Here is a 60,948-nt window from a genome sequence, read left to right as displayed (position 1 = left end):
TGTTCAAACTGTTGACGTTCCGGGGTCAAACCTTCCCTGCAGAAAAGATAATCCTATTCGTATTTATTAAGCAAATAAAATCATCTCAGACTTTCCCAGATTGCGCCGGTCAGTGTGAATTGAATCGGCCTCGTACTTACCCAGCCTAGGCGCCAGGCAATCGAAGCCGAACCTCAACTGGGTAATCAATGCGCAGGAGCTAGCGCAGATGATTTGCTGCGTTCCTTTATGACTTTGGAATTTTTCTCTCTCTCATCTCAATAATTTATTGCCCTTTCCCGGCTTCCCCGAGTCGTAAAGTTCGGAAATTCAGGTCGAAATTTCCGCATATGGTAAGCAGTTGTTTTCCCATAAGAAATCCCCAAGCAAATTACCATTTCAAATAAGCGTATTTATTGTTGTAAATTCATTCAATCCTTTCGTTTGCTTACACAGTCCAACACACCGCCAATAATTGCTTTATATCAAACAATGTGCTGAAGAATTCCCTGGCGAATCAGCGCCTCGCACTGCAGCTTTGGCAGATAGTGCTGACTGTTCTTTTTCAGCAGGACGATTTCCCCGCTTTCCAGCTCGAACTTACCGTAATCGGTCAGACAGCGAACCTCGATGAACAGCGACTTCGGGGGTTTGATATCGTTCGTTAGATTCAGGCCTTGGCCGTCGCCGATCGTCATCATGTAGTTGGCTAAAATCTTCGAATAGCTGTTGAACCACTGGAGCTCCGGTTCGTTCAGGTTGGCCTTGATGTCGGCAGGCAGCGTGGCGCCCAGATGCCAGCGGACCTTCTTCAGCTTTTGGACGCGATTGTACAAGTAGACCATCAGGCAGCGCTTCTGCCGCTGGATCAGCTTGTGCCGGTACATGACCAGCGGAAGGTACTTCCGGTCATCGGTTTGGTTGTAGGATACGCTGCAAAGAAGGATTTATAGTTTAAGAAAAAAATTAGAAAAATACTTTTACATCAATGCTCGATGTTGCGTGTTACTAATTGGGAACCCTGAATTTAAGTGATTCAACATAGCAGCGAATTTCAACTTGTGCCAAATAGGAAAGCGCTAATTAGGAGACGAGAAGAAGCAAACATGAATACTGATTGCTTATCTGGTTAAAAGTAGTACAGTAAAAGTTCCCCTGTTACTCAGCCTCAAAAATTCCCTGGATGTGGTGGAAACTCCTTAAGAATTTCCAATGTGAATCTGTGATTTCCGTTTTTTTCAGGTAATAGACGCGATGATTTTAATTTTTTGTGTAAATATGTGAATAATTTAAATGACTTTCTGCAGCCGTGATGGAAAAATCATTACAAAAAAAGTGTATGAATTACATATCACATAACAGTGAGGTTTAATCGCTGTTTTTAGAAATATTTTTCAGGTTCATTTCTCTTATCTTAAAGAATCACGAAAAATGAAGAGATTTCCTCAGATAAGCACAAATCTTTAAGGGCTATTCCCACTGCTTCCGTTCAGGGACCGGGCCGGGACCGGGCTCGTCCGGGACTTTTCATGCATTCACACTGCGCCGTGCTTGAACCGTGCCCGCGCTGCGCTCTGGCTGAGAAATGTTGGTGTGTATATGTGAAAGAACAGCGTCGCCAAACACAAGCGCTAAGGGCCCGAGCAGCAAAAAGCCTCGGGACTTGGCCTGCGCGGAGCCCCCTGCACCGCGACAAACGTCAGGGGTAACATATAGGGAGATGCTGGAGGCCACGAGCCTTAACAGTTAAAAACTGTTCGAGATGCCATTCTGGACTGCATTGCGGACCAGGAGTCACCGGCCATCAGGCCCAAGTTTAGGAGCTGCCGCCTAAAAAACGGTACCATACAACTTGACTGTGCCGACAACGACACAGTTAGATGGCTGGAGACCACGGCGTCTTCTCTCATACCGTTGGAGGGAGCACACCTAAGTGTCTTTCGCACGAAGGACCTGCCGAAGGCCCTAAAATTTGTAGGGTACTTCCAGAACAGTGTGGACACCACAAATGAGAGAATTCTCCGTCTTCTCCAAAATCAGAACGACGGTTTCTCCACACGTGCATGGCGAGTATGTCATCGCAACGTTACTGGAAAGACTGTCGAATTGATGGTGGAGCTGGACCAACAGTCTGCTAACCTCATAGCGGCACAGAGCTTCCTGCTGAACTACAAGTACGGCAAAGCACGCATGCGGCAGGTTGGCAGAAAGTCCTCAAACACAGGCGCGAAAGGTTCTGGTGCGAAGGCTGGAACGGTACGTTCGGAGACTCCCTCAGGGAGGCTTCGAAGTCGTTGGATATGCTGATGATATAGTCCTTATTGTTCGGGGAAATGTGATGCAACTCTATCTAGTCGTATGCAAACGGCACTTAACACCACCTCTCAGTGGTGCTCAGAAGAAGGGCTGAACATTAACCCCGCTAAAACGGTCATTATACCATTTACCAAGCGAAGAATGCACACAATCATTCCTCCGCTACTGAATGGGGTAAGACTTTGTTTCAGCAATGAGACCAAATATCTTGGAATCATTCTGGATAAGAAGCTGAACTGGACTGCTCACCTAGACTACGCTATCAAGAAGGCAACTTCAGCTATCTGGGCTTGCAGTACACTGTTTGGCAAGACCTGGGGGCTAAAACCACAATTAGCGCTCTGGTCTTACATCACCATTGCTCGGCCACGTATAACCTACGCAGCCCTCGCATGATGGCCTAAAGTAAATGAAAAGACAGCTCAGGCGAAACTTACCAAAGTCCAACGATTGGCCTGTCTCTCAGTTACCAGTGCCCTGCGCACAACACCGACAGCAGCCTTGGAGGCCTTGCTTTGCTTACTTCCTCTACATCTCCATGTGAAGAAGTAAGCAGAGCTTGGCGCACTAAGGCTGCAAAGAAATACAACGATGCTCGAAGGTGACCTAACGGGTCACCTAAGCATCCTAAAGGAGTTTAAGCTGACACCTTTAGTAACAACAGTCTCGGACTGGATGGAAGCGAAGCCAAACATGGACGTTCCATATATAGTGATCGACACAGATCGCTCCATTAGGGACAATGGAGGGCCGAGTCTTCCATCGGGCACAATCCGCTTCTACACGGATGGCTCAAAAATCGGACCCCAGACTGGTTCAGGGATCTACGGACCAGGTATAAAGGCCACTATCTCAATGGGTAAGTGGCCAACCGTCTTTCAGGCGGAGGTATACGCAATATATATCTGTGCTATAACATGTCTACATCGCAAATATAGACATGCGAAAATCGGAATCTTTTCGGACAGTCAAGCGGCACTAAAGGCATTAAAGTCTGCTACATGTGTCTCCAGACTAGTCTGGGAGTGCATCGCAACACTCAGGGAACTCTCCCGCCTCAACAAAGTTATGCTACTTTGGGTACCCGCTCACTGCGGAATCGAGGGAAATGAACATGCCGACAGCCTCGCAAGACAAGGATCTGCTCAGCAATTCATTGGACCGGAACCGTTTTTGGGTACTTCCACATCCGCCATTAAAGGCGAACTAAGTACATGGGAAAAGCTAAAGATAGCATCTCAATGGCAACATGCGCAGGGTTGCAGGCAAGCTAAACAGTTTATCTACCCTAACCCTACGGTTACCAAACAACTACTTAGTTTAACTCGTAGTGAACTACGCATCATCACGGGACTTCTCACTGGACACTGTCCTGCTCTTTATCATTTAAAGAAAATCGGCAAAGTCCTAACCGACAATTGTCGCTTTTGCAACGCTGAACCTGAGAGCTCAGCGCATTTGCTTTGCTTTTGCGGGGCTCTTGATTCATCGAGGTTTAACTTCTTTGGAAATTACCTCTCAACTCCATACCAGGTATGGAGCACCAATCCCAAAACGGTCACAGGTTTCATCAACCATGTAGTTCCGGATTGGGGCACAGGCTTACAACCAACTAGCTCAACTCCATCAATGAGTTCGAGCATCTTGTAATCTGTGTAAAGTAATCGGGACCAGCCACAAAAGACAAACATTCCTGTCGCAGTGGCGCTTTCTACCCAATGCCCTTCAGGCATACAAAAAAAAAAAAGTGAAAGAACGTCTTTCTCTTTTTTTCATACCGCAGCTCACTCCGCGCGAAATATGTCACTACAACATACACGCATCCACCCGAGTGCCTTCCGTGCACTCTCCGGCCAACACAAAGTATCGTCGGCAACGATAGTTTTTCTCTCGCACTGCGGCAGCACGACGACAACTCAACGCTGCCCCGGTCTGGGCACGGCGCGTCGGTGTGAATGTGTTCATAAGAACGCATGCAATCAATCTCAAACGAGCCCGGACGACACGCGGAACAGCCACGGCCCGGTCCCGGAACGGAAGCGGTGGGAATAGCCCTTTAGTCTACTAAAACTATTCAATTGTATTTGCCGTGTCAAATAAATGTTGTGTGAACAAAATAGAAATAATTGCCTTTCATACGGCACTTTAGACTTGATGGTCTTAAATCTGGCTTCAAGGGTCTTCAATGAAAGATTTGCGCTTGTCACACTAGGAAATATAAGGAATGTATGTAGTCCAATGCTGTCCGATCTGCCTGTGGAATAATGTCATACTTTCATAAGCTTATTTTTGGATTTTTTTCTGTTCCTCACAATTCTGATAAACTTGAATGTTTTTGAGTGTGGCAAAAAAATGATGAAAACTATGGAACCACTCATGGAAAATAAAATGGAATCAGTGCTTCATAGCGTTTAACAAGAAGCTGTAAGGCTCTACGAAATCTCTCGCAAATTTCTTTTAGTCAATATCAAGCTTAAAATGCTTACTCTGCAGCGAATAAATTTGCGGTTATGTGGAAGAGTCGCAGCGGCACATCTATTACCATATTGGGAACAGAAATTTCAATTCGAACGCATTATTTTACGACTGCCCGGGTTTCGATTGACGATACAAATATGAACATTTCAAGTCGTTGAAAAGGCATATCGGTAAGCACCATCCTTGTTCATCTTATCCACAATCATTTCTGGAAGAAAGCAGTTCAAATGAACTGCAAGAGCCAAGTCCCAAAACGACAAGAAAAATGACAACAATCATGTCAGTGTCTCATCTGCTGAAAATAAAAAAAAATCATTGTCAAAGAAACAATAAACTTGGAACGAATAGAATAAAACATTGGGCTTGGTATCTGTCTGCTGACTTTCGATGTTTCGTTGCCGCAATCTAAAATAGCAGTCTCAATTGTTGAACTCGGTAATGTAGGTAGTAAGCTCAAGAGCGCACCGCGGACTTTCCACTTATTTATTGTACTTCTATAGATGCCAAAAACACGGATATAATAAAATCCTCAAACCTCTGATTCATGACTTCCAAAAAGTTAGAAGAAGGAGTGACAGTGACAGTTTGTTACGGCACAGAAACCTTCACACTCCGAGCAGTTGTAATTATTTTTTGCGGTGACGCCCTCGCGTTGCATGAGATATTCGGGCTACTTGGACCAATGGCGACATTCTTCTGCAGACAAGAAGGAAAGTAGGGAAAGTAGGTAAAGACGGACACTGCGGGAAATATGGACACTTTTAATATTTCACAAACTAGAATGTATTATGATAGTTGAGTGATGCGAATACCTTCTTTATAGTGTGTTAATGCTTTTGAGTTGCATTATCGGTTTTCAGCAAGCAAACTGTCAAATTTGTAAGTAAAACGAAGAATATTTTCGTGAACGCGCAATTTGATGTAATTTTTATTCCACGGAAAATAGTGAAAATCTCGTGAAACTTACGTGTTTTCATTTGTTCACAATAGTAAAGTGGTTAATTAGTCTTTCCTCGGTTTTCTAGTGAAAATCCAGCAAAATTTCGATGTTCCGATGAAGAGCTACGATCGTTTGAAAAATTTACAACCAGGTCGGGCAAGACGGACACACTATGGTAGGGAAAGATGGACACACGGATTTTCCAAGAATTTTTACATGTAGCATCTGTTGTGAACTACAGATGTTCACAAAGTACACCCGCGAGAGAAACCAGCAGATATTAATCACTTAGCAGTTAGAACAGGCCATATAGGCGGAGAATTTTCGCCTTCATCGAAACCCATCCTCTCAAACTGTTCACGTGATGTATAGATGGATTCTAATAACGTAGAGTCATGGGCGCAACTAAGGAAAATTTCTAGGGGGGGGGGGGCTCGTTTTCATGCATGTAATTTAAAAAACAGAAAAATGAGTTTTAATAAGCTTATTTAATAATGCTTAAAATAGTGTCGTAACAGCAGCAAAAATCACTTCAAGATAGAATCTCCGAAGATGTACTGAATATCTTGAACACAGTGTCAACGCCAACCTCTTTCAGCAACACTGATTTGATATTGAGGAGAGCCAGGTTTGGTGAATGGCTGCGCAGTGCTTTTTAACAGCACACCCGTCCAGTACGGGAATAAAATAGACCCCAGTGTGGTTCAAGGCATAATGCCCTATTCCTACCTCCACGTGTTACCGACTGCGATACGAGCAACCAGGGGAAAACCGGTGAACCGGTGGAAACTTGGTCGTATGCTGACAGGAAAGGGGTAGTTGTTCTCCTTAGAGAGCAGCTTGTCTGAACCCAACAGGCTAGGGGCGGCTCAAACAGCGACTGATCCGGACCGAACGGCTGAACTATGAAATGCGGTGTCTCGCCAGTTACACCTATGGCGGCAGCCCCGTCGCGAGACTAAGCATCGCAGCCCTAGTAAGGCAGCATGCTAAAATAAACATACTACGAAGAATCAAGAATACAAAACGAACCGGAAACAATAGGCAATGACCCAGCCGACGAAATAAGGACGACGATTAGGAGCTCGGTACATGTAACAGTAGATCGTTCAACGCACCGGATGTCGACTGGATTCTGCTGGATCAGCTAGAATCCCGCCACTTCGACATTGTTGCGCTCCAGGAGCTTTGCTTGAAAGGAGAGAAGGTACGGTGGATTTGTGACCGCAAGGCACAGTACCACCAAAGCGGTGGCACAACCAATGAGCTTGGTAGCGGTTTTATAGTGCTGGGCGGGATGCAGAGTCGTGTTATGAAGTGGCAGGCAATCAGTGACAGGTTGTGTTTGTTGAGAATAAAAGGCTGGTTCTACAACTACACTATTCCCAATGTGCACTGCCCTCACGAAGGAAGACCTGATGTAGAGAAAGAAACGTTCTACGCATAGCTGGAGAAACTTTACGATAGCTTCTCGCGTAGAGACATCAAGATCGTCATTGGGGACATGAACGGAAGGAAAGATTTATATAAGCCGGTGATCGGCCCGCACAGCCTGCACACCGTGACGAACAACAACGGCCAGCCATGCACCAACTTCGCAGCTTTCCGCGGGCTGGCAGTTAAAAGTCCCTTTTTTCCTTGACCAACGTATAGCAAAACAATTGACCACGTTCTCATCGACGGCCCGTTCTTTTCAGACATTATATACGCGTACGCACCAATCACAGAGCTGATCGGACATGACCACTTCAATACAAAACAAATACAAAACCCTCATATAACTGGTAGTCCTCTACGGAAGTCCTCTTGGTGTTTTCGAACGAAAGGTGCTGTGGACTATCTACGGTGGAGTACAAACGGACGACGGATAACGGCGCGACAGCGCATGAACCATTAGCTACAAGCGCTGTTTGGAGAGAACCCTATTGCGCACCTGGCGAAAGACAATAGGTTGCGGTGGACCGGTCGAGTCGTAAGGTTGCCGGACTTCTCTTCAGCAAACCCTACCGGCACCAGAAAGAAGGGGCGCAGCGTGCATGATGGCTCGACAGATCGAAAGAGACTTGCAAGTGATGAAACGTCTGGGGAACTGGTGAAACACAGCCCAAAACAGAGTAAAATGGCGACAACTTCTTGAAACAGCACGAGTTACTACAGCTCTTGTCTGACTGGTAAGATGAGTAAGAGTACACCCATGAGTTACATTCTAAAAGGGCGTATGCCTTTTGGCATAGGTTTTATTCGAAGCATTGCCCAGAAACCGTTAGTTGTATAGAAAAACTGTCTGAGAATGAGTTGTAGGGAATTAAAAATGCACCATAAAAAAATATACACTATACAAAAAAATTTTTATTTGACCAAAAAAAATTAAAAATAAACATTAAATTTCGATTTAAAAAATAAGAGTTGACCTTTTTTTATTTTTTTTTTATAGAAACTTGACGTTAATACGCAACTTTTAAAAAAAAGTCCAGGATGAAGAAATGGAAAATATTTTTTTTTATCGTAGATTAATTTTTTTATGAAAATTCTAATTGAAACATTTTTCAAAATATTTGTATTCTGATGATTGAAGATGCAGAGAGTCATTTTGAATCAAAAAGCTCTTGGTAGTAAACATTCTAAAGGCATTGGTTTTCGAGTTATTTTTAATTTAAGCTCGAAAGATTATAATTATTTAGAAAAATACACGTTTTTCTTAATTTGTCCATGGTTCTCCAGCACAAACCATACGTTCATTGGAATGCTTGATCAAAAATATACAATTCATTCTTTGAGAACAAAACGATTGGGCGAACGGTTCTCAAGAAAAGAGTTAAATGTTCTAAGTGATATAAATATATATAAGAATCAAATATTTATTTTCGAGTTTTATTATCTTAGGAACATATTTTTTTATGACATAGATACTTTACAGAACTAGTTTCACCTTATATTTTATATACATCATAAGTAAATGATTCGTCATCTTTTGAAAACAGCTTCGTTTGTATCTTATTTTCTGAAACCGGAACAAAAGAGTAATACTTTTGTGTGGCAGCTATTATTATAGATTATTTGAAAATATTGCTCCATTCTGTTACTCCTTGTTCATATTCTTCATATGATACTCAACTAAATAACATTTTTGATGAATTTTTATTACAATCATACAATTCTTTTATGCTTGTATTTGCATTTCCTGCCATTCGTTTTAATATGCCACCAATTGCATCGCATGGGCCTTTACCATGAGAAGTCGCGAAAAATGCCACTCTGCATCGACGTTATATTTTGTTTCGAACTTGCAAAGTTTTTTCTTCTTTTTATATTGTGAGGCAGCTCCATCAGACATTAATATCGCTTTTTTCAACTCTATTGTTGTTTTCAAAAAACTAATTAATTTGGCAATGAACACCTGAACCGCAACAGTATCATGATGGAGTACATCCGATATTATGATGAAGCTGATATTCTTAAGTGTTCCAGATTCTGAATAGTAAACAACGAAGGGATGAATGGTGACTTGACTATCATTCCAATAACTACACGAATCACAAATTGATAAAGACGTATTAAAATGAGCTTGAATGTTCAATATTTTTAATTTTGCAATAACGTTTTCGTTAAATTTGCGTAAGCTTGATGAGCACCGATGATCAGGAAAGGGTTTACAGCATTTGGGCTTGCTGTATTCCATTTTCACTTTATTCATCTTCACAAAATGCAAACTGTTACTAACACATCTGAAGTAGTGCAATCGTATTTATATACGGAAACAGATATTATAAGTAACCCAGTAGTTATTGGTTGCGTACTTTACAAACAGTTATTTTTAGAAGACAAGTAGGTAGTGTTGCACGACAAACACATCTTTTTAAAAAACATTCGGCAAGGGAGAACGTGTAGGTAGGCTAAGGTTTAGCGCTTGAGTTATTTATCCAATCGTTTTGTTGTCAAAGAATGAATTGTATATTTTTGATCAAGCATTCCAATGAACGTATGGTTTTTGCTGGAGAATCATAGACAAATTAAAACAAACGTGTATTTTCCGAAATATTAATTATTTATTGAGCTTAAATTTAAAATAACTCGAAAACCGATGCCTTTAGAATGTTTACTACCAAGAGCTTTTTGATTTAAAATGACTCTCTGCATCTTTTAAAATCATCAGAATACAAATATTTTGAAAAATGTTTAAATTAGAATTTTCATAAAAAAAATTATCTACCATAAAAAAAATATTTTTCATTTCTCCATCCTGGACTTTTTTTTTTAAAGTTGCGTATTAACGTCAAGTTTTATGGTGCATTTTTAATTCCCTACAACTCATTCTCAGACAGTTTTTCTATACAATCAACGGTTTCTGGGCTACAATGCTTCGAATAAAACCTATGGCAAAAGGCATATGCCCTTTTAGAATGTAACTCATGGGTGTGAAAAATGCTCAGTTTGCTAAGCCAAATACGTGTGCAAAGTTTCATTCAAATCAAAAATGGTCGATATTCGACCATAGGTCATTTCGCGCGATCTTGCTCTGCAGCAGGTTGTTTTCCAATTCACCCTCCAAACCCTCCAACGATAACATAACGTCAATGAGCTATGACATAAATAGAGAGGTGCCCAAAAATACAACGATAAATACTTCGTAATATTGAATATTGCAAATATTTCGCAATATATCAATAGTGTCTTGACCCAAGCTCAAGGTCTAGATTAAATTTTCGGCACACCAAGAACTTTTGTAAATTGCATTGCGCTTGAGATTATGACAACATTAGTTCTACTTTTTGATTCAGATAATAATGGAATTTTTAAGAAAATCAAGCATGAACACCGTTTTGTGAACCTCTTATTGTAAATAGCTCTCAAAAGTAATTGTTTTCGTTTGTTCTACCACAAAAGATCAAAGTGGTCCAAATCGTACAAAACACGAGCAATAAATATAGCGATATGACTATTTACATTTTAATAAGTTAACGAATAGCGAAAGTTCCGCTAATTTGGGTTTAGCGTTTAGCGATTATCGAGCTAAATTGTCCGGTTAGCGGTTTAGCGATTAGCGTCGCTAAATTTTCGGTTAGCGGTGCCCACCACTGGTTTCTACATATAAAGCAATGTGCACAATGAGCGGTTGTGAGTAGCTTCCAAGATCAATATATAAACTTTTACGAAATGATTACATAAACAGTACAGTCAACTACAGAGTAGCTTCAGAGAGAATTTTTCGCGGTGCGCTGCAATTTTAGAAATGAATAATAAGTCGCCAACGAGACACATACTTGTCTCCTCATGTGAGCTTAATTATGCTGAACAACATGAGGTAATTAAGAATGAATTTTAATAAAATTAAGGATCTTAGTGCGTTTAATATGCGGCTCGCTAGCCACGAAATTTTCCAGTGCTATATTCTATTTTGGGATTACCTTATCTACTTGGTATTAAATTATTAAATTGAATATTGGTAACTAGAGATGGATTATTTTGCAAAAATTATCGTTCCGAATTCCTATCAAGAGCGCGGAGATAACGCTTTCTATACATTGGTGGACTGCTTATTTGCAAGAGATTTTTTGAAATTGCTCACGTGAACAGGGCGAAGTCGTGGGGATAAATGCAAGCGAGGGTTTCGAGAATACGGATACGTTAAACAGACCTCACGTCCGTGGCTCAGAATGTTCAAAGTTTTCGTCAGAATAAATCGAACGCCGCCATCCTGAGAGTTGACTGTTACAAAAATCTGCTATCCGACCGAATCACAGAAATAAACAAAATAGGAGTGATGCAACGGTTGCACGTGAGGATGACCAGATACATGATGATTTCCAGCCAACAATTTGGTCCGTATATTACAGTTGTTGCTGAGATATAAGCACCCTTGTACAATCTGATAAAGTTGTATATGACGTTCTATATGAGCCTATAATTACCAACGTGGAGGCAATATACGTACCAAAGTGGTTCGCGCAGTTAAAGATATACAACTTTTCATTTCATTTTTTACAATTCTTTAACAATTACCTTTTTCATAAAATCTGAGGTATGAACAACTCTGTTTCCTGCTTAGTACAATTTTCTAATGCCATAATTTGAGCATACATACAATTCCGTTTCATCCGTATTATGATTCTACTACGATGCTCTACGAACTAAAACGCAGCAGTATGTAACAAGTACTGCGAATAAATTTTGCATTATATACAACCTAAATTTTTCAAATAATAAAAAACATAAAATTGAGTAGCAACAATTCATTTATATTTTTTTTTAATTAGAAGTACGCGTAGAACCATTTACTTACAGTCTTTGGTATGTATTGATTTATTGTGGTTGGGATAGGATGCGGCATTTATCTTTATTATATTTTACAAGGCTGTGTTCACAGCCTCGAACCGTCGACGTTCCGATCACTACTCCTACTCTCTATCCTCAGAGTCATTTTACGATGCTGCGTGTCAACGAATTTTATCTAGAACTGTATGAACCCGTAAATCGTATATAATGGCACTAATTATCTTCAATGTTGACCATAATCTATTTATAGACTCTGATGTAATTATGTAACTCAATATTGCCTCATATACGAAGGAATAATAACATGCGATCTGCATTGACCTTCTTTTTAACTGTTGAGCGAGTCAAGCAATTGCAATCAACAAACATTGAAAAGCCATTCAAGGCGTTGCCCATGTTTTTGTAAAACTCATTTTTTTCGAAGATTTTTCTTTTATAGTTTATAGATGTTTATACCATTTTATATTGACATTTTTATACGGTTTCTGGTTATCTGGGGACTTTACGTAGATCCGCGCGAGTTCCTTCCTTGGAATTCCCAGCAAGTAATATTCATAGAGCGCATGGTATACGGTATTTGGGGATGCATGATTATGACGCACTGTTTGTATAACCGTACTAAACATTGCTGCTTCAAATATGGGATTTCCGGCAAATATCAAAAATTGAAAAATGAAATTATAGCGCCCTTCTAAAGAAACTGCACTGTTTTGTTTTGAATGTCAAAACATGATGACGTCAGAACCATGGGTGATAATAAAGTCGGAAGAAAGATTTAGTGCTGGCGCCACAATATTGAAAGTTATTGTTTCATTTATAAAGGGTGGTCTTTTAAGAATTTGGTTTTTCTTTAAAAAAAACGCATAAAAATTACAAAACTGTATGAAATCTTTATTTGAGCCGATAAATTGGTTTATGCTATTTACTTTTTAAAGATAATTTCATTCAAATGTTGGCCACGGCTACATTTTAAATTATCCATACGAAAAGTCCAATTTTGGTCACTTTTTCGAGCATTTCGGCTGGTATCTCGCGAATAACGCGTGTAATGTTGTCTTCCAAGGCTTTGGCTTATTCGCATAGACGAGATACTTAACGTAGTCCCACATAAAATATTTTAGCGGTGTTAAATCGCATGATCTAGGCGGCCAATTCACTGGTCCATTTCGGGAGATGAATTGCTCACCGAACTCATTCCGCAGTATGTCCATTGATTCGCGCGATGTGTGGCACGTTGCTCCGTCTTGCTGAAACCACATGTCAACAAGACCCAGCTCTTCCATTTCCGGTAGACAAAAATCAGAAATCATCGCGCGATAGCGAGCGCCATTAACCGTAACGTTGCGATTTTGATGATCTTTGAAGAAGTACGGATCAATGATGCCTCCAGCGTGTAAACCGCACCAAACCGTTTGCTTTTTAACATACCCATTTAACCAGAGATGAGCTGCGTCACTGAACACAATTTTTCGGTAAAAAAGTGGATTTTCGGCAAATTGTTCTAAGGCCCATTCACCAGAAATTCGACGCTGCGGCAAGTCGTTCGGCTTCAATTCTTGTACGAGATGTATTGTGTAAGGCTTTACACCAAGATCCCTTCGTAAAATCTTCCATGGAGTCGAATAACACAAGCCCAATTGCTGCGAACAGCGTCGAACTGACATTTCACGGTCTTCCACTACACTGGCTGATACGGCAGCAATATTTTCTTCTGCACGCACTCTATGTATACGTGTTGGTGGGTTTATGTCCAACAGAGTAAAACTGGAAATTTCGTCACAATAGCTTGAATAGCTTGCTCAGTAGGTCGATTATGACGACCATAAAATGGTCGTAATGCGCGAAAAACATTTTTCACAGAGGACAAATTTTGATAATAAAATTCGATTATTTGTAAGCGTTGTTCAGGCGTAAGTCTGTTTTTGGTGAAATTGCAAACCAAACTGAGTATATTAGACCTTGACAGCTGTCAGAATTCCCACGTGAACTGTCAAATCTGAATACACGAAAAACCAAATAGCAAAAACATCACCTTTTATGTCTTTAGGTGCTGAAACCAAAACTTACATATTTGGAGTCGGTATGCAATAAACCCAGTGTTGACGGAAAGGAAAACAAAGGAGGTGTTGATTTGGATGATTTCAGTTATAATGTATTGGAATGGACTTACTTCTGAATGGAACGTTGATTGGATAAACCCTTCTCCAACAAACCGGAAATGATATCTTACTGGAGCGTTGAACTTGACGTTGATTGGATAAACCCTTCTCCAATAAATCGAAAATGATATCTTACTGGAGCGGCGGCAATTAGATTTGGCGGAAATTGTGGCCAGCTGGCGTTTAGCACATAAAACGAAACTTCACGAGAAGAATCTACAAAAGTACTCGCGTATAATTGTGTTACTGTTCAAAAACCGAGAAACAGGTAATTTTAGTGCAATATTGTGAAAAGGCATACACAGGAAGAAATATCATGTGTTTGTAAATATTGTAAAAACATGATATGTGCAATGTCATCGGAACTGCAGTTAACTAAACATTAACATAGTGTTTATAAAGACTACTACTTTTTGAAATTACTTTATGAATTAATTACATTTGTTTTGTCTTATGACTTACATTTTGAGTTTTGTTTTTAGCTCTCTGAATAGGTAAACTTAAGCCTGTTAATACTCGTGCAATTCAAACATATTAATTCATTCAGTAGTGTGAACGGCTACATCAAAGAATGTTGGGAATGTTGGACTCGACGTTCAGGCTAAAGTTAAAGTTATATTAGATTCGACATCAACTTGCTGTTAAATGTATTGAGCGTTCGGCCAATGCAAAAAAAAGCCGCTGAATTCAAATATTGCAAATCCTTGCAGAATTCAGTTTTCCGCGCATAACAAACGAAACGACGACCAACAGAGCTTCATAATCTGAGTAAATGCGTCGGGATAAGCTTACATTTACTAAAGGCTGAACCGTTTTGACTGGTAATAACTGATTGACTAGTAATATTTGAAATTTACCTAGCAAAATGTTTATTATTTCACGGAGACTGCTAAACATAGAGTGCCCTTAACTACATTCGAGCGAATCATGAATGTATAATTTATAATTGATTGCTACGGAATATGATTACTGTTTTTTTGTTTTTCTAAATGCTTTTTCACTTCGCACGCAAACAAACTATCTGAGTGGTGTAGACAGAAATAATATGAAAGTTACCGGAATTGAATTCTTATGTCCATTCGAAACTATACCATCTTTCAATGTAATTCATGCACGATTTCGGAGAGAGTATTTCACCTTACGTTGTCACTGGTGCTATCCAAAATTTTGGAGAATAAAGGTTTAGAAGTGTTTTTGCTGGATATCGTTGATAGAAGAAAAAAGTTTATTCGATTACGGCATGTATAGAATTGGAAATATCGCAGAAGATATAACACAAAGTAATCTAACTGATAAGTGTTTAAAAATGTCGTCGTCTGAAATATTCACATTTGTTAAACTATTACCGTTAATGATAGAATTTTACCGTTAATGATGACGTTTTGATCTTTTTAAACTTCCGAGCTTCATAGCCTTTCAAGCCAAAAATGCATTTTTGGTTCACTATTCTGCTATAGTTAGAAACCGTTCATTGCAAAACACCAATGGAATGCGTGGAAAAAGCAAAATTAGGAACTTAAAAACAAAATTTTCAGGTCAACTTCAACAGAAAAAATCCATGCAAATCTATAATGGTTAAAGAAATTTACAAATGCTCAAATAACTCTTTCATTATTTATCGAGAACATGATTTTTTTAAAGAAACCAGTTATAAAATATGTGAGTCAACTGAAAAATATCAAATATTGATACTCTTAAAATTAAAGAATGCCAACAATCCGTATTCGGTAGTTACAATAATGAAAAAATTAGTCAAAAAACATGTTTTAGTATAGAGGATTATTTTGTTAACGTGAATAGTAATGCAATAATAAAAGAGAGAGAGAGTGTATGTGATCGTTTAACGCATAATTATTGAAGAATTTTGAAAGAAACTGCAGTGCTATTTGGTAACAGTGGAAGAAATCAACCGACATTTCTATGTGATGTCACTGCCTTTATAGCTTGGTTTTCCCCAAACATATCATATATTAGAACCTGTTTGTTTTGAATAAAAAACAATCAGTTTAAAATAATGTGTAAATTCAAACATGTAAAAAGAGCCCATGTGCCATATGTGAACAAGCCAGTGGGCTTTTTTCATATGTATATGTATATGTCATGTGTATGTAATATATTTTATCACTTTAAATTTGTTACTTTTTTGTCTAATGCGCGGTCTTAAGACACAAAAAGTAATAAAATGTTGCTCAAAAGTAACAAAATGTTCTCTATTTGTGTTGGGTGTACAAATCGTGATCTGAAGAAGGGCTATATAAGAAAGGCACACAGTAAAAACTGTGAATTATTTCATTAATTTATTAATGAACAATACTCAACTATGCCATAGCCCTTATAAACTCCTGTCCTTTTTCGCAGACTGCCTTAAGCTAGTTCAATGATTTGAAATTTTTAATGTTATCTTAATATCATCTCAAATCAACATGCAACAAACCAATATGAGTTTGAAAAATAGTCAACATCGATTTTAATAAAAATCTTAAATTTATTGTGGAGAGCTGATAATAACTAAATGACTAAATCTCAAACGTAGGTATCCAGCTTTTTACGCGCCATAATGGCGGACGCTATCCTGTATTTTAATTATACTACTCGATATCGGTAGATATATTTTGATATTTATCGTTTATCTGTCAATTGGCCAACGATAGAATAACGTCAATGAGCTATAATATAAATAGAGGGGTGCCCAAAAATGCAACGATAAATACTTCGTAATATTAAATATTGGAAATATTTCGCAATAAACAAGTTGGGTCTCCTCCCAAGTGTCCCCAAGCTAACTTGCTGGATTTCATCGTGATTTGCTTTGATATATTTCAAAAGATTTTGATTTCGCTTTGAAATATTTGCAAGCAGTGCAAATGCAACAGTAAATCATTGCAGATTCCATTGCCATTGGGGCGCATAAAGTGTCGAAAAAGAATGTGATTAACCCTCTCTCTACCATGGTTACTCTAGAGCGCTACAGGTTTGGATGCTAAATATTTTCAAAATACTGATCAATTCTACTAAAACAGCATAAATATATTCCTGAACAACATACTGATTGTTAAAGAATGTATTCATGCATTTTGATGAGCATTGGTAAATATTGCGAAAGGCTTGTTGCATCCAAACCTGGGGGTGCTCTAGAGTAACCATGATAAAGAGAGGGTCACAGGAGAAATTATTAACCTGCTTGGATAAATTAGTTTCGGAATCACTCTGCAGATTGTCTTTGCTGTCCACATTTTACTTCAAATTATTTGGAATGGTTTATCGTGAGAAGTGAGATACGATTATCGATACGAGTGCTTGGGAAGGTTTTTTTTTGTGTTTTAGCTAACATGCTGTTGATACCACAAAAGATCAAAAGAATGGTCGCAGTCGTCCAAATCTTACAAAAAACTAGGAGAAAGGCCAACCATGCCGTTTAATCAAAATGGCAATTTCTTTCGAAGAAAAGGGAAATTCCAAATGCAGAAAACAAACAAAATTGTTAAAGAACTTGCTAATGAAACAAAATTCTTATTTCTGGCATCTCTGCATAATTGCTGCATTTGCGTGTGCTTGTCTATATCGCATACAGTGTCTATAACTTGCATTGAATCTTGAAAAGCAACGAAATGTCGCATCGTAAGTTCCTAACTCCTAAAAGTTTTGCTGTCGCAATTTACCGTCGAAAACCTGGCTCCCGTTATCAAGACCGCGAAAGAGAATACTGTGATGAAGATCACTTTTGGCCAGTGCGATTAATAGCCTTTCCGGCCTTCAGAGCCGGTGCAGCGCGTATTTTGCTAGAAAAAGAGCGCAAGACAAAATCTAGTGGAATAGGACGTGGAACAATTCTGGAGGCGCCTCCCATTACAATAGTAGGCGCTGTTGGTTATATCAACACTGCCAGTGGACCACGTGCTTTGTGCGCCGTCTGGGCTCAGCATCTATCGGAAGAATGCCAACGACGTTTTTACAAAAAGTGTCATACGAACGAAGAGCAAATTTTGTTGGAAAAACCTCGAAAATGGTCTAATGCGAATGCGGATACAAATAATTTTGAAAATATGATCCGATACTGTCAATTTGTCCGTGTTATGGCTCATTCGCAGATTCGTTTGAATGAACAAGGTAAAAAACGGGTTCATGTCATGGCCATTTACCTTCATGGCGGAACGATGGAGCATAAGGCATATTGGGTCTCACAGCATATGGGGAAGTCAATTTCGTTTTCAAAGGTTTTTAGTCGGAAGGATATGGTTCAATGTGTAACGTATACCAAACGTAAACATTCTAGTACAGCAGTTACCCGTTGGAAGACTCAGATTGAACCTCGCGTAACGCATATTGGGAAGCGCAGAGTAGCGTGTATTGGAGCCTGGTATCCATCTCGATGTCGTATTCAAAGCAGCAAGAAAATCTTTCGTATTGGAGTTGGAATTCACCGAAACGAAATCGAGGACATTACCGCAACCAGATTCGATAGGGAAAATAATGATTCTCTAATAATAAAGCACGGTTGCCACGGTGCTAATGGTCGGCTCGTCACACTACACAATGCGAAATTCGTAACTACTGAGTACCCTACAATGGTGATGGGAAGTTGTGGTTTGACGTTATCTTATGATAAGCTCGCTCCCGATGATAATGGAGATGTTAAGCAGAATCATTTTCGCTAGAAAAGACTTACGACGAAACAATTGTTGAATCATTGTTGTTTCTGGGTTTACTACTAATAACGTTTTTAATTCCTTGTTGTTTTGCCAAGTTCCTTTTCAGATTCATTATGTTACTTCATAATATTTCACGAGAAAATACTACAAAACTAGCATATAAAATAAAACTATCACAGGTTATTTGTTGCTTTTTCTAATATATATGTTATTTACTTTTTCTGTGAAGAAAGCCCCTTATCTGAATTACGCAATGTATTAGTTAGTTTTAAGGTATCGATTAGGATCGGATATGGAGCCATTCTGGAAACGCGCGTACCTACCAGGCAACGAAAAATAGCGTTTATTGGCGCCTGGCATCCATCACGATGTCGTATTCAGAACAGCGAGGAGGTCTTACGTATTGGAGTTGGAATACAACACCGAAAAGGAACCGAGGACATAACCGCAACCAGATTTGATTCGGAAAATGAGTTCAATAATGACTCGCTAATGAATTAAGCATGGTTGCCACGGGGCTAAGCTTTGTGCCGTTACACTACATAAAACGCAGCTACTACAATCCGAATATTTTATACTGGAGATGGACAACTGTCGTTTAAGTCGTCATTTGATATACTTTCTCATAGAAGTACAGGACTTCTTAGGTAGAATCGTTTTCGCTAGAACGTTCTGCGTTTGTTTTTGATGAATACTCTGAATGTAGAAATTCTACAAGACAAGACTTGTAACAAACGAACAAAAAATAAACTTTTGTTTATAATTGACAACAAATATCACGTTTTTCTATATAAAGATACCCAATTTACTACTATTACCAAACAACGGAGTTTGAGCCTTCAGCTAAACTAGCGAACCTATACATTAGAGAAATGACAAGACACTCACCGTTAAGGCAACTGTCAACATCAAAACGGGCGAGTTGTATCATTTTGCATTGCCGTTATCCGTTTTGGTGTTGACAGTTGCCTTAACGGTGAGTGTCTTGTCATTTCTCTAATGTATAGGTTCGCTAAGCTAAACTGAGCGAGGGTTTAGTAACGAAATAATTAACTCCCTTTACCATGACTTGTTTAGTATAAAGTAATGATGAAAGAACTTACGCGAAGCTATAATTCTCCTGGTAAATTTGGTTTATATCTTCCAGAACGGATCTTACACCATCATCCTAAAAGTAAGCAGAGCATAAGTGTATGGATTATTCGTGAACCAATAAACCTACGTTAAACGGAGGGATAGTTTCAGTTGTCCTCGTCAACTCTCGCACCAACTCGAAAGCCTTATCGGCCGACATATCGGCAACGTAAGATTGTTCCTAAGCACGAAGTTATCCTTAGCCGAAATATTCCTTACTGGTGGCAACAAAAAATAAAAAAAAAATTATCTCGTTTGTTTACATATGTTGGCGCGCTTTGCTTCATCTCATGAGCAAACTTGTTGAGCTTCCACTGTTTTCGTTTATAAATCGACACGCAATCGAAAGCTTTAAACAAAATGTAGCTGGCGCTGTAGTAACAGTTATAATTTTTGTCAGCGTAGCAGCATTGAAATGTAAAAATGTTACAAATGTTAAAATGATAAAATTATTGAAAATGTGAAAAATATTACAAATGTAAAAATTGTTTAAACATTCACAAATATTAGAAACGTTACGAATATTACAAATGTTACAAATATTCGAAATTTCACAAATGGTACAAGTATTAAAAATATTTGAAATGTTATGAAAGCTAAAAAAAAGTTAAAAATGTCAAAAATATTTAAAAAATTGAAAATGTTCAAAACATTAAAAATGTTCAAAATATTAAATATGTTCAATATCTTCAAAATGTCAAAAATGTTAGAAATATTTGAAATGTTAAACATGATAAACATGTTAAAAATGCAGAAAATGTTGAAATTGTTAAATATGATAATTTTTTTAAAAATATTGGAAATATTAAAAATTTAACAATGTCAAAATTCTTAAAAATATCAAAATTTGTAAATTTGTAAAAATGTTAAAAATGTTGGAAATATTAACAAGGTCATATGTTGAAAATGATGACAATCCTATAAAATGTCATGAGTGATGATAATGTTGAAAATCTTAAAAATATTGAAAGTTTTCAAAATGGCACACGGAAAACGAAAAGTACCAATTTTCATATCGATTTACTCAACGGGGTCGTTCCGTGCAGGAAGCCAATTCTGATCAGTTGTAGATTTATTCAATAATAGGTATATATCACTAGAGCAGTAATACGTGGGGTTTCCATTTAATTTATTCAATTGAATTAATATTAGTTGAATATAGCGGATAGTTGAAAAATACTGTATAAAATCTATCTCAAAAATTACTCAAATATCTGCGACTTTCACGAAATCAATTTCATCACTCAGGTTATGAATTTTTCAACCAGTTTGATTTTTCAACCAATGTTGGGTTCAAACCACTCAATTTTGGCTTTTAAATAAAACACCACCTTTGAGTAAAAGCATGTTTAAAATCAATAAATTAAGATGAAATGACTCAGCGATAGCATTGCAAAACTACCCAACAGGTATGTTGTAAAGGGCTTACATCATTTCAGGTAGTTTGTACCTTTTAGATTTAGTTTTCCGTATAAAACATATTGAAAATGTCGAAAAATATCAAATATGTTAGAAATGTTAAATAAGTTGAAAATGTTAAAAATCTTAAATTATTAACTTTTTTTGAAATGATAACAATTTGAAAAGCATCACCAACGTCAAAATCATCAACATTTCGAGAATATTTTAGAATATCGTGGGATCTGTATATAGATGTTAGTTTCAATATTGTTTAAACTCAGTTTTAATGGTTTTAATTCTTCTTATATCTTCATTGTTTTAAATAAGGCAATCCACGAATGACTATTTTTTTGCTTGTACGTATGTTATTGTTGCTGTTTTTCAAGCTGCAAAACCAAAACAGAAATCTTTTAATGTCGACAATAATATAAAAAGTGATTTTTTATTGTTGTATTTAGGATTGGCACTCGCAATACTAGCTACCGATCGGATAACATTTGTTTTTCATGCTTCTGGATCCGGATTGCATCCAAGTTGAGACCGATCGAACATACACACCAAAATTTGAAAAGAATTTTCAGCGAAAAATAATACTGAAAAAAATCAGTAATAATACTCTTGCTGATTGTCAGCATTCAGAATTCTGTTTGCCGGGAATCAGCGAATTGCTGGTAATTGCTGAATTTCTGGCAACTCCATCCGTCAAGCTGCTAGAACAATCACCATTTTGTGCGTGAAAAGGTTACGAAACTATAGAAAAATAAAAACGAGCTTATAAGCGTAAGTATTATGGACACAGAGAACAGACATTCATGTTCATATAAAGAAATTTGAAAATCGTGTGTAAAAATTTGAATTAAAACACGTTAATACACTAACGACATCTGTCTTGTGGTGCCCCAGTTGCACTGCATAAATATTACCGTATCGATATTTTATCGATATCAGTGCTTGGTTTGTCAGTGACAAGAGCGCCACACAGCGGGGGCATTACCACTTACTGGTAAATGACGGTTGCAAGTTTTTACACATCTTTTGAAAATAAGATGAACGTCTGTTCTCTGTGTTATGGATGTGGAATTTAAAAAAGCATTGCATGCGCTTAAATAGAAAAATTTTTTGATAAGGAGTAAATGTTTAATAAGTTAATTTTCTGTCTTTTCTAGGAATTGGGAATAATGAGCAACATACTGTTATGTTGTTTCTGCTACCAATTAGTGGAAGGTTATGTCGATGGGCTACGAAGACATTTGAATTTTCATACTAATAATTCAGATTTAAAGTCAGATAACTTTAAAATAAATATTTGCAATGTAAAACATTTGTTTTAATAAAATAACAAAAAACGAAAAAACCTTCTGGTATATGTTTTCTAACTTTTGCTGAGATACATCAGCAAATTAATGTCAAATGCTGAACATGCAGCAATTCTATTCAAACAACTGATTTTCAGCAAAATGGTGTCCAAAATTTGACGTTTCGAATTGCTGATCGTTTCAGCGAGAAAGATTGCTGATTTCATAGCTGATTTTTCAGCATGTAGAATATCAGCAAAATTTTGCTGGTTTCCAGCAATGAAAATTTAGTGTATACATAGAGCTGTCATAAGTTGAAAATAGGGGTGGGCGAAACGGCTCTTTTGCAAGAGCGGCTCTGAACCGCTCACTCACGGTTCTGAACTGACTCATATGAACGGCTCATGGTTCACAATGATTCACGAACGTTGGCAGTTCGTGTTGTCTCGGTAAAATTCGGGTTCGCGCGAACCAAACAGTTTTGGTGCGCTCAAAGAACCGTGGTTCTTTTTCGTGAGCCGTTCGTTCTTTCGCTCTTTTTTAAGAACCGGTTCATATGAATGGCTCGTGAGCCGTTCGCCCATCCCTAGTTGAAAACAGACTGAAATCAGCTGATCGCAACTGTCTCATGGATTGCCTTATTACAAAGATCCTGCATATCATTGGCGTTTGTGAGGCACAAGCTCCTCTAGCCATAATAAACTTCAAAATCCAACAACAAAGATCCTGCACCATTGCCACCTATGTTTCGAGCGGAGTTTTGATTTGCCAATTTTTCGTGGTTCGATTCGAAGAAGGTGTTGTTCAAGCTTTGAGACAAATCTGACGTTTCTGACATTCCGTTCGATCTCCGGCATGTGTTTACAGTAAAATCGCTAATTTTATTCGACCGAATCGCGTAACATTTTGTTTCTATTTCACCCACAAAATGTTGCGGTTACTAGGACAAAACTTCGCCAAGGTTTTGAGCCCACCTGTGCAGCAGATCGGCTGCCTTTCGACGCAACCGCAACCGCTGCAGCCACTAGCAGTAAGTCCATTGCGTGTTCCGCGCTCGGTTTGGATCGAAAATCTCGACACCATTGAGGAACAAAAGCTAGGAATCGCGGAACTAAGCTGCGAAGTTTTCGGAGCTACCCCACGAATCGATATCGTTCATCAGAACGTCCACTGGCAGCGGATGTACCGATTCGTTAGTTTTTCACACTCAAAAACACGTAACGAAGTGCGAGGAGGAGGTCGCAAACCGTGGGCTCAGAAGGGTTTGGGTCGAGCCCGACACGGTTCAATTCGGTCACCGCTGTGGCGGGGCGGTGGCATTGCGCACGGACCACGCTCACCAACGACACACTTTTACATGCTGCCGTTCTTTACCCGTGTGTTGGGTTTGGTTTCGACACTGTCCATTAAACTTGCCCAAGATGATTTACACATCGTGAAAGATTTGGAAATTCCCACTGATGATCCGCAGTACCTGCGGGATTTGGTACAAGAACGTGTATGGGGACCTTCGGTGCTGTTCATCGATAGCAGTGACATCATGCCACGAAACATTACTGCCGGGGTGGACGCTATTGATCACATCAATCTTATGCCGGTTTACGGCCTGAATGTCTACTCGATGCTAAAACACAACACCTTAGTGCTAACGGAAAGCGCTGCAAGGGACATTGAAACCAAGTTAAGCGAACAGTTGCATCGAAATGATTCTCGCGCTTTAATGAAGAAATTTTTAGTGGACCGGTAAACGGTAAAGTAACAAAGGTAGTAAAATTTCTTAAATGGAATGTATTTTTACTTGTCAGTCTAGAGCTAAAGAGAAAACATATCAGCCTTGTAAATTGAAACTAATTCTGGGACGGAACATTCGCATTGATAATCTGTCGATTACAATCGTCACTTTTCGGCAAGCAATTTAGTTCGCACTTGCCACCTCAGATCCGAGTGGCTGTTCTCTCCAGGAAGCTGATTTCGGAAGCGCGCCCACTCTTTCTGATAAGCGTGGTACAGAGAAACCGGATCATTTTTGCGGTTTCTAGAAGCACTAGTACTTCTCGGTCGAATCCCTAGAAAAACAATTGAAATTTTTAAACTAAATGTTTTTGTCGGGTATAAAGGCCAACACTTACACATTTTACTTGCAGCGGTATTTTTCTCTTCCTGTTGCTTGCGACCTTTCCGACCCTGTTGGTGCTGCTGTTGCTGATGGTTTTCCTTATCGTCTCGAGGAAGCTGTCCCTGTGGGTTAGCAGCGGTTGACTCGAACTCTGTTCTGTGCGATGAAGAGGCAGTTGTTGCAGATTGCCTTCTGGGGTTGGTTTCATGCTGGCGCTTTTGTTTCAATCTTTTGCTGGCGATTTTGGCATCGTAGCTAATTGTCGTTGATGTATGTAATCGTTGAAAAGGGTTCATTTGGGGGACCGTTTGCTGCCAGGTGCCATGATCAGCTGGAAAATTGCTGCCTATTTGGTTGTCGTATTTGATTAGCTTGCGTAGATCTGTAACGGTCAAATGAACAAGTTATTATAGTAGCATGTACAGTCCTCACGATACTAACCTTTTTGAAATTCTTTCAACTGCTCGGGTGTAATGTTTCGGTAGCCAAGTTGATTCAAGTGGCTAAGGATTTCTCGCGCATCTAGAGGGATTGCCATTTTCACAAAAAATACTTACATAGCAGAAAAAGTTATTCGATTCGGACTGTTTATTTGCGAATTCGCGACGGTTTAAAGTTTGACATTATTGGCACCTGACAGCAGCATGAAATTAACTAAAAAGAAGGTATGCTATAAGCTTCTGAAAGTGATATCCATGATTCGTTTGAAAAGCAGGTGGCGTTTCAAATATTTGAAATAAGGAGGTTTTAACTTAAAAGATATACCTGCTTTTTCTTATACTAATTGATGACCGACCTTTCAGTAGGCACTACGTAATTTTTCTTAGATCTCTGCAAGTTTTCTTTGATTTTTGAATTGAAAAATTTCATTTCTTTAAATTATCACATGTGCAGGTAGTGCACAAAGTGACATTTCTGCTGCCGGCTTTCGGAAAATATAACCCTGGTTCACGTGTCATAACAGGGATGCCAAATGTGACGACAGGTCTTTATTTCGAGGACATTATAGCTCGTGTGAATTAGTGGAAGCCTCTTAGTCGGTTGAATAACCGCACCCGATTTGATGTGTTCACTGGAATGTCGCTAACTTTCAGTGGGGATCGTGTTTAAAGATTTCTTATTGTTTTTATGGTGTGTGAAGACATTTGAAAAATGACGTGGCATCTCTGTGTCATGATTTTTTCACGGCAGGGTTTGTCTTAAAATCACTTACAGCTGTTAAAATTCTATGTTGATTTTTTTTCAATAGTACTGCTGATTGAATTAAAAAAAGCCAATGGAATATGCATTTCTTCGACATTTCTTATCAAAAAAATATACACGGTAAGAAAAGAAAACCCATTAATGGGTACATTTTCAACCATTTCGCCAAAAAGTGAGCCAACCCATTTAATGGGTAAACTCGATTTACCCATTAACGGGTATACCAATCAAACGTCAAAAACTGGGTACAACTTCACTTTTTTTGAGAAATGGATATTCTCAAGAAAATGGATGAAATTTTACCCATTATTAAATAAAACCTGCATCCATGCCAAAACGGAAATTTTGTGATTATCACTCAACATTTGTGTGGGCGTTGTATATATCCCCCTCGATATCGCAGACAACGCATCTGTGATGCAAAATCATATCGACTCAGTGCTTGCTGTCACGGACTCACTTCAAACGCATACTACTCACCTTCTATTCGGTGATTATTATCAACCAGGCCTTGTTTGGAAAGCTAGCCACTCTGGTCGCGTCTTTGCAGATCCTTCTGATTCGAATTTTAATAGTTCCAGTGTTGTACTATTGGATATTGGATGGACTCAACATGTCTCAAATAAGCAGAGTTAAAACACTCGAAATCGCACCCTTGATCTCGTTTTCGTCAACGATGAATCCGTTGTGAACTGCAATATTGCCGAAGCATGCGACCCATTAGTTGGCATTGATGCTCATCACCCACCAGTCTCTGTCTCATTAGCTTGCACGCAGCCAGTTTGCTTTGAAGAGTTGTCTGAAACTAAGCAATACAACTTCTCTAAAACCGATTTTGATGGACTTCAGAGGGCTCTACTTGCAATCGATTGGGAAACTTTGCTAAGCCGCGCACCTGACGTCAATAGTTTAGTTGACATATTTTCGCACACGCTCAAACAGCAATTTTGTAATTTTGTACCGGCATCACGCCCCCGGCGAAAGCCTGTTTGGTCTAATCGACATCTTCGTGAGCTAAGACGACTAAGGGCAGGGGCACTTCGGAGATACGTCAAACGACGAAACGCAATGACTAAACTTTCGTTTACTACTGCAAGCAAAAATTATAAAATCTACAATCGTTTCCTTCATTCTCAGTATGTACTACGCACCCAATCTGAGCTCAAACGAAGCCCAAAACGCTTCTGGTCATTTATAAACAGTAATAGAAAAGAAAGTGGGCTTCCTACCAGTATGTTTCTTGGGAATGAAAACGCGGAAACGCTTGATGGTATTTGTTCTTTATTCAAGAAACACTTTTCAAGCGTATTCAGTTCCACTACTGCAAATACATCTCAAATGGAGAATGCACTGCACGACGTTCCTCATAACGTGGTAAACCTGAGTAGCTTATGTTTTACTGATGAAGATGTACTGAAAGCCACCACAAAATTGAAACCTTCAACTTCCACTGGACCTGACGGTATCCCAGCCATTATTCTGAAAAAATGTGCCATCGCGCTCTGTGTACCGTTGAGGATGATATTCAACAATTCGCTTTCGCAAGCGGTATTTCCTGACTGCTGGAAGAAGTCTGTTATGTTCCCGGTTTATAAAAAAGTAGGAGGGTGGTATTCAAGACACGACCGCATGACGTTGACTACCGTATTCTTAAAAAAAAAAAAAATATTCCATTGAAGCAAATAGTAGAGGGAATTGCAACGCTTCTTTTACAAAACTTCTGTAACAAAATTTCGTGGCTCCAAAAGGTACCAGTTTCCGATTATTCTCGTCCAGAATTCCAGCCATTTTAGTATTTTGCAGTAGCCATTTATTACTAACAGCCACCAGCATAACGAGTAAAACCGGCACGAGATGACCGGTACTCTTGTCTTTCCTCCTTTCAGCTGCTATCACCTAGCATCCGCATGTCGCTGGTGCAGTTTTGGAATCAAAATGATGGGGCGCCGGCCGCTGTCGTAAAATTAACACCAACAAACAGATGCATATTAGCAAGGTTTTATCCGCTAGCAGCAGCATTTTGTAATAAAACAGAAAATTCAATTAGCCGCTTCTGTAACAAAATTTCGAGGCACCAAAAGGGGCCGAATATATCCATGTTTTTGGTCAGTCCGTCCAGAATTCTTTCAAGATAGCGTCCGTATGTAGCCGGTACGGTTTAGTAATGAAACTGATGGGGTGAAATGTTCGAACGGTACGTTTTATACCAAGGCTTCGTCAGATAGATAAAAAGAAGGTGGAGCTACATAGGTGATGGAATGGTAAGGAAAAATTTTTCTTGAAAGCTGCACCGGCCGCTGTCGTAATATTAACACCAACACAAACATGCATTTTTGCATGATTTTTTCCGCTATCAACAGCATTTGGTAAAACAGAAAATTCAATTAGCCGCTTCTGTAACAAAATTTCGAGGCACCAAAAGGGGCCAGGTGCCGAATATATTTTTGTTTTTGGTTAGTCCGTCCAGAATTCCAGCCATTTTAGTATTTTGCAGTGCCATTTATTACTAACAGCCACCAGCATAACGAGTAAAACCGGCACGAGATGACCGGTACTCTTGTCTTCCCTCCTTTCAGCTGCTATCACCTAGCATCCGCATGTCGCTGGTGCAGTTTTGGAATCAAAATGATGGGGCGCCGGCCGCTGTCGTAAAATTAACACCAACAAAAAGATGCATATTTGCAAGGTTTTTTCCGCTAGCAGCAGCATAAACATCGGGAACAGAAAGTGACCACAACAATAACAACAAAGTCAGATCGATTGTATCCGTTAGTGTCGACTGTGCTTGGGAAGAGAGGTAGTGATTGGCTGCGCGGTATGATTTAGACAATCGATATTGATTACCAATTTTTCAATAGTGTATCTCAAAAAATAGTTTGTTTTTGTTACATAAAGTTAACCGTAAAAGAATTTCTGATCGATTGATGCCAAAACCTCGAAAACCTGATTATAGATGACTGCAAAATAAGCGCTCAAAACCTGACCACTTTTCCCTGGTTTTCTCTGGTTGAATTACTAGATTTTCAAATTCAGGGGCCTAACTTCGATATAGACGTTAGTCAACGTCAAAAGGCGACAAACACGATGTAACGAACTATCGAGGAATAACCTCATTATCCGCTGGATCAAAATTATTTGAGATTCTCGTCGGCAATGTTCTACTTCGTTAATTCAAGACATATATCTCGTTAGACCAACATGGCTTTTACCCCGGTAGATCGACTACTACTAACTTGCTTCAGTTCACATCTAATTGTATTAAAAACATGGAGAACGGGATGCAAGTGGACACTATTTACACCGACCTGAGGGCTGCGTTTGATCGTGTTGATCACACCATTCTTTTGGCCAAAATGAAACGTCTTGGTGCCTCACACCATTTCACAAAGTGGCTGAAATCATACCTCGTTGACCGCACACTCTGCATAAAGCTAGGCAACACCGAGTCAGATAATTTCATTAACTTGTCGGTGTGCCTCAGGGGAGCAACCTTGGACCACTGCTTTTGACGTGGGACACGTCTTTGTTTACTATACTGGGATGCATTCGGTAAAATTGGAAATGAAACGGGCAAATGTTGCGTCAGATTTCAAACGCTAATAACAGCATAACCACATGATGGATAATAATAACCAATATGTTGTTGGATAGATAAAATGTAAAATTTTGTAATGTGTTAATTATTACTCTAATTTTATTGCTAAGCGGTAAAATTGATAAAAATTTCAATAACAAATTTACGCGAATAATGAACCAATTACTTGCGAGCATTCCTAGCACAGACGACGTGAATGGACACCATCCGTTCCCTGTGATATTCCCTGTATCAATTTCGAAATAAAAATTGACAGAGTCCCCCCGTCCCAATAGGTCAATTTATTTTTGCTTCCATGAGCTTAGACTAATATGATGTCTCGAAGGTAAAAGTTTTCCTAAAAGTTTGAAACAATACCCATCCTTGAACAACCTCTAAACCTGCGTGTTAGGTACTGAAGAACCTAATAAAAACTGATGTCTTGAAAGAAAACATGCCGGTAAAAGCAACAGTAACAGTGGAGTAAAGAACGGCAGTTCTCTCGTCGTCTATGATTGCAGTGGTACTCTTCTATTCGTACATTTCAGCGGTACACTTCTATTCGTACTGCAGTAGTACTATTCGTATCGCAGTGGTACACTTCTGTTCGTACATTTCTATTTGTATGCAATTGAGGAAAAACTGCAATGCTGCTGTTGATGGTGATTGAAAGTTTATCTCATGAATATGATTACCATAAATTAATCAACAAGAATTGTAAACTATTGCAACGGATATTTAATTAATTTTATCTTCGATGTTCACTAAATAATCGTGACCGGATAGTATCGAAAGAATAAATTCTTAAATATATACATTTATAGAAGAGTAAGAACCTGCGAATGCTTGTGATTTTTTTGTTTATTTAGTAAGACTCGTACAGAATCTCTTTTGACGTAGGACTACGTCTAACCGCACTATATCGAGATACATTCTGCGGAAACTAAAACCAAGGTGTAACGTTGAAATGAAAGATTTCAAACGGTAATGCTGATGTAACCACATGATGGATTGCAATAATCAATATGTCTTTGGATTGATAAAATGATGGACAATTTTGTGATTTCTCAGTTATCATTATCATTTCATTGTTTAACAGTGAAAATTGAATCAAAGTTTCAAGGTCGAATTTTCACGAAAAATGTACCAATCAAATGCGAGCACCCCTGGCACAGACTTCATGAGTAGACACCAACTGCTTGCTGTGATATCCTGTATAGCAGAGGCAAAAAAAAAAATGACAGAATCTTCCCGTCCCAATAGGTCAACTAATGTTCGCTTCCATGAGCCTAGACTATATTGATGACTTGAAGGTGAAGCTTTTTCGGAAAGTTCGTAACCACCTCCACTATCAGACAGTTTTACGTTCTCCTATTAGAATGTTATTGAAACTGATGTCTTGATGGAAAACATGCTGGCACAGGCAACAGTATTGCACTGAGCAATGTATGAATAAGGCGCTGGTCACTCGTCGTCTATCAGTGCAGTAGAACTCGATATTCATTCGTGTGCAGCCTAGCCAAGTAAGACTACATTGCCGCTGTCGACGCATAATGGGGCGTGTTTGGTTAACGCGTAGGTATCGTTTCGCGATCTGGAACATAATCGAGTTGCCGTTTGAATTGTCTTCTTCTTCTTCTTGTTTCGTATATGTAGTAGCAAATATCATAATTCAATATGATTATTCGGGTGCCGCAAAATACGCTGCACCACCGGGAACAGCAAAATTCTGTACGTGTCGGTAGAGGCAGATAGCAGGATATATAAATTAGGTTCATTGTACAGTTAAAATGCGTTGTTTTTTTTGAACTCTACACTCTGTTTTTCTCATGTCCATTTTAAATTTTCTGTGAATATACATTTTTGTTCAAAAACTGTTATTTTTTATCGTTATTTTTCCCACGAACTTGTAACTGCAGGAAAATTTTATTATGTGACATCTTTGCCGCTTGGTGATCGGAGAGTGAGTTTTCTTTAACAAGACAAATAAATATTATTTAATTTCTACTAAATCGTACTCAATTTAGGTCTGTATAGAAGCTTGCCTTCTCGCGTATTGAAGAAAATTGACTGTATTAGAATAAAAGGTATTCATCAATGTTGAAGGGAATATTTTTTCTTCTGAAATAGAGTGCTGCAAATAAATAATCAAAATATAGACCCCGTTCGATTTTGCCAAACACGACATGGCAGAATTTGCCAAAAATGAACGGTTCTCTTTTCATGACGTTTTTCCATAGATATTTCCACCAATGAACTAGTTTTCCAAGTCGTTTGAGGTGTCGCTTGATGAATTGATACTGATGACCTAGATACTTGATATTACAGCAACTGTTCGCTTACTGGGCGACGAGCACTTCCCAGTTATTGAAATCAGCTCGCTAACTGGGATATCATCTCAACGCCGAGGGGGAGTTCGATGGATAACGCTGCTTCGCGACAACTTCATAAAAGGCTTTCGTTCTCAAGTTGATCACCAAATAGAGAAGCCACAACTACAAACTTATCTTTCAAATAAAGCTTCTAAACTTTAGTTTTAATAAGCGAGTACATTTATCAGCTATATTATTGTTTTTGTATTTTAAATATGCTCGATTAGAAAAACTTTTTCAGTTTTCGTTCCCAATCCACATGCCCCCCGTTCGTTTAGATATTTGACGTTTGTTGTCTTTTTAACTGGGAATTCTTCCAGTTAGCGAGCGCCCAGTTAGAAAGAAGCCCAGTTAAAGCGTGCCCAGTTAGCGAATAGATACTGTACTACCCGAGAAATTAGAGGCTTAGTACTGCTTAGATCATGATCATTATACATATTACCGGCACATGTTCCGGTCATGTTCCAGAAACCGTTTTTACCGATTCCGGTTATTCGCTTCGGCAACATAAAGAACCTAAATTCCCTTCTTTTGGAGGATGTTGAGCTTAAATTGGTTGAAATAATCAAAAAGACTAAGAAATGTGATTAGACATAATCGCTCGTTTTTGGGACATGTGTGCCTAAATCGAACCGTGCCAAAAGTAAAACGAGTTCAAATCAAACAGAGCCTCAAAGATAAATATAAAGCTGTTGTAGTCCTACGTCAACTATGCGGTCGTATCGCGGATACCACCCTCCTACTAATTTTTACATTTCAAAATTGATAGATGATATATTATTATTCTAAGCTTTACCATAATAAACGTATATTTCTTGTCTTTGTAATACAGCGAATGTAGTTGTAGGCAAATGAAAAAATTGTCAAGCAAAAAATAAAAATGTAATTGTGGATGACTACGATTTTTTGCTGGAACTTGTGAGAAATTTGTTCAAAATATTTTCTTATGTTTGCCAATTGATGAACCTTTGTAAGGGCTTCCATAGAGAGCTTCGTAGCCGCAAGGTTACAGAGTCCGCTTTGATAAGCGAGTGGTCGTGGGTTCGAATCTTAGTAGAATCAGGCCATTTGGTTGTCAATGGACTTTAACATGGGTTCACTCTCAGGTAGTAACGTATAATAGTTCTCTTCAGGGAATTGTAATTATGACGCGGTCTTGGCTGGAGGAACGAGGTTTCGATACGACTCCTTCCTCTTGACAAAAATATAAGTCCTACTTATAATAAACCTGACCAGAGGTGAAGCATTGAGAGCCTCTTCAGGGAATTGTGATTGTGACGCGGTGTTGGTAGGAGGAACGAGGTTCGATAAGACTCCTTCCTCTTGACAAAATAAGTCCTTCTTATAATAAAACTGATTTCAGAATTATTTACCCTCTACAGGGAATTGTAATTGGCGATATTGGCACGAGGAACGAGGTTTCGATAAGACTCCTTCCTCTTGACATAATAAGTCCCTCTTAGAATAAACCTGGCCAGAGAGGAACGTTAGGTGTAGCCTCAGTTCAGGTAATTGTAATTTGGCGATATTGGTAGGATAGAAAAGAGGCTCGGTATAGTAGAGCAGTAAGCTTGAAATGTAAGGGTAAACTCTCACACACAAGCACGGATATAAATAAAAAAAAGCGTATCATTCACTTCAATAGTGATACTGCCAATAATATGAAGTGCGGAGTACAGAAAACACCTGGGCAATATCACAATAGATCAAAATGACTCTGGTCGCAGTGATGAGTCCACACAGAGAAAGAGAAAAAAAAAGGGCTTCCATATTATTTTGAAAGTAAGATCCATACTATAGATTTGATTTAGTTAGAGTTAAATAAGACAAAACCACTCATTATGATAACGTAAGCATTATTGGATTTGGTTTTTGAGGATATAGAGATAATTCTGACTTTGACGCATTATGAGAAATTCTTGGTGCTTCTTCAACAAACACGATATGCTTGTGCCTTGTCAAATACATATTTTTTGCACAAAAAAAAAATACTACAGGCATAATATCGCCAAATATAAATGATATTCTTTCGAGTGTTGTTGAATATATTCCAAAAATTGATCCAGGGGAGGCTGAAAATAAAAATACGTACAGTCGCTGAGCAAACACATTGATTCTGTCTGCAGACTCTGTATATTTTGTAACAAAAAATCCCCTAATTGCAGTGTTTAGTCCCACGTCACCATTTCATACAACCCTAGGGCTGTATACCTTGTAGTATTTTCAATTTTTTTCAATGATGTTTGCAACGTCATTCCACCAGGCTGTAAACTCATCTATGCTGACGACTTGAAACTTTTTCACGTAATTCGTACTGAAGCAGACTGTAGAGAACTGCAACAACATCTGGATAATTTTTCTGACTGGTGTAATCGTAATTTACTGATAATCAGTGTTTCAAAATGTCTTGCAATTTCTTTCACGCGGAAAAAAATCCGTTTTCGTGGAACTATAATGTATCCGGAGAAAATCTTGAAAGAGTATCGGTAGTCAAGGATTTAGGTGTACTGCTTGATTCACAACTAACCTTCACCATTACTCTCATATCATTGCGCACGCTAGCAAGAACCTGGGGTGGCATTGTGCAACTCGATTCGAGCGATTTTCACTATTTTCGAGTACGTCACATACTGCTAGTTTAGCTTTCAGCTCAAAAGGAGCTGTCATTGTCATTTGTCCTTCGGCTCATCTAACCCGCAAAGTCGAAAAAAATACGAAAAATCACAGGAGGGTTGTGTGCAAAGCCACGACCGCAAGGTTGAAGTAGAATACTTTTTCAAGAAAGATAACCCGGCTGCTTGCTCAGTCATTTAGAAATCGGATTTGTTTCGTTTATACCGCTTGTTAAGCACAGTATCAACAAATCGTAGTAAATCAAATCAAACCTCAGTTGCAGTTTTTTAATTCATTATGCTCTTCCAAAAACATTTAGTAGCCTTGAAAAAGGCCGATTGCTGAAATTGCAATTTTCATTCAATTATTGCATAAATGCTTCATGATCAGATATACCCGCTGCAACTGCTACGCTATCCGTAGCCATGCCACAGTTGTGGCCGCTATACGCTACCATTGGTATCCGCTACCCCTGCATCAGCTGGCCCAGCTGCTATCGATGCTGAGATCCGCTGCAACTAGTGCGCTATCCATTACTATGCCACAGCTGTGGCCGCTATCTGCTATCGCTAGTAACCACTGCATTGCTACAGCTGCTACTAAGGGATGACTGCTGTTGTCGCTGTTTAGAACTATAATGAGCGGCTTCGGCTGAAACAAGCTCTTATATAGGCCAAATAGCATATTTTAAATTGCAAGGTATATGACTCTGTCGACCGTGCTTGGGGAGCAATCATATAACGACCAATTAGAGGTCGAAGTTTTCGTTTTGACAAGGCTTGACTATTTTCAATAGTTCAATAGTTTGAATAATAAAATTACAATTATCTTCATTTGGGAAGAATCTTAGAAGATTTTCCAATCTATTGCTGCAAGAACGAAGGAAATCCATCGAATACTAACCGATTTATTAGCATTTGAAATTGGACACATTTTTCACTTTTTTCGGTTTTAGATTTTCATTTCACATCCCTATGTAGCCGAACTTCCTGAGAGAAGTATTCTACTTCAAAACAAAACGGAACACCCACCAGCGATCATTTAGTTTTGCTCGAGTTACTCGAAACGATATGCGCAATGTCACCCCTGGGTTTTATTATGAGAACAGCCAAAGAGTTTACCGATCCGTTTTGCTTGCGATCGCTTTATGTTTCCCTAGTTCGTTCCATTTTGGAAACATCAGCTATAGTATGGAGTCCCTACACTGACATTTGGACCAAATGAATTGAATCAGTACAGGCCAAGTTTCTTCGTTATGCTTTAAGATCACTCCCACGGCGTAATCCTGATCAATTTCCACCATATGCCAATCGATGCCAATTACTTGGTATTGACACACTGGCAAAGAGAAGAGATGTGTCCAGGGCCTCGACGCTTCCTGCGTCTTCCATTTTAACGCACTGAATATGGTCAAAACGAACCCATAAGGGGGATGTGTAGCGTCTTTAATAATGTGTTTGAATTGTTTGACTTCAATGAATCAAGTGTTACTTTTAAAAATAGACTTAAGCGAATGTTATAATATAGCCTTAAGTTCTAGATTTACTATAGTTAAGCTTAGTCAGTGTCAGCTTTGTAGTATTAATGTGCCATTGTTAGACCTAATTCATGATTTGTAAATGTTTAAATCAAAAGATGCGGGGTTTTTTCGCGCACTTGAGGGTTTCGCAAGGAATGCCTCAAATGGGCTTTCCCCCGCCACATTTCATTATGACCTAAAAAGTCAGATGAAGAATAAATAAATAAATAAATAAATAAATAAATAAATAAATAAATAAAAAAGTGAATGAAGTAAAAGGGAATTCAATTATATTTATTTATTTGCGAATGTATAGACATGACTCTTATTCACGAATACAGGAGTATTTTATCTGCTATCATCAATTGTCATAATCGCAATTCTCTGCAACAAAGGCATTGCAGCCAGATAGTGGACATTCTAGATTTAATATAAAAACTCTCACATTGTATAATTCAATACTTGATATTACCTACTGTTTATCTTGCAACTTCTCAAACGACGCAGCATCGAGTCTCTTTTTTAGTTCTTTCATGGCAATTATTGACAAATAGTGAACAAAACAGATCGTAAAAGTAACGTGTACGAACAAACCGACAGAGCAAACTAAAAAGACACTTGAAGTATTTTTTCACCCATCAATGGCCCATTAATGACCCATTAATGACCAATTTTTTTCTAAGAACAAGTCTTACTAATGCGTACAATTTTACCCATTTCACATTTTTAAACTTACCCATTTTTTTGACAGCCACATGTGACAGTAAAAAAATGGGTACAGAATTATCCATTAATGGGTTTTCGACTCTTACCGTGTACATACCCCTAAAACGCCCTACACGCTGCTTTATTTTAACTCTAATTTGATTAGGATCTACTCAGTTTGGTATTATTATTTTCATAATTACCATGTTTACTCAGTTTTGAGTTATTATCCATGATGTTTACTCACCCCTGAGCATATGTATATGTCAAAAGTTTTCAACAGCGATATCATCTGTTTCCGAAGAACAATTGGTGTCGCTTTTTATTCGTTTGCTAGCAGTAAGTATTTGATCTTTCATCAAATCAATAATTTCCTAATCAATCACATTACAAACAACATGCAACAATATTCCATAACAATTTCAGCCCAACATCATTATTGCGGAGGATTTGAAAACATAAAAAACATCTCTTCAAAATGAACAACCGCATGTTGTGTGTCCTGCGATGCCGTTTTAAGTCGGGCTTTTATTCGTGATAATGAACGGAAACATTTGTATCGATGTACAGTGCCCAATACATGCAATCGATACAATTTTAATCCTTCGCAGTGTTTGGTGGCGGATGATGATACTGTACAAAAACATGAGCCACATTTCACGGGCAACTGTGAACCGGTTGGTTGCCTAATTATATAAAGACACGTGAATGATTTAAAACTTTTATAATGTTTCGATGAAAAATAAATCTATGATTTTGATTGTTCTGAATTTATTTTATTTATTGAGTAAGATTTACAAAAACCAGAAATCATCAAATTTCCAAATTTAGGCAAACTGGGTAACTTGTACTCATTTTCGTTAATTCCTGGTTTGCATAAACAGAGTAGATTCTAATCAGTTTTTGACGTATGACGCCCTTATTCAGAAGTGAGTAACCGTAAAAGTACTCAAATTAGGGTACCTCCACTTTTTTCAAAAATGGGTCATATCTAACTTACTTTAGAGTAACAAATAATGAGCGTGTACAGACTATCTCACCGAATCTCTTTAACCTCACTTTTCTGACAGTTAGTGGTAACTTTGTTTACGTTTTGGACTTTGTGCTTTTTTCTGATGGAGCCTTAGTGCTCGTAGAGGGAATGCTGCTCAATTTATAATTGTTCTTAGTGTACTGATACCTCACGCACAACATTTAAAGGGCATTTTGATCACAATTGAAAAGATCTGCTATTATTGAGAACCAAACTGCATCACCCGGAGGTAAACAAAGTTACCAGTAGCTGTCAAACTTAGGTGCGTGACGTCACCGTGCGATGGTCTATTGCACTACTCCTTTTTCTTTGCCCTGTTTTTGTTTCTTTTTTTTTCACCTTTATCTCTTTTCAATTACCAAACCGAATGTTAAACCATATCATCTCACTGTAGTCTGAACACCCGATATGCACACTTAATTTATCTCGGTAACTTCCCAACAGCTGATGGAGCTCGGCGATTTTTTTAACAAATGTCAGCAATATATTTCGACGAACATTCAGCAAATATATCGATCTGCCGTAAACCAGCAGGTCTAAAATTTCGTTTGCCGAAGTTCTCGTTCTCGAAAATGCTGCCGAAAAGTTGTAGAACATTTTGCTGAATTTATCAGCTGTTGAGTTCTCGGTAATAAAATCTAAGTGTGTGTAATTATCGCTGACATCTTTATCCTAATCCCATTGCTCTTGTTGTCTTGTTTTAGCTTTGACCTGTTTTTGTTTTCTTCTCTTTTCAATTACCAAAGCAAATGTCAAATCATCTCAGCTCACTGTAGTGTGAACGCTCGAAGTGATATCGGATATTATCTGGAGATATCAAGTGATATCCGGCGTAGTCTGAACAAGGCAAAACAGTGAGTTGTTTGTAATAAGTCAACATTGTATAAAATGGGTTGTTCGAATTTTTTGGTTTTTAATTCAAATGTTTGTGTTTTTTTATATATTGTTTTTGTGTCTACAACTTTTTCAAAGATGTTATACCAATCAAACAACGGGTTCTGACCTCAGAAAATTTTATCTTAATTCTTCATGATAAGGAAATTATAAATTTTTAGCTAATCTTTTGTAATTTTTATAAAAAACTAGCTGACCCGGCGAACTTTGTTCCACCAAAAAGTAGTTTTTGATATGTATTCAATTCAATAGTCACAGTACCTGTTTCTATTGTTGCAAAGTCACATGTTTGAAAACACCCTATATTCAGGCATGTTTAAATGTCATCCATTGATTCGTAAATTTCGCTGGAACTCGGTTCGCTGAAACACATCCCGTTGATTGGTAGTTTAAAATTTCATTTAACGAAATATTCGATTTGATGGGCCTGTTCATATTGTTAGAATTAGTAGTATGAGTATGTTATTGCAGTTATTTACAAAATTTACATCTGATTTCGGTGTATTGAGATTCGTGAGGATGATGATAACTGAATTAATCTTTAATTGGGTTGTTTAGCTATTCACGGATTTTCGATTTTTATATATCATTAGAATGAGTTTAATTTTCTGAGCAAAACGTGATTTTTTAAAATTTATATTATTATCCTTCGATTTTTAAACGAAGAATAAAAACTCGCTCTAAATCGCTACAATGACAGTTGGTATATGGGTGAATGCCATTGTAGCGATTTCGAGCAAATTTTGAGCAGTATTAAATCGTGATTTAAAAAGTGAAGGACAACGATAGAATATTTTTTTAAATCACATTTTACTTAGAAAATGCAGATCTTTCAGATGATATAAAAAACCGATATAGCTAAACAACCCAATTGCAGAAATTTTGTGGGAACGTGATCAAGTTGTCGGAAACATCAAATGGTATTTTTTCATCCCTAATAGCTAATAACAGCCAGCTAGAAATTTAACGGCAGCTTGAACGCCAAATAAGCTGTACGACCTACTCTACTTTTTACTTTGTTGGCTAACGGACCGTTCACCGGTCTAGGGCCGAAGATATCCAGCTTCTTCTGTCTTGGGCAGCCGTTCTCCGGTCTCCCCGTACACCAGCAGATCGTGCATCTTCTTCCACCGCGCACATCCACCGCGTGCGAGGCCTACCACGGAGTCGACGGCCTCTTCCTAGTTCTCTACAGAAGATAGTTTTGGCGGCTCTCTCGTCAGGCATCCTGGCTACATGTCCAGCCCACTGAAGCCTGCCCCGCTGTATTACCTTCACTATATCATCATGTTTGTATACCTGGTACAACTCGTGATTCATGCGTCTGCGCCACACTCCATCTTCCAGTTTACCGCCAAGTATCGATCGCAGAACTTTACGCTCAAAAACTCCGAACACTCATCGATCAGCTTCCTTCAGCGCTCATGCTTCATGTCCGTAAAGGGCCACCGGGAGTATCAGTGTCCTATACAGCGCTAGTTTTGTGCGAGTTTGCAAACTACGGGACCTTAGCTGGTTACGCAGTCCGTAGAAAGCCCTGTTCGCAGCTTCAACTCGTCGTTTCACTTCACGGCTCATATCGTTGTCACATGTCACAAGCGTACCAAGATAAACGAATTCGTCAACCACTTTAAATCGTTCCCCATCTATCTCCACCTCAGCACCAACGCCACGGGGACTCCCACGCTCTCTGCCAGCTACCATGTACTTCGTTTTGGCAGAGTTAATGACGTTCCCAATCTCGCTGCTTCTCTCTTAAAAGGTACGAAGGCCTCCTCCACGGCCTTACGGTTGATACCGATGATATCAATGTCGTCCGCAAAACCAAGAAGCATGTGCGATTTCGTGATGATCGTACCGTTTTTTCGACATTTGCTCTTCGTACTGCACCCTCAAGAGCGAGTGAAACAGTAGATTGGAGAGCGCATCCCCCTGCTTCAGTCCATCCAACGTTACGAACGCGGCTGATGTCTCGCCAGCTATCCGCACGCACGATTTTTATCCCTCCAGTGTCATACGACTCAGCTTTATAAGTTTCGTAGGGAAACCGTGTTCCAGCATGATCTGCCACAGCTTGTTTCTTTTCACTGAGTCGTATGCCGCCCTGAAGTTCACAAACAGATAGTAAGTTGTACTCCCGGAACTTATCGAGGATCTGTCGCGGAACGTCCTTGTCGAAAACCAGCCTGGTATGAACAGGAATACGGGAGAGAAGAATAGGATACGGGAGAGTACTTTATATGCGGAGTTGAACAACGTTATCCCTCGATAGTTGCCACAATCCAATCGATGGCCCTTCTTATAGATAGGACATATGAGGCCTTCCAACCAGTCGTTCGGCATTTGTTCATCCGCCCAGATTCTTAGTATTATCTGGTGGATCGCAAAGTACAGCCGCTCGCTTCCCCGCGGCTGTACTAACCGTCCTTCCCAGCGGCCTTGCCGTTCTTCAGCTCACTAATCGCCTTTTTCACCTCCTCCTGTGTTGGTGGCTCCACAGCTTGTTCGTCACTCATAATTGTCATCCTGTTCCTGCTCTGCTCATCCGGCTCCTCACCGTTCAATAGCGCCTGAAAATGCTCTTTTCACCTGGCTGCAACCGTCGGTTTATCAGTAAGCAGGTTGCCGTTCTGGTCATTACACATGACCGGCACAGGGAAATTCCTGCTTCTGACTCTGTTGACAGTTCTAGAGAATCTCCGCACGTCGTTTTGAGCATAGCTGTCCTCTGCGCTGGCGACCACCTGCTCCTCGCGCTCGCGCTTCTTCCGACGGTGGGTTCTATTTTCGGCAGCTCTTGCCACCCTGTACCTCTCTATGTTCTGACGCGTAGCCGCAGTGAGCATGCGGCTCCTGGCACGGTTCTTCTCATCTATCACTCTCTGGCACTTGGCATCGAATCAGCCATTAGGCTGTCTTCTACGCGTCGTACCTACTACCTCTCGCGCAGTCGTTTCGATGGCGCCGTGGATACTGCTCCACAGCCCATTTATGTCTTCCACTCCTTCCTCCTGCTGTCCTGCGATCGGTTGATCCAGCTCTCTGGCGTATTCTGCTGCCACGCCGTCAGCTTTCAACCGCTGAATGTTGAAACGCGTCGTGCTCTCTGTGCGAGATTTCAGCACGTTCGACAACCGTGCGCGGATCTTACAAACGACGAGATAATAGTCAGAGTCAATGTTTGGTCCCCGAAAAGACCTAAAATCAGTAACATCCGAAAAGTGCCGACCGTCAATCAGTACGTGATCGATCTGGGAGCAGGCTTCTCCATTTGGATGCCTCCAGGTGTGCTTCCGAATATTCAAACATAAAAAATAGGAGCTGCATATGGCCATTCCTCTGGCCGCGGCAAAGTTTATCAGCCTCAGGCCGTTTTCATTGGTTGACGAGTGGAGGCTATGCCTTCTAATGACCGGACGGAAGAATTCCTCCCTCCCAACTTGCGCGTTTGCGTCTCCAATGACGACTTTTACGTCGTCTTTGACTTCATCGGATTTGTCGTTTGTCGGTGCGTAGGTGTTGATTAAACTGTAGTTGAAGAATTTGCCCTTAATCCTCAACACGCATATGCGGTTATCTACGGGCCTCCACCGGATGACTCTTGTTTTCTGATTTCCCAGCACTACGAAACCGACGCCCCGTTCCGCTGCTTTGCCGCCACTGTAGTAGATGTGGTACTTGAAAGAAGTGCGTGCCATAGGGTCTACTGCACGGAATTCCCTTTCTCCGGAATTTGGCCACCGAACCTCCTGAATCGCTGCGATTTCGACTCCCTGTCGCTGTAGTTCTCGAGCAAGCAGGCCAGCCCGCGCCGGTTCAATGAGAGATCGGACGTTACAAGTACCCAATTTCCAATCGTTTACCTTAATCTTTTTCCGTGTTCGTAGCCTAGGTCTTTGCCGATTGATCCGTTCCGTATTTCTAAATTCGTTGTTCGTGGTTGATGAAAGGTTTCGGTATGCTACCTTACCAGGGTCGCGATACCTACAGCTGTACGACCACCTTCTACTAATATTGCTGCAATCCCTGAAGATGCAACAGCCACAGCTATTCCTGATCTTGATTTTACCAAAGCGAATAGCATTATTCAGCATGGCAGTGAGTTTTAAAGGTTTTGGAGAGTAGCGGTGAATATGGAATAATCCAGCTGTTGTCAACAACAACGTTATTTCCTTTTACCTTCATAATGAACGACTGGCCATTGTCCTTGGGGGAACGCCGCCGATACAGCGGGTATCCATCATTTCCGGAAACAGTTTCAGCGAGCAATCGTTTCGTGCATCTATCACCAAACATACACGGTGATCTTCCTTTGCCTCTCTCTCCGAAATATTCACAATTATTGGAAAAATGAACTTGTAATTGATAAATGTTACATTATGTTAAAGTATAGTATTTTAGATGCCTAACAACTTTGCCCAAGACACTGAAAAGCTAGGATGTCCATAAGAAGAGCTATAGCTGTTCAAAGATGAGTATGTCGATTTAAATGTAGAAAATCTTGTTTTCTGCCAACATTACCAATGTACCGGCGTCGGTAGGATTCCCATCAGAAGTAACCTGTCGTAACGAGTTTATACACTCAACTGGACCAAGCAAACAAATTTAGGTCAATATTCTAGTCGTAGGTAGAATCTGCAACGTGTTTCAGAGGTTACTCTTGATGGAAATCTGACTGACGCCGGTACACTTGCAGTGTTGGCAGAAAAAATAATTTGCAACATAAATTCCGACATACTCAACTTTGAACGGCTCTAGCATTTTTTTGGCACACCCTAGCTATTAAGTGTCTTCGGCCAAGTTGTTAGGCATCAAAAAACCTACCATTTGCAGTCACTGAACCTTTGGTTTGAGCCATTTTGAGCTCTTTAGAATGGAAAATGCAAAAAAGTTGGTTCTTCCATACAAATCTCCATATAAATTTGAAATGCAATGCGCCAAGCGGAGACAAAACCAATCGACTTCCGATAAATTTAGGATTGTTAGGGGCCCCAAAAAGAACAAAAAAAAAACTTGGTTCTGGCCTTCTGCTATCAAGTTTCGTTTATTCCATATAATTTCCCCGCCCTAATGTACATAAATCGATTCCCCACCCTAATGTACATAAATCGATGTAACACGTAACATGTAGCATATTACATGTGATAAGGAATATGCCACTTGTTTTGTACATGTCACACGTGATATGTAACATGTTACACGTAATGTAACACTAAAAATGTAACATGTAAAATATTATATAATATGTAATATCTTGTGTAACATGTAATGTAACACGTGACATCTTACATGTGACATGCTATATGTATCATATAACATGTGACACTAGCCATTTTATACGATTTACCGTCATTTGCTTTGTCATTTACCGGGTTTGTGTACATAGACCACTCTGTTCCGAAACAATTCGAGGATTCTGGTGAATATATATATGAAGTCAGAGTGGTCTATGTACATTGGTGAGATAAATCACCGATTTCACAAAGAAACTGTTAATTTTATGTATCCCAATGTTAAACCATTTCATAACCTTTATATTAGAACATTTTGTTTGAAAGAATCCGTTGAACAGAATTTTATTCAGAGATTTTTCGAAAATTGCTCCTTCTGAACAATTTGCTCGATGGCATATAGACCACTCTGGTTCGCAACGGCTCATATATGGAGGAAATATTGATCGGAACTTGCGTAACGTATTTATTGGATGCCATTTCCGTTCTAACTACGGCTTGCGGTATCAGAAAACTACCATCAAACGACGCGATACGGTGCTAATTTCAATTGAGACCAAGGTTGTTAATCGATATTATCGTAAACGCCGATAACGATACCGTCTGTTATCGTTATCGACGATGACGCTTACGTCTTCAGACATTATCGTCATTGTCAATGACGATAGCTACTGGACGGTATCGAATCAATAACGTTTGTTTATTACCATCCACTGCAATACCATCTCTTGCTTCATTAGATATATCACTTAGATGTTTTAAATGCAAATATGACAATGCTACATACCTTACTATTCCAATTTGTGCTTTAAAAAGCGCCTTATAAGCTAAAACAATCAAAACTGATAAATTTATTTCCCTGATGAGAAGCGAAACATAAACAAATAAGGAAAAGTTTCTTCCTGTTGCCTAGTGATGTTTCGTCTCCAATCCTTCGACGTGAAAAAACGTTTCCTCACCCCGTGCCTGCTTTTCGATCAAGTCGTACACCATTCGCTACCACAGCAGACAAAACTGGCATTAACGATATCGGCGATAACGATAGTCACTAGACGTGCATTCCTAGTTTACTAGGTATATAATTCTGTCGACCGTGCTAGAGTAAGCACGCATCGAGCGACTAATCAGAGGTCAAAACCTGCGTTACAAGCTTCGCAGGTTAAAAAATTTTCAATAAAACAATAGCTCGATTAATTAAATTACAATTTTCGATATTTGCATAGGTGATTTTACAATCAATTGCTACAAGAACGCAGTAAATCCATTGAAAACTAACCGATAATAGTATTTGGAATTGGACATAAAGAATTCTATTTTACACCTTTATGTAGCCGAACTTCCAGAGAGATGCAGTTCTACGTCAAAACTATTCTGAATCAAAATTATTTTCAAAAACTTATTATAAAAAGAATGAGTTGGTCATTTCTGGAAACGAAAAGTAAAAATTTTCGTCATTATTACGTTCTTCAATTCTTACAAGTTATGATTTGATTACGCTCAAATATTGTGCGAAAAATATGAAGTAATGGATATCCAGCGAGTTAAATTAGATTTATGCCGATTTTTGTTCTTTATGTGATTCATATAAAAATCAGATGAGACAGAAAATAGCACCGAAAGCAAATTTCGCCATTTTTTTCGAAGAACTTACTATTACCAGTTGAACTAGCCAGCCTTTAGGCTGAAAAATTGGCCAAACCGGCCAACGATCGCGAAGCCCTTTCCTTTTGAATAAAGATTTTAGAATTTAATTCACGATATCTCATGAAGTGAAGTAATGCGAGCCGACGGTTTTTTTATCTGAAATTTTCGCCTTGGTCGAGTTTATCTGATGAAATTTTAGCGGAGCTTTCGAAACCCGAAACGTCCAGAGAGATTCCGGGATTCCGAAGGAACTTCAGACTGAACTTTTGTGGACTCTAGTTTGGTTTCCCATAGATACATTATTATTTGATTAAAATGGAATGACATTGCAGTTTTCAATGTTTTTCCCCAGCCTTATAAAAAAAAAACATCTAAAATGTAATTATATGTTTAGAGGATTGAAGTCGATAGCAATGTATGGATCTAATTAAATAGTTGGCATTTGTTGGCCATCTATAGGACAATTGTATTTTATTTTTTAGATTGCCAAATTGGTGACACAATCACTAAAAAAAATGAAATCCTGAAATAGTATTTAGATCATGTTTCTTATCATAACTTTCTAAAGCTCTTTCGATTCATCATGTTATTTACCAGTTGGGGTTCGATATGACACCAAATTGGTTTGAATCGCTCTGGAATCTACTGATGTAATAGTTTCGTTATTATCACATGTTCATTCGAAATTTTAAAAAAAAGTTCGACTATAAAAAAATAGAAACATTACATCTTAGTTACAAGACTTTTCACTTTAAACTAAGATTGTGCAAATCGATCCAGGCTGAGATTCTGAGAAAAGTAGTTGAGATTGAGAAGCGTAGAAAGGTTAAAAATATTTAAAATTTAATTATGTAACAGCAGAAAAAAATATCATCTGAAATCGAACCTTTTTGTGCTACAGTTGCATTTTCGCTTGTTGAGAACGTTCCCCAAAACAGTTTTTCATCAACACAACAAAACAATTATTCCGATAAATTGCACTCGACTATTCTGCATAATGCAAATGTCACGGTTTCCTGCGATCGGTCCTCCGGTGCCACCAACGTTGTTCGGGCGGACGTGCTTTCCGGCTGTTTGGGTGTGTGCCTTCGGGCGCCGCGCTGCGGTTGTATCGGCTAGTTAATGGCCGCGGCTGATGTTTATTAATCAAAATCATTGCACTCGATTATGCCCATCATCCAGCAGCGTGAACGTGATTCAACTGCAGCACCGCTTTTGGAGAATCTTTTTTTTCTACTCCGTCTGTCGTGTGATGATCCGGATTGTCCTCCTAGGCAGTGCAGTGTGATTAAAGCACAAATTGTACACCAAACTCGAAGATATGTTTTTACTCCTCCACGGCGGCGGCAGCAGCGGTGTGTGCAGTAGCAGGCTTGATCCGGTTCCGAAGCTTTATCTATCTTCGTATCTATCAGGGATCGATTTTCGTGCTTCTTCTCTTGAACAGTATTCCTCTCAACAAGCGCGCTGATGATGGCGATGATGTTAATGATAATAATGATGGTACAACTGATGATGATGATGATGATGAGGATGATGATAGGCAACGAACCCAACCCACCACCAATGGGAAGCAACGAACTTTGAAAAATTACACTACTTCGAACATTTCCCCCTATTGGCCACCACGTCTTATCAGCACATCTGCAAATTTCACCCGGTAAAGAGCTACTTATCCTGCGGGCTATGAAACCAGTAGCGTCACTTTTAATTACTATTAATTTGAAGTAGCGCAGTAGCTGCCTATTTCTTGCTTCCTCCAGCAAAAAGCAAGAGCAAGAAAAGCAAAAAAAAACGCTCAGAAAATATGGCGTTCCTTTCCGCGTTCGTTCATGCGCCGGGGCACAAAGGAAAATGATGAATATTGAAATGTGTGCCTGGATTGCCATACTTGATTATAAATGAAAATTAATAAAGAACTATTCCTCGTTCCCACCCTCTCCCCCTTGCACCTGATGGCGCCCAGGATGCGGAAGCCGACGTTAGACGTTGGACGCCAAGGGTGCCAGATGTACAGAAATGCGATTTTTCTGCAGTTTTTTTTGTTCATAGAAGATTTTTATTACAATCGTTGTTTTTTATTTCTGCAAATGGCAAATGGATCTGATTGCATTCCCATATTTTTATAATTTAAAAGTGCCATGCCAGTTATTTTTTTTGTGACAAAGAAGTGGGTATAGAAGTGGATTGTATAATATTGAATATTGACTGATAAAAAAGGCTTTAAAGAATACCGATTTATCAACCAAAAAATCTGGCATCTCTGCGGTGGACGAAGGGCGACACACACCGTACGAAATAATAACATAAGAAAGAAGTCATTTACAAGTTTACAGTTCAGAAGCCTGAATGCACATGGCATGGCTGCCCCCACCCTCTAGAAGGTCCAGCACAGTCGGTGAACGTGTTTGCATCAACTTTATATGAAAAATGTATTCCTAGATAAAGAAATTTCGAAAAGAAATTAAATTCACTCGCTTGTGGTATACATAAGCAGTGCAGGGTGTGAGGACGATTTTCCATACATATGTACGCAAGCGATTGTCTGCAGGGGACGGTGGAGGTGGCGAGGTTAAGTTATGGGTACGAAAAAGTTTTATCTCAAAAATTCTATAAGAAAGTGAACAACGCAGAAGCCCCGTGCATTGGGCGAAAAGTATGATGGGAGTTTTGCATGCACACCACTTTTATTTGCGATGAAAATTGGAACCGAACAGTATACTTTTCCCGACTGCCGCCCTTCGCCTGTGCGCCATCATCATCGCGCTGTCGGAAAACGACGGAAACTATTTCCATTTCCACGAGTCGTTTTTTTTTGCTTCTCCGAATCCAAGTAGCTTGTGGTTGATGGGGTGGGAGGGAGCTTGTGGTGAAGATGTGTGGGGAAACAGTGGCAAGAAGGAAAAAGCCCGCAACAAGACAAGAGCAGTAAGATCTCAGCAGGCAGGGTGTAGGTATTCGATTGCTCCGCCTTCGCCTCGGTGGCGCATGACGATATGGAAGCAATGGGGCTTTTTCTCCGGTGGATCCAACACCGCACGAACTTGAGCCGAAGTGTCCCCCCTCGGCAGCGCGTGGGAGAGTGGGAGAGGACGGTGTAAGCACAAACACATGGCTATATCAGATTGGTGCGAGAAGAGCGAGATAGAGAGTGAGAGAGAGAGAGAGAGAGAGCGAGAAACGTGAGCGCATGGAGTAAACATAAGCAGCATGCCATGAAAACAGTGCACAGTGCGGAATGACGGCGGCGAAGAGTGTGATGATTTTATGACGACTGCGATTCGATTTTATGTCGGCACGATCTTCATGGCCTCTCGGGTGGCTCGCAACCCGGTGGCTCCGCGCAGCAGCCTGCCTTCCCGGTCGCTGGCTCACAGCAACAGCAGCAGGAGCAAAAGGTTTCGCAATGGATTCAGAAAATCGCTGCCGGCGTTTTTTTCTGCGTTATTCTTAAAACATTTCCGAATATGGCCTTTAAAATTCAAGTCGGTGTGGAAAATGGTGCGAACCAAATAAAAGCGCGAAAATCAAATCAGTATTCAGTAAATTTTGATTTTATTTGAAATTAGGAGTTTACGAAGCAAGCGTTGTTTTTCAGTTTCTAAAACAAATAGAACAGGGTATCTGGTTAAGATACGGCAAGTCTTTTAAGCTTTGAATTTTTCCACTGGTCATTTTTAGTAGAACAATCTTAGTCTTCTCATCTTGTTTCAAAAGAAAAGACAAACCTAGTAATTCTTTATTTTCGGAAATTGAGTTGAAATTATCGTTATATGACCTAGGAAAAAAACTGATATTGCAGGGACCTGTCACTACGAAAAAGTACGAATGGGTGTACCTAGAACCTTTGGGCAAGGAGAGGAAGAATGTGGCGACTGTAAAAAAGAGCGTACCGTGGTATGGAAAAACGCTGCGGAATAAATCAGAGTAATTACGTAAGTAAACGGAGTTTATTCTAGTCTAAACTTAGCATTGGCCAAAATCTGCAAAAGTATCGATACTCGAGCATCGAAAATTTTTCGCTGGTGGTATCGATACCAGGAAGATACCGTACGCGGAGCATTGATATCAGCTGTATCGATATTCTACCTGCTACTTAAAACAGGGGCTTAAAACAGGGCAATTTTTTTTGATCTTCATTACGGTCAGTCAGAGATGGCAGATGTTTTTTTTTTTAAAGTTCACTACTGCTCGAAAAACTGACAAAATCTGCTTGAAATTTGAAAGAAATCTGGCCGTAATTTAAAAAAAAAATCGTTTGCGTAGGCAAAAGTCTGCAGTAATCTGCAAAGATTTTGAGAATGTCTGCGCAAGTATAAAGAGACTCTGACCAAAATCTACAGAAACTATGGAAAAACTGCAATTTTTTGCGAAACGCAGATTTGTTTTGCAGACAAGTCTGCGCATTTGGTATCCCTGCGGTCAATAGACCTAATAGGACCACGGTGGGAATTATATTGCCGGTACCCGGATAACTATCCCATAATGAAAAACAACATGTTGAGAAAACGGCGATTTAATATTATCCTTGAATTTTCGGATTTCCAGCAATTACATCCAGAACCAATACCATAACAGTTTCATGGCACCACGAGTTTATCGTTGAGAACAAAAAACCATAGATGGAATTGGTTTTACGTTATCTAACTTGAAAAAAAGACAAAATGGGACAAAATATGCGGGTACATTTCAAAAGTACTCGCATATTTTGTCCCATCACATATAAATTCAACCAGCAAACGGCAGTATCATTGGCAACGTAGATTGTACTACAGACAAACAACATTAGTTTAGTTAATTGAATGACATATTTCTATATGCCTAAAATAATCCGATATACACTAATCTGGAGCAAAATTATATATTTGCAGTTTGTACCACTATGCAGTGGGACTGTGCTGCGGGTACTTTCAATATGGGACAAAAACAACTTGGTATTTTTTCTATGTTATTCCATACAAAAGCATCAATTTTAATTTTTTTTCCAGAAAATATGATAACAATTAGGTCGATTCCCGATGATAACTCAAAAGTGACCAAAATCAGTGTGGGACAGTTATGCGGGTACCGCCAGTATATGTTACATACAAATCAATGCAATAGCATAATCGCGTCTGCAGCCTGATTTGGAATTCCGGGCATCACAAAAGTTTTGGCGTTTGATTCTTTATTGTCTGCCTTTATACAAAACAAATACCACGAGTCCCTACAGTGTTGAGGAGATGACTTAATGAAGAAAGTAGATGTAGTTCAACAATGTTAGGAATATTTTAAATAGGGAACAAAAAACATTCTGCAGTGCTCCAAAATGGTATAAGACATCGACCTAATTTAAGTCAAGCTTCCGTTTTATGTTAAGAGTTATCCGTTATACAAACAAATCACAATTTCTGGTGAAAATGTTGCATTCTGGTCTTCAAACTGATCACTCTCATATTCAAACATAGCTAAAACATTTTAGAATGGTTTTCTAAGTTATATTTTCAACTCAATTTAGTCATTTTTTACGCGTTTTCATAAAAGTTTGAGACAAAACTCTCGCATAAAAAGACTGCTGTATAATTATTGGAATACTAAGCCATTCACCACAAAATGCTTGTCACGTGACTGACGCGGCGATTCCGATTTTGCTCTGCATAGACAGTATCGATACGGTATCGGCCAATGCTAGTCTAAACAGTGACCAGACTTAGCTCTTACAGATATTTTCGCATCGGTGTATTTTTTGCTTTCTACTCTCTATAAAATATATAAAAATTCTAGTATTTCTTATCATTTCTTGATGTCCTCACGACAGTCAAGGCTAATATACAACGTAACTGATTTATTAAATTTCCGGTTAATTGTAGGAATTCATATTTTGTTCTAGCAAGTTTCAGATTGTGAGTTTCAGATTTTTTTTTAATTCTCGAGTAAAACTCGATTGTATGATTACTCAACCCTTGGATTCATAGATATTGCAAACCTTAGTGTCTTGTATTCTTGGCGTTCCTTGAATTCCTTAATTGTTTTCATGGACCCATTCTTAGATTTTAGGAATTCTTTGATACAGCAGGTTTAGGAACGTAGTCTAAGTTCGTTTTTTTAGGATTCTCTGATGATTGGTATTGTATTATATTTATATTTTTGACGTAGGACTACATCTTTGTTTTCTATACTAGATTACATTTTGTGAAAATGAAAATGAAACTGGCAAATGTTGCGTCAGATTTAAAACGATTATAGCAAGCGAACGATATAATGCATCTTAGTCATTTATATGTCGGTGGATAGATAAAATGTGTAACAATTGTGTGATATAATGTTCAACATTGTTGCTTAACTGCTTAATGGTGAAAAAAGGTGAAAAGTTTCAAGGTCAAGCTTTCCCATACGTTTCCCTCGTTATGGGATTGCTTCCCGAGCACGGATAACAATAATATGGACGGAATAAATTCCACTGCCTACATATTTTGACTCAACAAAGTGTTTTGGTTTGTTTGTCTTTTCCAAGCTGCGTGGCCACGCCCTAATGTCAAAAATCTACTCTGAACTCGATACAAAAGACTGCGTGTAGAAAATGCAGCTTCAGTTCAGTTTGTTACACAATAGCGGGTGGAGCTGTTAGAGGTACTCGACATTGAGAAACGAGAGCTGCATACGAGTCAACTTCCAGGCACTGCGGAGCATGTTACCTTTATTTTGCATACGGCAGCAACAGTTACCGTACACTGCAGAAGATGTCGCTAAAAATAATAGTGCCGATGGTCTACTACCATGTTTCTTGGGCATTGTGCTTTTTCACTTTTCCCGTTGCTTATCTTTTCAACCAATTGGCTCTTGAAAAAAAAAATTTTTTTTTCCGCGATTTGGAAATCAGCCGGAATCATATCGACACATAAGTTAGGCAGTACCCACCGTGTTCCAATCCAAAATCCTATGGTCTAAGCAATAGTTTGCAGAGCTTCACTGCCGTGAAACGCATTTTAGTTCAATTGCAATTGTTATGAATTGACTATTTATAAAACAAAAGTATCAAAACATTAAAATCCATCAATGTTTTATTGAATTAAACATTCCAGTTCTTCTATCGCTGTTTTCTCCGTTCGATGATTTCCGGGATGGGACTGATATGCGTTTCACGGCAGTTCACGTCCGTGTATTTTGGAGCATCAACATGGATTTGTACAACACATGTTGATGACGATAAACCTAATGTGTAGTTTGTTCAACAGAATCTGTTATTACACCAGGTGTACCACAGGAAAGTGTACTAGGCCCGCTCATTTCCGTCCTATTGAATGACGTGTGCTCCAGACTGAAATTGGCGAGGAAAATGTTTGCTGAGGAGCTTAAATTCTACAAAGTTATCTCTTTCACCGTGGACTGTCTTGAGCTGCAAAGCATTATCAACGAGTTTTTGTCGTAGCAACATAATGTGTAATTGACGCTCCGTATTCCATCAGTGATAAGCCGTTCGAACGAGTGGACATTATTAAGAAAAACAACATCCACAATCCACTCTAGAATGATTTCTAGCATATCAAATTTGGAGGCCAAAAAGAAAATAGTCAAAATCCCAAACAGAAAATAGTCAAAACCAGAGATGGCCACAACAAAAATTGATTTCTAATATAGTTGTAAACCGCTTGAAGGAACGAAATCACGGTGCTCCCACAGACCGTCATTATAAAAAAAATACCATCGAAATGGTGAATCCCAATTTTTTCGTTGCAATGTTCTTTATCTCTGGAAAAATAAAAAAATGGTTGGTAGCATTTTTGAGTCATGTAATCGTTTAAAATGGGCGATATTTTAGAAAATTCCAGTAATGGGTTTTAGTCCCTTAGATTTCAATGGCATTTTGTAGGTATAGGTATTTTGCCTATCTATAAATAATTCCCATAAGAAAAAAACAAGCCTTAGCTTTGAAAAGGGAGCAACTTCTTCATCTCAATTAAACTTTTATAATCCAGCGTACAAAAGTTTATTTCAAGTTGTTTTTTGATTAGGGAAGGAATCGAAAATTGACAGGACTGCCGAAACGAAAGATTTGAATCATAGTAGGCATCGTTATGGACTCAGAAACTACTGAACACGTTGAGCACATGTTGAGAACCTTTCAAGCATTTTAGGTAAAATAATTTAACCCGGTTTATAATTATATAATAACTCTTGTTAGCAGAGATTCTCTTAGGTTTTTTTGCTACTTTAAAATCGTTTTTCATAAACTTTTTAAGGTACTTTCAACAAACCTGTGAGCTCAATTTTGATTCAGTTTTGTTATTAGTATCATACATCTATTGAGTCTATTGTGTTGTTTTTCTCGCGTTTAGAAGTGTTTCCAATTATTCTAAGCATAAATTTTAAGTATAACTTTTAGCCACATTTGAAATTATTTTTGTTTTTAGTCTCTTCCAACTTCGGAATCATTGACAACAAAATTTACCCGTTTCTTCTTTTCCTGACCTTTTGGTGCGTTTCTCAGCTCTTTTAGGCTTAATTTTGACGGTATTCTTTTCATTTAGAGCTTTTCTGGTCTCGGTGGCTTCAAGCAAATCTCAGATATGCACGTGAAGGGGAGACAGTTTGATCCACGTCCACGGTTGTCCACGGGTGGAATGTGGACGGCCCCAAAGGCAACTTTTTTCCAAAAAACAGAGAAAAATTAAAAAACAAATGCACCAAAGATAACACAATATGTATGAGAACGCTCTGAGAAGCAAATTGACAGAAAACATTTTAGAGAGAGAAAAAAATATAATTTCAGTTTCAGTTCAACAATTTTTCAGAAAAATAGGAAAATTGTCAGGAAAAACCGAAAGCAGCTATTAAAAATTCATTTTAAATTAATCTCGAAAAAATCTAAAAATTCTTAAAAAGGTATGAAGAGGGCATAGAAAAGTTCGAAAAGTCGAGAAGAAAATAGTCCTAAATATAACTTAAAGTGATGAAAAACCGGTTCGAGAGAAAAAACTAAAATCGCACTGACAGTAAAAAATAAATCGAAAATACAAATGGACGTAGATTTTTACTTCTAACATTTTTATTCATATCATCACACGCATTTCGAGTTTTAGCTTAAGAAAACTGAATAACTCCGGATTTCTCTGGGTAAATGTTCGAAACATTTACGAAAAATATAAATGCATGATTTCAAGTTTAACTGCAGCAGACCAACAACTAACAAAACGTGGGGAATCGTTATATGGAAAAAATTAAATTTTATAACACAAAGCCAGAGCTATGCTTTTTTGGTTCCATTTGGGACCCCAAACAATCCTAAATTTATCGGAAGTCGATTGGTTTTGTCTCCGCCTGGCGCATTGCATTTTAAATTTGTATGGAAATTTGTATGGGAAAACCCACTTTTTTGCGTTTTGCTCTCTAGAGAGCTCAAAAAGGCTTAAATCATACATTTTACAACTTCAAAATGTAGGTTTTTCGACGCTGAACAACTTTGCGAAAGACACTAAAGAGCTAATATGTTCCTAAAAAATGATATAGCCGTTCAAAGTTAAGTATGTCGAATGAAATGTTTAAATTTTTTTTGCCAACACTGCCAATGCACTTGCGATAGGCAGATTTCCTTCAGAAGTAATCTCTCAAACACGTTGTAGATCCTACCTACGATCAGAAAATTAACCTAAATTTATTTGCTCGATCCAGCTGAGTGTATAAACTCTTTGCGACAGGTTACTTCTAATGGGAGTTCTACTGATGTACCGGACATTGGTAGTGTTGCCAGAAAACAAGATTTTCATTTAATTCATTTCATTTAATTCGATGTACTTAACTTTAAACGGCTATAACTTTTTTTCAGGACATCCTAGTTCTTTAGTGTCTTCGGAAAAGTTGTTAAGCATCTGAAATACTATACTTTTACGTAGTGTAGTGCATTAATATTACATCGCTGAGCTCTCCCGAAAGGGAAATGCAAAAAAACTGGGTTTACCCATACAAATTTCCATACAAATTTGAAATGCAATGCGCGAGACAAAACCAATCGGCCTCCGGTAAGTTTGTGGCCCCAAAAGGAACCAAAAAAACTGGTTCTGGAAAATCAATCACTTTTCCCCTCCCGAATATGTATAAAAGTCTGTAAAATCTGTAATCGGATATAGCTAACTTAGGCGCGAGACTTTGAAATTTTTTATGATTGTGAACTGGAGCAAGAATAATACATATTAAGAGATTGTAGGCGCCTTATCATATTTGTAGAATATAATCTTTATGTGTAAAATTGGCACTCGAAAACCCATCCCAAGAAAAAAATTTAAGCGCATGAATAAGCTTAATATGAGAGAAACACGTTAGTTTTGTTTCTCTCATATTAAGGATCCAGTTTTTTCCAGTTTCAAAAAATCTATTGGCAACCCTGCTTCTAGCAGACAAAATGACCAAAAAAGTAGTGATAAGTCCACAATAGAAATTAGTGATAAGAAATAGAAATTAATTCCAGATTGGATGAAAGCTCGTTCGAAAGTGCAGAGAAACGCCTCTGAAACTTCAAAAACAGCTAAGAAACTGATCTCAAAATAGTATCGAATAACTTAAACAAACTATAAACTAGAACATCTACCAAATGCAAAAAAACTATATCTTACTTAATTTGTTTTTAAATTTCGAAAGGTTTAAAAGAATAAAAAAGAATGAATTTCAAAATGGTTGAAAAATATCTCTGAAGGCAAGAAAAAGCCAATGATGAAAATAATGGCTTAGAACGCTTCAATTAAACAGGAAAGGTAGAAGAAAAAAGGATTAAAATTAGGCCAAAAAGAACTGAAAAATGCTTCTTGGGTACAGAAAAAAACAAAAGAAAATAAAAATTCGTCTGAAAATAAAAAATAATGAAAAAACCCTAAGAAAAACCGGATATTTTTTCGAACTAATTTCTATTTTTAACAACGAATTTTACCCGTTAACATTCAAGTTCAGTAAGGCAGACAATGTGTGCAGCAGGGAAAGCGGAAAATAAGCGAACTGGAAATACGATACAGATTTGGAAAAATATACCGCATCCCGATGGGACTTGAACCCGCAATCTTCCTGTCTCCGGCATGGTGTTTTGACCAATTAAAGTACGGGGGACGGTACTGTTCCACAATCTATATGCGTATCACATTTCACTGCCGACTTATTCTACTGTTCATCCCTAACTACACACACTGATGTGCAAGCGTTATTTATATGACTGAAAGGAATGTCTCATCACACACAGACGAGTCAGCTGACGCTGATAAGTCAGTCTGAGTCGTGCTTGCAAGTGCGTCACAACAACGGAAGGTGCTCCGTAGGGCTAATTTTTTTTTTTTGAAAAACCGGATATTCCGAATTAAGGAGTTAGAAAATTAACTCTAATATGATTCACATTAATAATGTAATTCTAACGAGAAGAAAAGGCCAAGAAGAAAATGATCCGAAATCAGCAGCCTAATGGTTGAATAAAGCTTCTTAATGAAAGAAAAACAGAAATTGGTTCAAAATTGAGCTCACAACACAATTGAAAAAACTTCAAAGAGTTAAACCAAATTTATGATAATAAATAATTCTGTCATTGTGAAGCCCTTGCAAGGTACTACTTCTTCGGACGTTACCTTTTAACTACACACGGCGTGTGAAAAGAACAACTTTATTTTAAAAAAATGGGCATCGCCAAAACCTTTACCATTTGAAAATATAGCTTTTTACCTTTTATTTGAGACCCTTTGGAAAATCATCCATCGCGGGCTTTCGAACAATTTTTTTTTCAATAAAAAGTATTCTGACAGCAAAGTGTCTATGGTCAAAATGCCGGTTTTTTCACCTCAGCGCATGAGAATTATTTTTAATTCATTTGTTTTCCAACCGATTACCAATGTTTTGGCCGTTTTGGAAAGGGGAAAAATGGAGTTTTCAAAATATATACAGGTTTGTACTAACTTCATTAAAATATGTGAGTTATTCGAGCGTAAATCTAATTTTTTAAACTTCTCCATGCAAATTTTCAACTTTACTTGAAAATTTTCTGTTACTTTTGTAGGAAAAGTACTACAAGTACACAAACACTTCGAAACTATATTCAATTACGAATAAAACAGAAGCTGTTCTATGTAAATCGGCAGATATTTCGCTGAGTTATATGTTTCTTGGGAAAATCAGAATTTTTCACTCTCATTGAACAATAATATTTGGATTGTTTATTTTACGGTGCTGTCAATGGAAAAAATGCAAGTAGGATGTAAAAAGGGTGAGTTGTAGCTCTAGTCGTGTGTTACTTACGCTCAAACTTGAAGTTTTTCGAATACCCCTGAAATTTGAAGCTCTTGTCAAAACTCCGCCTTTGGACCGTGGTTCACATGTTTATTTTTAACTCTGTCATCAATCATCAATTTCATCAATTCTTTATATATAGATCGTTTTCGAAAGGGAACATCCATAAATGAAGTAGCTTTTTTGATCCCCCCCTCTCTCGTAGCAGTTTTCTTAGTTTCATATTTGCTACGTAGCTTGGCTTGACCCCCGTCACATTTCGTCACAAAACTGCAAATCCCCCTTCCCCCCTCGAATGCTACGTTATTTATAAATGTTCCCAAAGGCGAAAAATGGGGCTTTCAAAATGTATAGATAAATCTATAGATTTCACTTAGGTGTACGTGTAATGAGAAGTTTTAGAAAAATTAAAATATATTATGTTTTTTTTTTGAAGTAGAATACTTCTCTCAGGAAGTTCGGCTACATAGGGATGTGAAATGAAAATCTAAAACCGAAAAAAGTGAATCGGTTAGTATTCGATGGATTTCCTTTGTTCTTGCAGCAATAGATTGGAAAATCTTCTAAGATTCTTCCCAATATAAGATAATTGTAATTTTATTATTCACACTATTGTACTATTGAAAATAGTCAAGCCTTGTCAGAACGAAAAATTCGACCTCTGATTGGTTGTTATATGATTGCTTCCCAAGCACGGTCGACAGGATCATATACCTTGCAATTGAAAACATGCTATTTGGCCTATATAAGAGCCTGTTTCAGCCGGAACCGCTCATAATAGTTCAAGACAGCGACAACAGCAGTCGTCCTTCCTTAGCAGCAGCACTAGCCCTGTGGTTGGTCACCACGTCTCAGGAGCAGCGCGGTTTATCTCAGCGTGTGTCGCCAGACAGCCATTATTCCCCCCGTGTTGGGGCAGCATGAAGATTGCCATCAGGAAATCCAATTTTGGAAATCAAAATGCCTTTTTCAAGGCAAATAAACAAGTCATTGAAAGTTAATAATTTTTGACAACGCAAGCAAGATTTTGTGTTGGATCCTAGCAATTGAAATTTGTCGCACCCGTCTAATTTACTGAATGTGAAATAGCTTCCACAGTGCATGTTGTCCGTGTATCTTAATTCCCCCAATGTTAGGGCAGCTCAAAGGTTGTGATCAGCAACCGATTTTGAACCGCAAAATGCCTTTTTCAAGGCAAATAAACAAATAATTGAAGGTTAATAATTTTCTGGCATCAACATAAGCAGACATTCTGTGCGGGATGCAATCAAGTTCTGTTTTAGTTGTCTAATTTTTACTTTATTTAGTAAACCCCCCACTGTAGGGGCAGCGCAAAGGCTGCGGTCAGCATAACCGACTTTGAATAGCAAACTGCCCTGTTAGACCGGATTCACAAAGACAGTTAGTTCGACTATGCAGAGCTAATACGAAGTCGATGCAATCAATCAGCATTAACAGAATTTCGTCGTCTACCAGCTGCCAAGTTGCAACATGATGCAACACGCAACAGCGAGCAAACGAAATCGCTTGATGTTACAAACCGCAATAAGATACGGGTTAAAACCGTTGCGTGTGTGAGAGCACCGTCGGTGTTTATTAGCTGGATACAAAAATCAAATGCGAATTGTGGAATAATTCCTCTAAAGAACATTAGGAAATGGTAAAACTGAACAGAAAGGCGTGGCCTATTTCGTAGCGCCCTTCGGCTATAAAAGAGTGTTTCTGAGAAAACTAGCTACATTCATTAGTCGGAAGGTGAGCTGGATGGACCGTCCACAACGTTGACAGCAGTAGCAGCAGATATCAGCACTCAGCAATAACAGACAATAGCAGCGTAGACAATGTGAAAACACCTTTCTATTGTGTTGGCCGTGCGCATTGAGCCTCTGCCAGGCTAAACGCGAAAAGCGGCGCGAGCCGATTCGCCCGGCCATAGGTTAATCGGCTATCGGCGTAACACAGAGATGCAATCAGCGTCATATCTGATTTTAAATTCAACAACAAACTGTCCTTTTTAGGACAACCAAACAAATGAATTTAAGATTTAATATTTTCTTGTTCTGAGCTTTAACCAAAAGTTAACCATCTTAATTTGAATCCACATGTACATATCGCCAGTTGAATTCAATACTGGCACAACTCAAAATTTTGCAGTTTTGAGTCTTGATGGCGAACGATGCCAAGTACTCGAGGGGCGAGACAGCTTTCATCTGAGTTACTCTTATGCTTGAGAGTAACTCTAATTTACTCAATATTAGTCTGAAATTTCCAAACGATTCACATCTTCGATTACCTTGAAAACAAGAAAAATATATGAGCGGTGAGACCGAGCAACATTCACGTTTATATTCGCGGTGGGAAAAAAGTTTAAGGATGGATATTCAGAAACACGATAGTTACTCAGATTTGCTCTTTATTTCTCACGTTTTCTCAAAAAAACTCAAATTTACTCACTTTTATCTGAGTTACTCTTATGCTTGGGAGTTACTCTAATTTACTCAATATTACTCCGAACTTTTCAGATGATTCATATCTTTGATTACCTTGAGAGCAAGAAATATATATGAACGGTGGGATCTAGCAACATGATGTGTATATTTGCGGTGGGAAAAAAGTTTAAGGATGAATATTCAGAGACATGAGAGTTACTCAGATTTACTCTTTATTTTTCAGGTTTTCTCAGAAAAACTCGGAAAAATTCAAATTTACTCACTGTCTCACCCCTCGCAAATACTATAAAGTTTCATCTCACAAAGACTTGTTTCAAAATTCACAATATTTCCAGAAATATAAGTAGATGTGCCTTTATTGCACAAGTCTAAAATACCCCTAAAAAGACCGAAAAATGAGGTTACAATTCTTATAACTTGCTCATTACATGCCCATGATATACCCAAACAAGTTCAATAAAAATGGGAAGTTTTATAGTGGGATTTTTCTCGAAAATGAAAAAAGAAATTTTTGACGCAAATTTTCAAACGCGTTTTTTCGAAACTCTGAATTTTGAGTTGTGCCAGTATTGAATTCAGCTGACGATATACTCTGACTGTTGAAACTTGTTTGCGCCGCAAAGAGTTTGTACTTTTCCTGTTCAGTGAGGTCGTATTTGTATGTGCAAACTGAAATTGAGTAGTACTTCAACTTCATTTGCACAGAATTTTCAATACTGCCAATGAGCGGTCAATATTT

At 38.6% G+C, this 60,948-nt stretch overlaps 3 protein-coding genes across 6 annotated transcripts; 1 reads left to right on the top strand and 2 right to left on the bottom strand.

The window, feature by feature from the left end:
- Window positions 1-380: 380 nt before the first annotated feature.
- Window positions 381-20,210, bottom strand: LOC129729685 (DNA replication complex GINS protein PSF1-like). Of its 4 annotated transcripts, none has more exons than XM_055688438.1 (3): window positions 20,017-20,210; window positions 19,898-19,962; window positions 381-912 (listed from the first exon to the last, which is right to left on the bottom strand). In XM_055688438.1, exons 1-3 carry the CDS (start codon window positions 20,086-20,088, stop codon window positions 465-467), a joined length of 585 nt encoding a protein of 194 aa, XP_055544413.1. In that variant the 5' UTR covers window positions 20,089-20,210; the 3' UTR covers window positions 381-464. The 4 variants fall into 4 exon arrangements, with proteins under 4 accessions (XP_055544413.1, XP_055544415.1, XP_055544414.1 ...); XM_055688440.1 differs by lacking the exons at window positions 19,898-19,962; window positions 20,017-20,210 and adding exons at window positions 4,782-5,068; window positions 5,130-5,323; XM_055688439.1 differs by lacking the exons at window positions 19,898-19,962; window positions 20,017-20,210 and adding exons at window positions 4,782-5,065; window positions 5,130-5,323.
- Window positions 20,211-23,451: 3,241 nt separating this feature from the next.
- Window positions 23,452-24,411, top strand: LOC129727976 (39S ribosomal protein L4, mitochondrial). Its single transcript, XM_055686305.1, has one exon. It carries the CDS (start codon window positions 23,553-23,555, stop codon window positions 24,369-24,371), a length of 819 nt encoding a protein of 272 aa, XP_055542280.1. The 5' UTR covers window positions 23,452-23,552; the 3' UTR covers window positions 24,372-24,411.
- On the bottom strand, window positions 24,404-25,385 carry LOC129727977 (uncharacterized). Its single transcript, XM_055686306.1, has 3 exons — window positions 25,182-25,385; window positions 24,754-25,122; window positions 24,404-24,690 (listed from the first exon to the last, which is right to left on the bottom strand). The coding sequence occupies exons 1-3, from the start codon at window positions 25,276-25,278 to the stop codon at window positions 24,521-24,523; spliced, it is 636 nt and encodes a 211-aa protein (XP_055542281.1). The 5' UTR covers window positions 25,279-25,385; the 3' UTR covers window positions 24,404-24,520.
- Between the last annotated feature and the right edge of the window lie 35,563 nt (window positions 25,386-60,948).

The sequence above is a fragment of the Wyeomyia smithii genome, chromosome 3 (assembly GCF_029784165.1).
Source record: "Wyeomyia smithii strain HCP4-BCI-WySm-NY-G18 chromosome 3, ASM2978416v1, whole genome shotgun sequence".
NCBI classification, from domain to species: Eukaryota; Metazoa; Arthropoda; class Insecta; order Diptera; family Culicidae; genus Wyeomyia; species Wyeomyia smithii.
The sequence above is the reverse complement of the archived record's forward strand: the minus strand, read 5'-3'. Positions and strand labels throughout refer to the sequence as shown.

Coding starts and splice junctions, on each gene's coding strand:
- LOC129729685 (XM_055688438.1), bottom strand. CDS start 20,088: ATGTCGGCCGATAAGGCTTTCGAGTTGGTGCGAGAGTTGACGAGGACA. Junction 19,963..20,016: donor AAACTATCCCTCCGTTTAAC/GTAGGTTTATTG, acceptor GCTTACTTTTAG/GATGATGGTGTAAGATCCGT. Junction 913..19,897: donor CAGGAGAATTATAGCTTCGC/GTAAGTTCTTTC, acceptor CCTTCTTTGCAG/CGTATCCTACAACCAAACCG.
- LOC129727976 (XM_055686305.1), top strand. CDS start 23,553: ATGTTGCGGTTACTAGGACAAAACTTCGCCAAGGTTTTGAGCCCACCT.
- LOC129727977 (XM_055686306.1), bottom strand. CDS start 25,278: ATGGCAATCCCTCTAGATGCGCGAGAAATCCTTAGCCACTTGAATCAA. Junction 25,123..25,181: donor GTTGAAAGAATTTCAAAAAG/GTTAGTATCGTG, acceptor TGACCGTTACAG/ATCTACGCAAGCTAATCAAA. Junction 24,691..24,753: donor TACCGCTGCAAGTAAAATGT/GTAAGTGTTGGC, acceptor TTGTTTTTCTAG/GGATTCGACCGAGAAGTACT.